A 64,760-nucleotide genomic window follows, 5' to 3' on the forward strand; every position below is an offset into this window, starting at 1 on the left:
TGTTAATATAACTTTCATCATAGAACTAAAATATACACAAATCCCTCCTCCAAAGACCCAAACAAACCCTAACACAACAAGCCAGAAAAGAAAAAAAAATCCCCAACTGGAATCCATACACAGCGACCGCTGGAACCCCATGGAAATCAGTCATCCATCCCCAAGGTTGCCAAAATTGCCCCAATTTGCGCACAATTCGAGTCATCCAAATAAACTTCACACTTCCAGTCGTAGCATTGTCACCCAAAGAGCTTCCAGATCGAAGCTCAGTCATCGAGGAGAATAGTCCATCGTAACAGTTGCAGCGGAAAATGGCGGTACGAAGACCTGAACCGAAGTTCTACACACCTTCCTTTGCATAATTGAAACTTCACCAGAGGAAATTTTGTTGGAAGTATGCCCACAAAGCCACTCATTTGATGTAATAGCTTTTTGGAATACTTATTGTGTTAAACTTTTATATGTTTAATAGAGGGCAAAGCTTATTGTTAATCACTATTTATAGTATCTTGTGTTTAAGCAATAAGGGAATCCAAGGAATGTATTTGATCTAAGAGACAAGTGATTTAAGTTAGTTAAATTAACGGGACCTTTCTCTTATGTTCATTCCTAAAACGTTCCTAGCCATAGGATTGCCAATTGGGCATTGACAATCCGCTAAGGTTAGTATGTGTTATGTCGACTCAAGCGTGAGTATGAACTAGTCTCAAGTCATTTGGTGTTGGACACTAAGGCAAACACATAGGTGCTCGAAAGAGTAATCGAGTACACTGAACAACGATCAAACGAGAGTTCGAACATACATGTCATGTGAGAACTCAATAGTTGCAATATGCAAAGTAGTCCTTTGACCTGAGGCATCATTGATGTCTAATGGTTAGGTCCTTGATCTTTGATTATGTCAACAGCATTCCATTGGAGTGTCCACGGCATTGTTGGGGTCAAGATATCTAGTCATGTAGGCATATGAATGCACAACAAGGGATCTCTAACCTTCCATGGTGGAAGGAGAATACTCTAAGATATGATTCGAGAGTCTTTGGCCAAAGCATATGAATATGACTAAGGAAGTTTGTTCCAAATCTTATTCAATAGAATCATATAGAGAAATATCACATTGGATAGTAGACATGAAACAAACTATCACTTAAACAATGTGATTAAGAGTATTGTATTAGAGAAGGACTGTATTGCATTGTAGTTGTAACTGGATAGGTTCTCCAACCACTTCTACTTAGCTTGGGTAACCATGACATGCTGCTAGGTGTCACCCATGGTTTGCGGAAGCCCTAAAGATTAGCAAACACTAATTTTAAGGGAGAATTGAAATGTGGTTTCAATTCACAATCGATCGTTAAGAGTAACATCACACACTACCTCGCTAATTGGAACCTAATGGATCGTACACCGAGTAAGGATATAAGTGAAGAAATTATATGAAATGGATAAGCAATTAAATGGTTTAATTGAAGAATGGTCAAGATTAATTAAATAGTTAATTAATTATACGAAACGTTCGTATTGGGCGTTTAAGTTAGTTTTGGGCTTCAGGGCACAAAAACGTTTTGGTCCACAAGGCCCATTATGTTTAAGTTGTATGACAACGAAAACAAAATGGGCAATTAAGCCCAATAACAAATGGAGGCCGGCCATATCAAGGGTAGTGGGAACTTTTGCTTAATTGCAAGTTTGCCACTAACCTAAGAGATGAAGTATAAAGTCATCTTTATAGCTTTGTTTCTAATTAGGGGTTTTCTAATTGAATTTGGGTGAAACATATTCTCTCATTTTCTACATAGAGGCCGGCCACTTAGGGGAGGAACATCTAGCAATCTTCTTCTTCCTTAAGTCATCCATTTCATCTTCACACTACATCTTTGGTGTGGAGACTTAGAGACACCAAACCTTTGGTGTTTTTTGGAGAACAAATCCTCAAATCCTCAAAGAAGAAAAGGAGCACTAAAAGGGAGGAAATCACAAGGAAGATCCAAGGAGCAAGGAGGTGACTTGAAGGCCCTCCACTTGGGTGAATCCCTTGTGTAATCAAGGATGAGCTTCAAGGGTAAAGAATCTCTAAATTCTTATTCTCTTTAATATTGTTAAAGAATCTTATGGTTCACCATGTACTAGGCTTTGAAAGTCATGGGTTTTATGAATTGTTTTTGAATGCATGCCTACTTTAAAGTGTTATTAGTATGCCTATGTATTCAAATGTTCTTACATGTTCTTAGCTAGGACAAAATTTTTCCTTCAAATTTCACATTTGAACTGGGTATCGAGAACATGACTAAGAACGGGAGTTGAAACCAGAAAATTGGATAAATCTAAACAAGGATCCAATTTGGAAATACAAGCTATCCAGAAAGGACATAGGAGATAGACCGAAGGAAAAAGGAGAAGGAAGGACTGGGGCTGCCAACAACCCAAGCCACAGCTAGGATCAGCGACAGCAAAAGTGAGAAAAAATTGAAGAAGCAAGCTTGAAAACTGAAGAAAACTCTCACACGCCGGAGAGAAACTCTCTCACAGAGAGAGAAAAGCTCTCACCAAAACAAGAGAGAATTTTATGTATTAACTTAAAATACCTGACAAACCTATCAAAAATGGCCATAAGTCTGTAGTCCCCCCATTTATTGTCTCCATTGTGTCTGTTAAGTTTTCAACATCAGTCTTATAACCTAACTAAAAGATAACTCTATTAACTTTTTTATTTTGTATTTAAAGGGAGATTGACACCAGAGTAGGAATACACTCAAGTATTTCAATTTTTTCTTTTAAATTTTTAAATGACAAATAAAAAAGTTAACAAAGTTGTCTCTCAGTTAAGTCATACTACAGATGTCAAAAGTTTAGCAAAGAGACATCAGACTCGTGGCTAGCAAATATATCCCTAGTAATTATACGCTCATTATTATAATATTGATTTCACCACGCAACGCCTTGATTGACTTAGCTAGTTAACTCTTCTCCAAATCTATAAAATACCCCACAATGAACAACAACATTGTAGTAATGGTGGTGCTAGTTGCTAAACCAACGTTTAGCAGAAAGTAACCAAAATTCTTAATGAGTTTCGGTTGCTAGCTATGAATGTATGCACATTTTTTTTTTTTGTCAAGTGATACACTTCAATCTGGATATCCAAGTGGATACTGAAATCGAAACATGTTGACCAACACCTAAAAGGTAATGAAGTCAAAATATGCAAATGATGTGTAAAAAGTGCGACTAAATTAAAATCAAATTCTAGAACTAATTTAAACCAAGAAAAAGGGTGCACATTGTGGGATGAACCCTTATTATAAATGCATGCAGTATTAGCTCATAGATACAAGTGCAGTAATGGTAAGAATATTCTCATCTTGAGTAGAATGGATACTTTGCTACTAACAAGAAATAAATTTCCTACATTAACAGAAGTGGGTGTGAGAAACCACCAATGAACCCTCGCTCGCTGATGAGACGATTTTATATTATATATTTTACCATATTCTTAGTATGTTTTGGTCATTATTTTGGAAATTTTGACTGTCCAAACAGTGTTTTTAGAGTAAAATTCCTTGTACAAAGTTGTTGGGGACATCCAGTTCTTTCTAACGCTACCTTTTGGGCAAGATTTGATGATGATGTCGTCATAAAATGAGGAGATTTATTTGTTGCCCAAATTACCCGATTTGAATATGATTAAGTTTCCTAGTTTTATTATTTTATTTGGTTTTTTGTATTTGTTGGGAGACCTAAATTAGGTAGGATTCAAATTTCTAAGTCTATTTATATGTGATTTAGGAGCCCTAGAGGGCCAGAACGTTGTTGGGGGACTTGAACTCGGTTTAGAGAGCTTTGACAATTTGTTTCAAGAGTGTTTTCTATCTTTACTTCTTTAATAATATTTTTCTTTTTATTGTAATTGTGTGTAATTTATTTCTTTTGTTAGGACCAAGTTACGAGCTTTAGTATGAATATGTGATTCTTATTAATTTTCTTATGAATTGATGCTTTCTTGCTTTGAATTATTAATAAATGTGTTTAAACTATCTAATTGACTTTATGACTGTCCACCATTAGGGTAATTATACAAGTAATTTGATACAAGTTTTGTTGGAACGTCATCCTAAAATTAGGAGGGTTTCTTGTGATTAATAAATGTAATTTCACTAAAGGCGAGCATCACACTCTTAAAGGTTGCAAGATTTTTCAAGGAGTTTTTCACAAAGCTTAATGAGTTTTTGCATGTTTTTGTTTGATCTGAACATCATATACAAATTGCATGCTAGATATACTTTTTCGCTTGAACATATGCATTAGCAAAAACACTCCCGCTTGAACATCACTTAACCTTCAAAGCATGTATGTGGAAATTCACTAGTAATTGACAAAATTATATGGTATTGTTAATGGCGACAGCTGAATCCTAGTATGTCCCATAAATAATTGTCTTAAAATTTGTTTTGGTAACTATTATTAGCATTCTAACAATCTCATTCTACACTTCTTAAAAGTATATTTTTCTTTCGAATTATAGAAAGTTTGGAATGTAAAATGAGATTTTTGGAGTGACAATAACAATTCTCTTTGTTTTAGGAAAGTGTTATTAGCACTCCAAAAATCTCACTCTACACTCTTCACAAGTGTATTTTTCTTTCCTAATGTAGAAAGTTTGAAGTGTAGAATGAGATTTTTGGAGTGCTAATAACAATTCCCTTGTTTTATTAAGTTTTATTTTCTTGATATGTTTTCTTTAATTTAAAACTGTTTTGTTTCTTATTTTTCTTTTAAATTTAAATCTTAATGTTTTTTCTCAAATTTATTTTTAAATAGTTAATTAGGGATTAGCTTAATACAAATTATTCATATCAATTCATGTGGAGAACGACCTTGTTTGAGTCATTTATACTATAATTACTTTGTTCTCTTGCATGTATTTTTATCCCACTTTTGAAATTTCTTGATTGGATTTTTATCACCTACAAAAGTAGGTATAAAAACACTTAAAAATACTTTCAAGAGAACAAGGTAATTATAGTATAAACGGTTCAAATAAAATTGTTCTCCATATGAATTTGTGGGCCCTATACTATATGTGTGTTACATGAGCATACTACCATAATAATTTACAAAAATCCTAACAAAATGATCACATTAATTGTGTGGCAATGATCGACTTAGAAATTAAAGTGAGAAGTCAATTTCATTAACCATTTACAATAAAAGTCCTTTCTCTATATTAAAATGATTCACGTAGTAAGACCTACTTTAATCATTGAAGTAAAACTCAAATTTTAGGTTCTAAATCAACCCCAACTTGTTCTAACCCTTGGGCCAAATATGAGTTTTAACCCAAAACTCATTTTTGGGGCAAATTTAGCCTAGGATTTCACCTGAATTAGTGAGCTGGCCTATTATATATGTGTACTTTTTTTTAGTTTTATATTTATAAAGTCATTGAATCTATCAACTAAAAATATAATAAATCCAATAGTAAAAATAAAGATCTAACGGTCCAAATTTAAATCCAACTAAATAATTTTAAAAAAAATTCTTTCATGCACAAGTTTTATGGTGTTGGTTTAGTAATTTTTCAATATTTATTGAAATCTAAATAAGTTTAGGCTAAAATGTTCTTAAAATTAAATTAGGATAGTCTATGTATTTGTTTTTTTTTTTTTTTTTTTTGAAAGTTACTTTAAGAAAAAATTATTCTAAATTCATAATCTTAGGCTCAAAATTTAAGGGTAATGACAGAGAGACTAAATTTGAAGACAAAATTTACAAACTAAATGATGTGTCACCAATATGAATGAACATGTTTTTCAACGTTTAGTAATAAACCAATCATCAACTTCCATGTTATTTAGTTTCTAAAATTTTGTTTACAAATTTAGTCTCCCTAGCATTATCCAAAATTTAGCTTTAGAGGAGAAAAACTGTTTTGGGTTAAAAGTTAAAAATTTTAGATTTTTTAACCCAAAAGTGGTCTAATGTAGAAGAAGTAAGAGGAAATTAATTTTTCTTATTTTTTCTTTTCACACATTTGCGCTTTGGATTGAACTAGAAATGGGTACCTACGTGTTGCTGTGGAATTAGAAACTGTAAGAAAAATTATGTCATAGACGATTAATATAATATTATTTACATTAAAAATGTTAGAAGATTTTAATAGACAAAAGATTTAATCGACAGAATCCAAACACAAACAATCGTAGAACTTTTGTGTCTACATAAAAAAATAAAAAATCAATCATTCACTTCATTATTTTTGATTGTCAAGAAAGCAACCTAGGCAAGGAAAAATATGACATATTAAAATGCATACAATTAATTTATACAGTTTATACTATAAAAAATAAGGATAAAGTATGGTTACCTAGTCTTTTTTTGTGGAAAAGTATATGGTTTTATACCAGTTAGAGAGATTTTTTTTTCAGTGGTTTAATAGTCTCTTATTTAGATCAGTGCATTCTAATATTGTAAATGTAAATATTGAGATTTTATGTTATAGTTAAACAATCAATCTAAAAATCAAGTTAACACCCATTGAATTATCCCCTGCATTCTCAAGAGCACCTAATTCACTTCTTAATTCTACCTAACATGTACAACACTTCATATGTAGCTTAAAACAATAGAACAATAATAAAAATGGTAGAAATCAGACATTAATTTTGAAAGGCTGAACAAATACAAATTAGAAAACATAACATTAAAGTAATTGGTAGATTGAAGACTAACTAGGTTGAGAGTGGAGCTTGATCTGTTCATTTACAAAAAGTCATAGAAAGTACGACTCTAAATACTTGAGTTATTCTATGAACAATAAGTGGGTAAGGAAAACATTGGCCTATTTTCCAATCAAATAGAGAAATAGATATTTATGAAAGAAAAAAGAGAATCAAGATGCCTTAACACATCCCGACCCAGAATGTCCATTAGAACTCTGAATCGAGCTGTGCTGGCCAACACCTGGAAGGTGACGAAGCCATAAAGTATAATGATGTGGACAATGTGAATAAATTTAAACCTAAAAGTGCCTAAGTACCAGAATGTAGTGCGAGCGGGAACGAGCCCGTTTCACATGCAACATCAAAGCATAAATAAAGTACAATAGTGTGGGTAAGGATCATACTCTCAAAGGTAGCCATCTATGTTGGAGAACAATTCAGAAATAAACAAAAATAACAGAAATAAACAGAACTTGAAATTCTAATATTTTATTTACTAAATATACTTGATGTGCAGAATGAAATTATACAATAAATACATAAACTAATATAAAAATACAATGATATTAACTTGATCACAGAAGGTAGAGGCTAGCGTAAAAGCTATGTCATTCGAACAGTATTTTCGTCTCACTCTTGTGCTTGTGGTTCTACAACGTCTGCTCGACCAAGATACAACTACCAAATTCTACAACCTGCACTGGATTATAGAACTCTAGCGAATGGCTTTGTGTGTTTACTCTCTGGAAATTTTGTACGGAAGATAAGGAGGGAGAAAAGATGATTCTCACTTGGATACTGTGATTGCAAATATATAGGTTGTTTCACACCCTTTCAAATACCTGTTCAGTGTATTTGAAAGTACACAACTCTTTCTAATAGCTGTGTCTTTTAATCAAAAAGTACAACTCTTTCTAATTGCTGTGTCTTTTAATCAAAACGTTTTTTAATTAATAAATTAATTAAAAAACTTAATCCAAAAATTAAAATTAATGAATCTGATTAATTTTAAATTCCAAGGCCCCAAGGGCCAAGGCCCTTGTCTTGATTAATTAATATTAATTGTATTTAGGCTATATTATATTCAAGCCTAATCCACACAACCATAAGGCTCAAGCCTTCAATCCATTTCCAAATGGTCCAAGTTCTAATTACTAAGAAAAGGAAATAAGCCTATATAAAGGCTTGTAAAAAAATACTATTGACCAATGTGGGACAAGAGGATCTCAAACTCCAACAATCTATACTGAGATTCGCCACAAAATCTTCGTCGATACGAACATCCAACAGCTAAAACCTGGAAGGGCGCAAAAACAAGGGTGAGTGGGCTTGAAAATAAAGTTTTTAATAAAAACCTTTTGAAAATATTATAACCCCTCGCCGAAAAACCCATATAATTTCCCAGAAAATAGTAATACATATGTATATAGATATCATGCTCGAGAGTAGTGAAAACCAAGTATATGCCATGTCAAGTATCTCAGCAATAAAATAAGTAAGCCAAGTGAAATAAATCAATATAAAATGATATGCCAGCTGGAGTTACCTAACGTGACATGTACGACTCTAAACCTGCACACGAGTCGGAACCACCTAATATGGTATGTACGACAGGCTAGGTGTAAATAAATACGCTCAAGTGCTACGATCACGTGAAGGCTGTGCGAAGTATCGCAAGTCACTTACGAGTCGGAATCACCTAATGTGGTCTATACGATAGGCTGGCACCTGCCTTGGATCCAAGGTGAGCGTACAGTGCGAGAGGTGAACAATCACATGAAAGCTGGCCCTGACCTCGAGCGGAGCACTAACACTGGGATGTAGGATAATGAGTACCAAATGCATCCAGACATAACCATATACATCACAACCACTAACATCATAATGTACTCACCTGTAGCTTACCTGGGCTCCGCAACATCATGCAACATTATACATGACTACACCAATGCATATACTAAAATATAACACAAGTATGACATGGCATTTCAATCACATTTCATTTAAAACAATTTCTGGGAAAAACGTAAGGTATACATACGTGTGTGTGTGTGTGTATATATATATATATATAGAAAACCAAAAACCCACTCACCTGGAGTCCGCACTACAACTGCCTAGCACAACATCAAGGTGTCACGAACGATAGGCACCTAGAACAATTATCAACTCATGTCTTAGAATTCTTATCAATATAACATATAACTTACATGTCCTAATTGGGAAGATCCGTACGTTGGATTCTCGATCTGTAAGTTTCTAATATCCTTAAATATTACGTATTATAATGTATCAAAGTTTGGTGACAATCTAATGGTCGGATCGTCGATTGCTATAATAATCAAGCATCGGACTTTCATGGAACTACGTTCAAATGACAGAAATTCGTCAATCAAACTTCACCAATGGAATTAGAATATTCAAATTTAACCTAGGAAGGCCAGGCGACGTCTCAGCCCACGCGTCGCCGCAGGTGGCGGTTGGCCGCCCTGACTTGCCAGAAAATTTAACTATTTCTAAAAACCCGCGAGAACCCTAGGTTTGGGTGTTTTGATTCGACCTCCAAACTCACTCCAACGCCTCAAACATTGCTTGGGCTTTGTTCTTGGGGTTGAGGGGAGCTTATTGGTGGTGGTAATTTTGCTTAGTTAACTTCACGATTTACGAATCGCTGCCATTCACTCACACGGACCATCGTTTGTTTTCCCAAAAAAATACCACCAATTTCTTCCTAATTGTGGGTGGAAATGGAAGGGGAAGTAGTAGGATGATGATTGGGCTTGATGTTTTGGTCCAATTTGCTAGAAATCCGATGGAAAACCACCGGAAAATATGAAGAAAACGGGTTGGATGGTGCGGGTCAAGGAGAACCCGATTTCCCCCTCCTCCTCTCCTTCCCTCATTTCCCTCCTTTTTCTCTCTTCCCATTGGTCACTCTCTTTCTCTTCTTTCTCATTGGTCCGGTTCCCCATCCTTTCTCTCCTTTATATTTCATCTCCACCGCCCAACACTCTTACCTTTTAATCTGGGTCACACACGTGGCTTTCGAGATTTTCCTTCAAACATCTAGAGTTTTCTTGAACTCAATTAATTTACTAAAATGCCCCCAATTTTAAACGTTAATAACCTATTCGTTATAACTCCAAATCACAATCCTTTTGAGCCCACGCGTCTGTAGCAACGAGTACTACGAGGATACGCCAAGAAAATGAACCTTACGTGACACGACACGACAGTCAATAAAAGTCAACACTTTGTCTCGAAAGGCATTTTCGTAAATTCACTTTTAAAAATTATAAAAATCGTAATAATTGGGGACAGGTCATTACATGCCTATTCTAATACTCCAAAGCAGTAATTTGAGAATTTTTCCACGACCTACACTAAAAGTAGGATAGCTAAGGAAAACATTAAGCAACAATTATCTTTGTTAACAAAGAAAAAGAAAAACTTGGACCTTTTCTCTATGTTCCATAAATCTGGAAAAGAATGCAGGTGCATCTGTTTGAACGATCACATGGCAACACAAAAGAATTACTGAAAACATAAGAAGATTCATGAGATAGCTCAATGCATGGCAACGACATTAATACATATTTCGGGAAACAATTGTCTAGTTACGGAACAATCCCATTAACAACTTAGTGTGAAATGTGTGCAAAGATAGAGATATTACTTAAATAAAGTGATAAGGGATCTCCACCACTTGTGCCGGCAACAAAGGCCAGTGTTAATGAGATAATCAACAATCTTCTCACACTGTAAACGAATAAGTTAAAAAGAAGAATGCTTAGGAAATCATTTCTTAAATTAACCAAGAAAGAGAAGACTACTACCTTTCTTGGGTGTCATAGGCAGAAAATCCTTTTTCCTTCCATAACTATGGCTCTAGAATAATCTGAAGTTGCAAACACATAAATGAATATCAATCTTGATGCCAATGCAAGATAGGTTGCAAATGTATGAGTTACGCTTGTCAAGTTAAAACAATAAATTGTTTATACAAAAAAAAAAATCCATTTAAAAGAAAAAAACCTAAAAACAACAAACCATTCGCTAATTTTTCATACGAAATAGAACGAAGCTATAGAATATACCCTTTCAAAGTGAGTATTGTGAAAAATACAACATAGCTTAGATAATAGGAATTCATGCGTTTGGAAAAGTCTACCTGCGTGGTGGTGGAATGTGGGAGTAGGTCAGCAACACGATTGCTTCAGCCTGGACAATAAAAGGCAGGAAAGCATTGATAGAGCAGATGCTCTGAGAACAACTCAAGGATGAAAAGACCGATGCTCGACTAATCGAATTGTAGTTGTGTAATCGTCACACAGATAAACCCTTCAATTCAGCAAGAATTTATATATTACAACTCAATTAAATACACGACCCTAATAAAAGAAAATCAGTAAATAAAAAACCAAAACAGTCAAAACTAAATAACCTGGGTAATCACTTAAATTAGAAAGCTTCATAAGCGATAAAGAAGGGAGAGGGGTACAGACCATGAAAAAATTTGGAATTACTGAAATTAAAACCCAAATTCCAGAAAGTCTAAATGTAAATTCACAGAAATCGTTCAAACCAACTCCACATCATTCATGATAATTACTGAATAATCCAAGAAATTGAAATTGCTCACCTTGAATAGAAAGGCCAAAACCTGTATTACAAACCTCCTTTTGTTTTTCCTAAATTTTTTTCACAGAATTACAAACCTGTATGAGTGTTAAAAAACCTGCTTTGGTTATGCATATTAACACACTGATAGAAAACTTGTTACATAATATATATATATATATATATATATATATATATTATATATAGACACCTGCAGCATTAAAGCAAATGAGGGACAAGTGATATCAGCAATAGTACCTGTCATCAACATGAGCTTTTCATCCAAAGCAAGATTTAATTTCTTTAATTCTCATCATCTATGATATAAATGAATATTACATCTCAAAAGAAACAAAAAAAACCATACACAAAATGTGGTCAACATTACTGTATAATTTCCTATCAAAAGGGCATGAAAAGTTGGTTGATTTCATTTGTGAACAAAATTAAAAACAAACTTAAACATTAATTTACTGATGAATAGGTTGATTATTTGATGATAAGCTCAAAAGCCGATCTGTTTGATGCATTGGATGTGGCCTGTAGGAGTGTAGTTTGGCTTGTAGCCTGGAGAGGTTGCTCTTTGTGTCACAAATTTTTTTCTCAAGTCTTGCACTCTTTTATTGATTCGCTTCCAGGGCAACTGCAACCTCTTCTTACACAAACTACACATCCAGCATACGAAAAAAATATGTGCTTAATTAATAAATTCATCTGATTAAAGCACCTACTTAATCAAGTCTCGAGTCTTGTTTGTACACCAGGTTTTGGTATCCAGCAGAGGTTGAACCAATGAGTCTAAAGCAGCAGACCACTAAGAAACCCTAGCTCTTCTGCGCAAGAAATTCCTTCAAATCAAACCGAAAAACTGAACATGGGTACCTGAATTTTCAATAAAAATTAAATTACAATCAATTTACTGTTAACCATTTTTTTTTTCACCAATGAAAAAAACTCCAAATTAGTCCAAACGATCCCAAACTCTAAAAGCCGTTCAAACTCCATCAAATCAAAGCCACTTCACAAATCGTCTTCAAATCCACACCGAAAATGACGAAAAAGAAGTGGAATGCGCTGAAGAAACAAAAGATCAACGGAAAAAAACTGAGAAAATCAAGTATCAGAGAGACGCAAAGCAAACTGAAGAACAATAGACGCAAAAGAAGTGGAATGCGCTGAAGAACAATAGACGCAAAGCAAACTGAGAAAATAAGTGCTGAGAGGAGCAAATGGAAAGGCAAAAGAAAACTGGAGAGATGGAATCGAAAAGGACCTATCCAGGATGATCGACGCGTGGAAGACAATGGAGGACGCGTGGGCAACGTTAAAAATTGCTCAGCAATAGAGGGACAAAACCGGGTGGGCACTGTTAATGAACAGTACCATCCGCTGAGTTTTGGTACATATAAAATTTGCCAAGTCATGTCAGTGAGGTGGGAAAGGGACGAACACAGTGTATATTGAAACCGGGAAAGCGGAGTTTTCCTCCATCGCCACCCAAATTGAACCCGCGGCGACCTGATTCCCGTTCGACGATGGCGACGCCTCAACAGTCGTGTCGGTCAACCTCCTGAATCTTATCCCTCCCCCGGTCCTTCCCTATCTCTGCTTCCTCTCGCACCCTCTCTCTCTCTCCTCCCCTCCGCTACCACCAGCCTCCACGACTGCAGCCCAACCAGAAGGTAAATTATCTATTTTTTGATCCTCTGTGTGATACATATATTCCTTATATATGTACAGATTACAATTTACAATTAGACTGGTTATTAATTTTACATATTTTCAATACTGAGGGTTGAAGTGATTTTATAATACATATACAAGGAATGTAGTGTGCCTTATAAGCCTCTTGTTCGAAGGGACTCCGTTTAACGGGATCCCCTCGGAGAAGAGGCTTGTAAGATATTGTACTATTTCTGAGCTAGGCTCTTCTTATTGCTGGTTTCTTTTTTATTTGTTCAGAAATTCTCAGCATATATAATGCTTTTGCAGCTTGAGTTTCAAAAGATTTGTGATCATGTCCATTTTATATTTTTTGCAATGCATTTACTGATGGAATTGGTGCCCAAAGGATTTGTGATCATGTCCATTGTATATTTCAACACATCACCATTGTGTGTGTGTGTGTGTAATATATGTGCACACACTTTTGCGGCATTTAATTAATGTGTTTCTTGTCTTTCCTTGTGCAAACTGGTTATATCAAATTCTCATTAACTTGCTAGCATGTTGTTTGAAGACTTATACAATTGATTATTATACAATATATAATCGTGAATTAGTTTTATTCTCTTTTTTTTTTTTTTTTGTAGGATTTTGGGAAAACGATAGGAGGCTTGCCTGTTGTTCAGGATCATGTGAAGTCCCACTAAGCTAGAAAAAATTGGGGTTACTTCTGTTTTATTTGGGTGGTGATGTTCTTCAGGAAGCTCAAACCCTTTCATATTGCTCCACCTTTGAGTTTCTCATCAGCCAAACTGCATCGTTCAATTCCCATGACCATTCAAAACCCACCAGTGTCTGCTCCTTCCCATGTTCAAAGCTACAGTTCTGCCATCCCTCCATCCAAGACCCACCTCTACGCATCATTCTTCTGCATACTCGTAAACCTTTACTTGACATGTGGCAGATTTTCCAATGCTTCTGGTGCCTTCCGTTCTGTGCGAAATCACGGCCTTGTTCCTGATTTGCCGCTTTGGAATCAACTTCTTTACCAATTCAATGCCTCAGGTTGGGTTTCTCAGGTATCTCTTCTTTACTCTGAGATGCTTTCTTGTGGGGTTATGCCCAATGTTTTCACCCGCAACATATTGATTCATTCTTTCTGCAAAGTGGGACACTTGAGTTTTGCACTAGATTTCCTGAGAACTGGTGAAATTGATACTGTTTCCTATAATACTGTCATATGGGGTTTCTGTAAACAAGGATTGGCTTATCAGGCTTTTGGGTTTTTGACTCAAATGGTGAAGAGGGATATACCAATCGATTCGTATACTTGCAATACACTAGTTAAAGGGTTTTGTCAAATTGGGTTGGTAGAGTACGCAGCACGGGTTATGGATAATTTGGTGGATGGTGGAATTCCACAGGATGTTGTAGGTTTTAACACCTTGATTGCTGGACATTGCAAAGCTGGACAAGTTAGTCAGGCACTTGAATTGATGGACAGAATGGGTGGGGAGAGTCTGTCTCCTGATATTATTACTTATAATACTCTGATTCATGGGTTTTGCAGCACGGGTGATTTTGCAAGGGCCAAGAGTCTTATAGATACAATGTTGAGATCTCAGACAAATGAAGAATGCCTTAATGATGAAAGAGACGATGGCCACAATCAGACTGAAGATAAGAATTTGAAACCAAACCTTATAACACACACCACTTATTAGTTCTTATAGTAAGCGGCAAGGACTTGAAGAAGCTCTGTCTTTGTCTGAGGAAATGGTTATGAATGGCATTTATCTGGATGTACTTGCTTATAGCTCCATTATAAATGGCCTTTGCAAGTATGGGAGGCTATCAGAAGCCAAAGTGCTTTTAAGGGAGATGGAGGAAACGGGTGTGGATCCTAATCATATCTCATATACTACCCTTGTGGACTTCTTGTTTAAGGCAGGCTCTTCCATGGAAGCTCTTGCCCTTCAAAGCCAAATGGTTGTTTGTGGCCTGGTTTTTGATTTGGTAATCTGTACTGCTTTAATTGTTGGGCTCTTTAAGGTTGGGAAATCTGATGATGCTAAAGACCTGTTTTGAACAATTTCAAAGCTTGGCCTTGTTCCAAACTCTATCACCTACTCTGCGTTCATACATGGACTTCGCAATTTAGGAGACATGAATGATGCAGAATCTGTACTTAAAAGAAATGGAGAAGCGCCACATTGTCCCAAATATTATTACTTATTCTTCAATGATAAATGGCTTCGTGAAGGAAGGAAAGCTTGGTGAGGCCATGAGTTTATTAAGGGAGATGGTGCAAAAGAATATCCTGCCAAATGCTTTTGTGTATGCAACACGAATTGACGGGTGCTTTAAGGTAGGTAAACAAGAGCTCACTCTTGATCTTTACAATGAAATGAACATGGGAGGAGTGGAGGATAACAATTTGTACTTGATACTTTTTTGAACAACATGAAAAGGCGCAGAAGGATGGAGGAAGCTGAAGGATTAATTATGGATATGACTTCTGGGGGTTTGTTTCTTGATCGCGTTAACTACACATCTCTAATGGATGGTTACTTTAAAGAGCGAAAGGAGTCAGTTGCTCTGAACTTGGCCCAAGAGATGATGGAGAAAAATATAGGGTTTGATGTTGTTGCATACAATGTCTTAATGAATGGTCTATTGAGGCTTGGGAAGTATGAAGCAATATCTGTTTGTACTGGAATGAAAAAGTTGGGTTTGGCTCCTGACTATGCCCCATACAATACCATGATTAATGCATTCTGCAGAGAGGGTGACGCTGAAAATGCTTTTGAACTCTGGCATGAGATGAAGTGTCAAGGGTTAATTCCAAACTCAAAACACTTGTAACATTCTGATCCGAGGACTTTGCGATGCAAATGAGATTGAAAAAACCATAGATGCCTTGAATGGAATGCTGGCTGTTGGTTCTCTCCCTACCTCATTTATTCATATAATTCTGCTTGATGCGTCTTCAAAGAGTAGAAGAGCTGATTCAATTTTGCAGGTGCATCATAAGCTTGTATGTATGGGGCTTAACCTCAATCGAGATGTTTATAATAATCTCATCACTGTCTTGTGTAGGCTAGTTATGGCCATGAAAGCCACTTTAGTGTTGAAAGAGATGACTGGAGGAGGATTTTTAGCAGATTGATACTTACAATGCCTTTATATGTGGATATTGTAGAAGCAACCATATGAAAAGGGCTTTTGCTACTTACTCGCAAATGTTGGCTGAGGGAGTTTCTCCAAATATTGAAGCGTACAATCTTCGTTTAGGTGAACTTTCAAGTGTTAGTCTGATGACAAATGCAGAGGAGTTATTTGGTCAAATGAAGAACAGAGGTTTTGTTCCTACTGCTTCTACATATGATAGTTTGATTTCTGGTCCCGGTAAGAAGGGAAATAAAAAGGAAGCTATAAGACTTTATTGTGAAATGGTAAGCAAGGGTTTTGTTCCCAAAACTAGCACCTACAATATCCTTATTAGTGATTTTTCTAAGGCGGGAAAGATGAGCCAAGCTAGGGAGCTTATGAATGAGATGCAGACAAGGGGGACCTCTCCTAACTCTTCAACTTACAACATACTAATTTGCGGCTGGTGTTGGCTATCAAAGCAGCCAGAGCTGGAGAGAAGTTTGAAAAAGTCATATCGGGCTGAGGCAAAATGATTATTAACTGATATGAAAGGCAAAGGGTATGTTCCATGTGAAAGTACCCTTCTATGCATCAGTTCTACCTTTGCTCGACCAGGAAAGAAGGCTGATGCTCAGAGGCTATTGAAGGAACTGTATAAGAAAAAGTCATATGACCAAGAAATGATGGGAGTAAAATAATGACTCTGCATCATCCTCTCTCTATGTCGCCGGCCCCCTCCCTCCTTGCCCTTAATACAGTTCAATAAATTAGGTCTACAACACGTTATCAGCACGGTCTTGCTAAAAGCTAAGGAACTGAAGGTTCATGGAGGAGGCTCTTCTACACAATCAAAGGCTCAATTGTTTTCTACCAATCAGGTTCTTTTAAAATAAATTAAGATATTTGAAACGATCTTGAAGCATGAAAACACTCCCCATGATGCATGAACCTCCTAGATTTATATTTTCCTTCCAATTATATATTTGCATATGTTTTTCATATATTTTGTCAACATTTGTACTTGTTCATGCAATACACAATTATGCTATATGGAATTTTTGAGTCAAAGCGTCGAAATTAATTTGAAGCAATTAGGATTTTTTAACCCTAGAATTCAAAAAAATAATAAAAATCTGGAAATTTTGCGGTTGAGCCGTGACTTCCCGTCGTGCCGCCACTGGTACCGACAAACGCTGGCTGGCCTGTAGCCACGCCGTGCCTGGACGACGTTTGGACCACCCTGCAGCAGCCCTGTGGGCTTGCTGTGCACATAGGACAGCCATGCATTCGACTGGGTTAGGGTTTTGAAAAGGGCCTACAGCCCTAGCCCACTCCAGCAAAGCCTGAAGCTCTGCTGGGCTTATTCCCTTCGTCTCTACTTGCCTGCAGCAGCTCCCTTGGCTGCTAGGCTCGCCACGCCACAGCCCACATACAAAGCCAGCCTTGGCTGAGCTTTGTAGCACACCAACCCAAGCCAGCAATTGTTGGGCTTGCTAGTGCCTTGGCCCACAACTAAAAAGCCAGCCCTTGTGGTGCGGCTTGCCTAGAACCGGCCAAAAAATTGAAGCCAATTCTCAGCTGGGCTTCGCGCGCACCCATCCAGGCCAGCCTCCGTGCTGGGCTTGTGCTCCTTGCGCCCTTTTATCCCAAAAACCAGCAACTCTTGCTGCTGGGCTTGTCTCAGATCCCGGCCTGTGGCCTGCAGCCATGATTGGGTTGCTTGTAGTCCTTCCCTGTGGCCCAAATAGGCCTGCAGCACCCGCAGAACCTTGTCCCGTACATGGCAACCAGCCCACCAGCTAGGCTGCATTTTTTTTTGACCCTGATGCCATGTTTTTGGCATCCTCGCTTCATAACCATAAACCTATAATTTTTGGGACGTTATTGGTTAACACTTATCAAGCTCTAATTTTATTGTCGCTTGGCTCAAAACAAAAAATTCAAGCTAATGTGTTCTGAGTGTCATTATTTTGCTACTACGATCAAACCCGGATGGTTATGATCTATTGAATTAATTAAAGTGACAAGCAATCCATTAATCTAACAAGACATCCAAAATTATTGGCCTGAAGTTCACTTTTTGGCAATTAATGGTTAAATAAATTATTTCTTTTCATTGAACCGTTGACTATCTTTCGTAGTCCCGATGCACTCACACTTAGGTTCCTGAAGTAATCCCCAAGTTCACTACACTTAGTTGTTTATTGTATTCTATGTTCTTGCAGGTATCCCTATATATGAACCGGAAGTTCATAACTAAATTGAACATGTAGTTTCGAATTTAGCGCCATTGAAACCCGAAGTTTTTATTCAAAACTTACCTCATGAAACCCGTAGCTTTCATGGTTAAATTAAACATAGACATGTCTATAGAACCCGAATGTTCTGCAATGTATGTCTATGGCTTTCCATATGACTAACCACGTTTTTGTTGTACTCTCTGTTTTAGGGACATGTCGAACTTGAACAAGCTCAATTTCACCGCTTTGGAAGTATCTCGAAGAAACTACCTAAAGTGGGTTCAAGACGTGAAGCTTCATCTTACCGCAAAGAGTCTTTGAGCTACTATTAAATAACCTAGAGACGACTTGGTTGATGAATCTCAGAAAGCTACTGCTACGATCTTCATTCGAAGACACATCCATGATGTACTACAGACCGAGTACCTCACTAAGAAGGACCCACGTACCCTTTGGCTCGCTCTGGCCGATCGTTTCGATCACCAGAAAGACATTTATTTGCCTGAAGTAAGACATGAATAGCAACATCTTCACTTCTAAGACTTTCAACTGTGAATGAATACAACTCTGAAGTTTGTAGAATCTGATCATTGCTTAAGTTGTGTAAAGAGGACTTAACCAAATAGGATCTCCTGGAGAATATCTATTTGACATTCAATGCCACCAATATTGTCCTGCAACAACAATAAAGTTCACAAAAGTTTACCAAATTTTTGAATTTGATATCTGTTTTACTTCTGGCTGAAAAACAAAACCAGCTTTTGATGAAGAACCACCAAGCTCGACCCACTGGCTCGAACGGTCTGCCTGAAGCGCATGCTACTAATTCTAGCGGCCATAACCGACAGGAACCTCGTCATGGTTGTGAAAATGGGTGGTAGCCCCAGCCACGGGCCTAAGGTTAATAGAGTAGAGGCCTTGTCAAGGGAGGAAATTTGACCCAGAAACGCCAAACGCTTGCCCCTAAGGCCCTAAATTTCAAGAACAAGGGAAAAACTATCGTTCAATCGGCTTCTATTGAATTGGACATGTGCTACCGCTGTGGATCAAAAGACCATTGGTTACACATATACTGAGCTACCCCCAAGGCTATTGGCAAGTATCATTCCCGTCGTGAATCTAACTTTGCACATGTAGAAAATCCCTACACGTGGAAAATCTCGACGATAGGCATTCGCTTCCATGGAATAATAAAGTTTTATTTTTCTAGACATGTTAGGGTGTTTTCACCCTTAGTGGCCAAACCCACCAGGTGTGGTCGAACCCCCTATTTTTCTAGGTTTATGGTTTAATTTTTCGGATAATTTTTCCAAGTCTTTGGAATAATTTGTTTGGTTTTGATTTATTTTGAATTATGGATATAATTGTCTTGATTAATTAATTGAATGGATGAAATTATATTTATGCATGTGACTGATTCAATTAATTTATTTCTAGGCATGATTAGTGGGGAAGTTAATTGTCTGGCTGATAGTGCTACCACATACACTATCTTGCGTGAGCAACATTATTTTACCAACTTTGTACCCAGAAATGCACATCTGACAACCTTCTTAAGCTCTTCCAGCTTGATAGAAGGATATGACAAACCCCTATAATGTTGTTCAATGGTACTGAATTAACCATTAAACATGCACTTTATTCTCCCTGTTCCGGAAGAATGTTATTGAGTTTTGGAGATATTTGAGATAATCAATATCATGTTGAAACCACTGAAGAGAATGGTTATGAATTTCTTTGTATCATTTTTTACGAATATGGCCAGAAGTGTATTCACGAGAAGCTGGAACTTCTCTCAAGTGGTTTGTACATCACAACCATTCGTTCCGTGGAGACCCACCACGTGGTCGGCCCTATGCTTGGGTTCCATAGCACTCTCCTGCTTTGGCATGACCAAATGGGACATCCCGAATGAGATATGATGCGGCGTATCCCCAAAGTATCACACATGCATCACCTAACATCTTATCCCGACCATCTGCCATGCAAAACATGATTATTAGGGAAGTTGAATATTCAACCCTTAGTTACAAAGATTATTCATGATGCCCCTAAGTTCCTTTAGAGGATTCAAGGGGATATTTGTAGACCTATTCAACCAACATGCAGACCATTTAGATACTTCATGGTGTTGATTGATGCATCGACGCATTGGTCACATGTCTGCTTATCGTCCACATGCAATACTGCATTTGCGAAACTCTTTGCTCAAATCATTAAGCTTAGGGTTCACCACCCTGATTATTCGATAAAGAATACTCGACTGGATAATGCTGGAGAGTTTACGTCACACACTTTTGACGCTTATTACATGTTAGGTGGGATTGAAGTTGAACATCACGTACTCCATGTTCACACCCAAAACGGCTAGGCAGAAGCGTTCAAATGAGCTGCCTAAGACTATGCAATATTGCACGCAGCTATGTTGATCCGCTTCAGGCCTACCGTTGCCCAACCTCATTCACTGTTACAGTTGGTTACTAGATACAAGCCTCACGTCTTGCATTTACGTGTGTTTGGGTGTGTGGATTGTCACCTCGATAAGATAGTCTTTCTGTCGTTAGGGGAGATAAGATCACTAATGTTCGTGTAAAACATTGCGAATTGTCGTGGACGACTCCCACTTTGTCTCATGTAGATCCCTGAACTGCCCAGTCTAAAACTGAAGTGCTTCGTATTCTAGATCTTCAGAGCGTTGCTCAAAGCCATGTTGTATGCTTTTACTGATCTAGCAAAGGTGATGAGATCACATATACCTGCTGCAAACGCACATGCAAGGATCGACGTACTTAATGTACGCCGTAACATCGCCCTGAAAGGATGACCGTCCCCGAAGGAGGGGCGGCCGTACCTCCACGTTGCTCGGTACACTAGCGGCTAGCCAATCATCTGCTCCTATCTTGAAGCGTGGCAGACCCTCTTGTTCAAAAGAATTCACAACCTCGAAAGAGGAAAACGGCATAAACTAGTGAACCTAGTCTAAATCCAACCATCACTTACTCATCTATTCCAATACATGAGGTTATTCTAGATTACGGTGAAGTCTTAGACGAGACAAACCGACATCCCGAGAATCGCGAGATTTTGGTCCATTACACAGTATTAGATGAGATTTGGAATTAGAATGAGATGATCGTCGATTATACATTTTTGTATACAGTAGCTATTGACATCATGCTTAACGATAACATTGAACCACATTCTGTTGATGAATGTCAACGTAGAATCGATTGGTCAAACTAGAAACAAGCAATCCAGGTCAAACTTTATTCACTTGCGAAACCTAAGGTGTTTGGGCCCATAACTCCTACTCCACTACACATGAAGCCCGTGAGCTACAAATGGGTTTTTTTAAGGAAGCATAATAAGAAGAATGAAATAGTGCGATACAAAGCACGTCTCGTAGTACAAGACTTCTCTTAACGCCCTGGGATTGATTACAAGGAGATGTATTCCCCTGTAATAGACGTCATAACATTCCGCTACCTTATCAGTTTGGTAGTTTCGAAAAACTGAATATGTAGCTTATGGATGTGGGAACAGTGTATCTCTATGGGAATCTAGATACGGAAATCTACATGAAAGTTTCAGAAGGACTTCTATTAACTGGTTCAACTAGTTTTAGACCACGGAACACCCTCTCGATTAGGTTGGGGAGATCACTCTGTGGATTGAAACAATCCGGGCGGATATGGTATAATCATCTGAGTAAATATTTGACAAGTCAGGGTTATATGAACTATGAACTATGCCTATGCGTGTTCATCAAGAAGTCACATTTTGGATTTGCGATTGTTGCAGTTTCTCTCGACGACATAAACCTCATTGGAACTTCTGCAGAGCTTAAGGAAATTGTCGTTCACTTAAAATCGGAATTTGAGATGAAGGATCTTGGGAAAACTCGATATTGTCTCGACTTGGAGATCGAGCACTGTTCGGATGGAATCCTAGTACATCCATTGAACTACACCCAGAAGGTGCTGCGACGTTTTAATGAGGATGAAGCAAAGCCTTCGAGTACTCCTATGGTCATTCGGACTCTAGATGTTAAATGAGATCCCTTCCGTCCTAAGGAGGATGAAGGAAGAGATTTTGGAGCCTGAAGTTCCATACCTAAGTGCAATTGGTGCTTTGTTGTACTTGGCTCAATGCACTAGACCCCACATCTCATTCGCTGATAATTTTTTGGCTAGATACAACAATGCGCCTACACGTAGACATTGGAATGGTGTTAAAGACATTTTCTGCTATGTCAAGGGTACGATAGATTTGAGCTTGTTCTACACCCACGAATTAATCCTCGAAAGGAGCCGCCCCTCTCGGTCCTCGGCTTGATTCTCGCCTCGTTGGTTAGGAAGATGCTAGTTATCTATCTAACCCACATAGGACATGTTTTCAAACGTGTTATGTCTTTACTGTTAGAGACATTCCAATATCTTGGAGGTCTACCAAGCAAACGCTAGTTGTGACTTCTTCGAACCTTGTTGAGATTCTCGCTTTTGCATGAAGCCTCGCGTGAGTGCTTTTGATTAAGAGCAGTCATGGAACATATTTGAAGCACTAGTACGAGCAACTAAAGAAAGGATACAACACTAAGCACATTGCGCCGAAGTTCTTTTACCGCAGCAACAACAACATCAGAACATTGAAGCCAAGCAAATTCGTTCCTAGGACAACATGGTCGATCTCTTCACCAAGTCATTGCCCAAGTGTACTTTTCATAAGTTCTTCCAAGGAATCGGTATGCGTAAATTATTTGAGTTGAATTGCTTGTAGTTCTCTTATTTGGAAGTTATGTCTAACTTAGGGGGAGTATCCCAAAGCATACTTACTTAATGTTAATGTACTATTTTTCCTACGATTAGGAGCATTTTTCCCACTGGATTTTTGCTACCTAATGAGGTTTTGATGAGGCACCCATCCTGGGATGATCATACTCTGTTGAGTTCACTCTTTTCGTCCCGTATGATGTTTGTTTTAGACATTATGCATACTTCTCACTTTTCTCCTTAGTTTTTGAGTTTTGTACCTATCTTAGGTTGTACCATAGCAAGGTTTTGTGAGTTTTACTGCAAATGCATACTTTCTTTAATTTGAGACTCGTATTCACCCGTTGTGCCGAAGACTTCATCAATTGTTCTACTTCATTTGCTGAAGACGTGATGTGATGTTTTGTTTGAGTATTTACACACTCAAGGGGGGGTGTTGCAGTCTTAAAGTAATCCTATTAGGGTAATGATTTAACCTTCCTTACTACCATAAATAAAGGCACAATAGGATGATATAACGCACACCTCACAAATACATATCTCTCTTTTCTCTCTATGTCGCCGGCCCCTCTCTCCCTATCAGTAAATTAGGCCTAATACAAGTTTGCTTTTTATTATTTTGGTGTGCTTGTTTTTCATAAGATGTCAGATGAAAACCTCTATATAAAGATAAAAGAAGAAATCAATTAAGGAAGTTTCCCTTACTTCTCTACTTCTGTATTTTTTAGAACTCTTGTGGATAATTTATCAAAAGATAAGAAAAAAATATGTTATATGTTATAAATAGAAAAAAATAGTTGGGGGGGGGGGGTGTAATTAAATTAGGATTTTATAAGATTTTAATAGATTTTGAAATTATGGTGTAGTCAAAATAGGTTTAAGAGGATTTAAAAAATACATCCAAATCTATGAGTAGTTAACTGAGATTTTAATGGATATTTCAAGAGTGAATATAAATCTAGGTGTATTAAATAAAATAAAAAATTTGACAGTATTTCATTAAGTTGTGGATTTTGTTGGATTTGTGAGCACAAATATATATAACCAAGAGAAAAATGAATCTCACCTCACCCCCTAAGGTTTCAAATCAAACTTATGTTCTTCTAACCCTCTCTCCTCATTCCCGACTTCTCAATCGTCACTTTTGTCTCCCATCTTCCTCCAGTCCAAATCTCCCATGCTCGACAAATTGTGATCACTTGCCATTTGCCCGAAAGAAATAAGAATTTCATTGATTGCTTGGATAGATCAAATGATACATTCTTGATACAATATACATGCCAGTCAACAAAGGAATTAAGGTTATAATTCTTGACAAAAAGATATTTTTTTTATGGCTACTCATAAGGTTTTTCCTACTGTTCGACTGCGTTTAGTTGGATTTTTTTTGCATTATTTGACATTTCACTTCAGGTTATTAGCTCCTCGATTTCTCATCATCACGGCACATATTGGGATTCAAATGAGAAAGGGAAAGGCATATTTGAATTTGTATTTTCTTATATATACATATATATGCTGATATGTTCCTTTCAAATTGTGTATTTGGAAAGAAATTTATTTTATAGTTTAGAAGTCAACTAAATCCTAAGAAATTTATGAGAGAAGTCTTTACAAATTCATATAAATCTATATAAATCTATCAAAATTCATATAAAATTGTAAAATCTATTAATTTTTTTTGAAATTTGTCACTTCAAAAAAATCCATTAAAATCATCTGAAATCCAAATTGACTACATGCTAGTTGGGTACTGCTGTGCTTTAAAAAAAAAATTGTTTTTGCCGTGTTGTGAAATAAACTGTTGAGTGTTTGGTAATAGTGTCTAAGTATTTGGTAAACTTTTATATAAATTGCTATGAATATATTAAATGATTAAAAATAATATGGTATTTAATGAGATATAATAATTGTCAAATAGAATAATGTAGGAGCAATGATTGTAATTTTTTAAAATATGTGGGAATATACTTATCATTTGAAAATTTTATTAAATGAATTAAATAAGTACTGATTACTATACTTTAAAAAAACGTTTTTTTAGAAACTTGATAGATCCCACTTACACCTTCTGGTTTGAGTACTTCTGTTTTTTGTACTTTTCTTTCAAGATTGAGTTACTTAAGTGTGTACTTGTGCATTAATCTTTTTTTTTTGTCAAAATCATGCTTTTTGACTAAATGTTATTCTATTTTTATCCCAATAAAAAAGAAAAAGAAAAGAGGGAGTGAGAAGAAAATTGCAGAAATAAGTAATAGTGGAAAAATGTTAAGTTCGTGTGGATTCTAACTTTATTGGTGACTAATTTAACATCTAATCTAATAAAATTATGTATTGAAAAAAAAATTTGCAGAAATTGAAGCACACACCAGCATACTGCTTACGTGCGGTGTAATGCTTATCTTATTTACTTTCTTATAAGAATCTGAACACGGATCTTTGATTCCTCTGTCTCTGTCTCTGTCTCTGTCTCTCACATACAAAGACATAGATTGAAGTTAATTGGGTTCTGAGGAATTGAAAAAACACAGAAAACAAAATTATGGGATCGTTGAGGAAGGAAGAGAAGGAGCTGGAACAACCGGGGGAGGACTCAAAAGAGGCCATACTGTATGTCAATGGAGTTCGTAGAGTTTTGCCTGAAGGGTTGGCCCATTTGACCCTTCTCGAGTATCTCAGAGGTATGATTTTTGATCATTTCTTTTTATCATTTTAATTGCAATTGCAACTTGGTTTTCCCAGTTTTGTTTGTTTGATTGCCAGGAAAAGTGGGAAGAGAAAAAGTTCAGATTAGTTTGGTCTTGTAATCTGTTTAGTTTGTTTTGTTGTTGTTGTTACAAGATGCCATAGTTCTTGTATTCCTAGTTGTGTTCGTGACTTTGGTTGTCTTTGGTCCTTTCCTTTGTCTTGAGATTTTGGTTTTTCTTAAGAAACTTCAATCACTTTGGAATTGGAGATCACTGATGGATGAGTATTCATGGAAATCAATGGATGGTTCTTCTGGCAGACTAGTCCAGTTCTGTTTTCGCCCCTCTCGCGCAGTTTGGAAGGTCAATGGATGCCGAATATTTAGATTGCTTAATGCTCCGTTGATCCTGATGCCTACTGTTTGTGGATGATTAGGGAGTTGAGTTTGGGCAACCCCGGAATCTTTTAATGCATTACTTTGTGAGAAGCCTAAGTTTTATCCAAGGGAGGAAGGGGGAATGATGCATTGAAGATGGACTATCTTGGAGATATTTTGGGTTGTTTGGATGGAGAGTAATAGGAAATTTTTAGGCCGCTAGGTGGGATGATGCATGCAGACCGTTTGTAGTACATACTTTGTTTCTGGACATTGATATGGACTTCATTTGATCATGTTTAATGTTGTGTATTAGTTTGTTCTTTTGTTTTGTTTTCATTTGGTGTCTTCTGCTTTGTCGTTCTTTAGTTGGGAACTCGGGCATGGTTTAGGGATTGCCTAGTCCCTTGTGTTGTAGTTTCTTTTATACAAGAAAGAAGAGTATTCTTGAACTACGGAGCTGATTGCTGTTAATAAATGTCAGAATGGTCTATTTTTTTGCGCTGCATAGCATCTCTTACATTCTTAATTGCTGATTTCTTCCAGATTTTGTTGTCCATTTTGGTTCTTTATGTCAAAAAACACCTAATTTGGTTCGATTGCCTTTTTGGCAATACAGATATAGGTTTGACAGGGACAAAGCTTGGCTGTGGTGAAGGCGGTTGTGGTGCTTGCACTGTTATGGTTTCGCATTACGACAAAGAACTGAAGAAAAGTTTGTGAGTCTCCCTTTCTCTTAAATATACATTCGCTCACATACATTCGGATCAAACTGAAAATATTTTGTTTATTTTCTCTTGTCAAATATTTTTGCAGCCACTATGCTGTCAATGCATGCTTGGCTCCTTTGTATTCTGTAGAAGGGATGCACGTAATTACTGTAGAAGGACTAGGGAGCCACAAGCAGGGCTTGCACCCAATTCAAGTAACATATGCTTCCTTTCTTTTTGCTCCCTGTCTCCGTTATTACTTTTAAGTTAATCAGACTGATACTGCATACATTACCTAGTTTAGCCTGTAGGATCTCTTGTTTCATACATGAGGCATGAGTGGTTTAGGTAGAGAAAGGCTATCTCTTACTGTGTACCATCGATCTGCAACATGAAATCAAGGGGACCCTGGAGGAGTACCTGAGGTATTCCTCTGTTTAGTTAAAGTGCGAAGAGGATTAAGCCTTGTGGGCACGTGATTTGTTTCACTAAGGTCAAACAACGACATTTAATCTGGGGTTTTGATTTCGATTCTTTATTATTTTGTAGAAAATCAAATTCCTAGCTGCTGCTGAGTCTAGATCCCTCCAGGTCACTCTAAAACCTACTAAACGCCCAGCCCCTAACACACAACCCCCATAGATGGGATACTCAGTAGCTCGAAGGTGCATGCCACAACCGAGTTGCTGTAAGAATACATTCCCCTGTTGGCCTGCATTTTTTAAGTTCTGCCATTTATTTCTTCATCCATTCCCCTGCATGGTGGACTTTGTTTTGGTGAACAACTCTGAAGTACTTTTGCTGGGGATTATTTCAGTAATCAGCCATGAATAGGAAGGATTTTGATTGGAAGCACGCAAAAGAAATTGGAGGGAGAAAAAGGAAACTTAAGGTGCATATTTTGTAATCCCCAATTGGGTGAGGGCAGTTGTAGGCTTACATCACTTAGCATATTCTATAATCAACAACTCAGGGAAGGTGTTTGAAGCCTTAAAATCACTTAGGTCGCACTCACGATTGTGTAGAGTTTCACAAAAGTTGTAAAGTTGAGTTCCATACAGTTTTGAAATTTTGATAGAACAGAAAAAATACAAACACTGGAGACCACCTCAGCCTAAGCAGTATCAATATGTGCTTTAAGAATTCCTAACCGTAATTGTGTTGCGTAAGATAGGAATTCATCCTGTATACTGATATATACCACAAGATCGATAAGTTGATTGCCATTTCATGCTCCAGAATTTTTCTGATTTAGTCACTATTTCTTGGGCGAAATAGATGATTTCTCAATCGTCAAAACACCATACGTTTTATCTGACAACTGTGTTATGCTGAATTGCTTTTTTGAGATTAGGGAGGGTCTTGGGCAGGGGAGTCTGGAGTATGGCACCTCCATTAAAGTACGTAACCTGCCTAAATGAGATTCTAACCTATGCCTATTTTCTTTCATGTTATCTAGGAATCATTGGCACGATCTCATGGTTCACAATGTGGATTTTGCACCCCCGGTTTTATTATGTCCATCTATGCCTTGTTAAGGTCAAGTCAGAAACCACCTAGTGAGGAGCAGATTGAAGAATGTCTTGCAGGAAATTTATGTAGATGCACAGGTTACAGACCTATTATTGATGCTTTTCGTGTATTTTCCAAAACGAATGATACGCCATACATTAATACATCTGCACTAGGCTCTGAAGGAGGTGAGTTTGTGTGCCCTTCAACTGGAAAGCCCTGTTCATGTGGATTGAAAAGTGAAAGTTCATGCATCACTCATGAAAGTGGTACTCATAGGAAGAGGTATGCAGCTGTCTCATACAGTGAAATTGATGGAAGCACATACACAGACAAGGAGTTTATTTTTCCTCCTGAGCTATTATTGAGAAAATCGACATATTTAAGTTTGACTGGTTTTGGTGGATTAAAGTGGTTCCGACCATTGAGGCTTAAACAAGTGCTAGAATTGAAGGAAAAATACCCTGATGCAAAATTATTGGTAGGCAATACTGAGGTGGGAATTGAAACGAGGTTGAAGAAAATTCAAAATAAGGTTTTGATTTTTGTTACGCATGTACCTGAACTCAGTAAATTGACTGTGAAGGATGATGGCATAGAGATAGGTTCAGCAGTAAGACTTTCTGAACTGCTTAAAGTTTTAAGAACGGTCATAACAGAACGCACAGCTCATGAAACTTCTGCTTGTAAGGCCCTCGTTGAACAATTAAAATGGTTTGCTGGGGTGCAAATAAGAAATGTTGCATCTGTGGGTGGAAATATCTGTACAGCCAGTCCAATATCAGACTTGAACCCTCTTTGGATGGCCTCTAGAGCGAAATTTCAGATTATTGATTGCAAAGGGAATATTAGAACAACCCTGGCAGAAAACTTTTTCTTGGGTTACCGAAAGGTGGATTTGGCCGGTGGTGAAATTTTACTCTCTGTATTTTTACCTTGGACTAGGTCCTTCGAGTATGTGAAAGAGTATAAGCAAGCTCACAGAAGGGACGATGATATTGCAATTGTGAACGCTGGGATTCGTGTCCATCTTGAGGACAGAGGTGGCTGGGTTGTGTCTGATGCATCCATTGCTTATGGTGGAGTCGCTCCACTCTCTCTTTCTGCAACCAGAACGAAAAATTTTCTCATTGGAAAGAGTTGGAACCAGGAGATGTTCCAGGGTGCCTTGAAAGTCCTGCAAGAAGATGTATTGCTCAAGGATGATGCTCCTGGTGGAATGGTTGAGTTTCGTAAGTCATTGAGTGTTAGCTTTTTCTTCAAATTTTTTCTTTGGGTTTCTCATCAAATGGAAGGGAAGCATTGCATCAATGCGAGTGTACCATTATCTCATCTTTCTGCTGTACAATCATTTCACCGGTCACCTGTTATAGGAGCTCAAGATTATGAAGTTATAAAACGTGGGACAGCTGTTGGGTCTCCCGAGGTTCATTTATCAGCAAGACTTCAGGTATATTCTTGGATATACTGGCAAACTGTTTTTTATTTTTTCTGATATGCCAATTATTCAAATTTGTATTGTTTTGGGCCTATACTACCAAAGTTTGTAATTAACATTTGAGAGTTGGACGGCGCAATTATTTTATGTATTGCTAATGTGAAATTAAATGGCGTGAAGGTCCTTTTTATTTGGAAGTCGGTATAAATTTGTGCACGGTGCATGAATTTTTTCTGGGGTGTGCTATCCACACAGCCCTTTTTACTTCTCACACATCCCTTGTTAATTTATGTCCGTTGATCTCCTTCAATTCATCCGATCTGATGGCTGAAAACTAAACAGGTGTGGGAGAAGTAAAAAAAGGTGTGTGGATATCACACCCCTTTTTTCTTGTAGAGAGTAGCAGTATGGTGTTGGTATTGATACGATAATTTCTACCAGGTTACAGGAGAGGCGGAATATGCCGATGACACACCATTGCCTCCTAATGGTTTACACGCTGCTTTAATACTCAGCAGAAAGCCTCATGCTCGTATACATTCAATCGATGATTCTGGAGCAAAGTTATCACCTGGGTTTGCAGGCATATATTTAGCAAAGGACGTTCCAGCTGATAATAACATTGGACCAGTTGTTGAAGACGAGGAACTATTTGCTTCAGAATTTGTCACTTGTGTAGGTCAGGTATGATGGTTAAAATCTCTCTCTCTCTCTCTCTCTCTCTCTCTCTCTCTCTCTCCCCTGCATGAATCCAAGGCTATGTAGGATTTTTTCTTGTGTGGTACATTTGGTGCTATGCTACCCTGCTATCTTGTGTGGTAATTTGGTGCTATGCTACCCTGCTATCCTCCTTTAGGAATTTATCCTTGGTATTATTCAACATTTTATGCAGGTTATAGGAGTGGTAGTTGCTGATACACATGAGAATGCAAAACTAGCAGCGAGGAAGGTTCATGTTGAGTATGAAGAGCTACCAGCCATCTTATCAATACAGGATGCCATCGATGCCAAAAGTTTTCATCCTAATACGGAGAGATGCTTTAGGAAAGGGGATGTGGATATTTGCTTTCAATCAAGTCAATGTGACCATGTCATGGAGGGGGAAGTTCGAGTCGGCGGACAGGAACATTTCTATTTGGAGCCAAATAGCAGTGTGTTATGGACAATGGATGGTGGCAATGAAGTTCATATGGTCTCATCCACTCAGGTATGTTAGAAACCCCCTGAAAGAATTGCTTCTTCAACCAATTTAGATATGACGGAAGTGGGAGTCTTAAGTTGTACCTTTTTCCTCTTTTGATAAAGTTTCATTTCTTATGAAAAAGAGGACATCCCGTTTTACTCAAGGGCACTTTTAAAAGTGCTTGATCCTCATATTGACAAAGCATAGCTCAACATTTCTTGTCTTCCATTGAATACTGCAAAGCGTCAAGTGAATGGGTCAATTAAATTAGCCACATGTTTTGACATCCTTCCCCCACTTGGGTAAGTATGTGATGCTCCCGGCTGGGCAATTAATTCAGAATTACAGCAGAACAGCTCCCTAAAACCCAGTGCCCTATCTGCTGTCACCTTACCCTCACGCCTGCTAGTTGGCTTATGGTGCCATCACCTTGCCATCTTCACCCTACCCAAATCTTCCACTCTATCCTTGATATTGTTGAAGCAGGCACTTTTGGGTTCCAAAGTTAACCTGCAAGCCCCATTATTTCCCAAATCAATCCACCCTTCCCATCTCTAGCCAAGCAGCTAGAGCATCCCCTTCTTCATGAGGAGGTGCTCAAGAACATAGTTGACTAGTGGAAATTGACCTCTTCTTGATACAACCATATTAATTTCTAAACTAGCAGAGGTGCATTGAAGTTATAGTACCGCCAATCCCATTCAACCTTTTGGATAATACCTTGGAGATGATTTGAGTTGCCACATTGCACAGACTAATTAGCCAAATTGCATCATGTTCATTGGGTCTAAGACTGATGCTAGTGTGATTCAGCTTTTAAGTTGAATACCCTGGTGGAATAACCTTACACTTAGCCACCTTAACCACCTCCCAAAAGTCTAGAAAGATTTGCTCGACCTTTCTGTTTTCCCAGTTACTTTGGTAGCGTTTTAACGCTCCATACTTAGCTTTCCAGTCACTTTCTCTCTCCCTCCCCCCTTTCTTCAATTACTATTGTTCCTAAGTACTGGTTGTATGTATTACAAGTATTTATGAGTTGGAAAAAGTTTGTTAGGGACCAGTGTCAATTGAATGTCTATGACTTTATTTTAGTACTTAATTTTTTAATGCAATGTAAAATGAAATCATCAATCTGCAGGCCCCTCAGAAGCACCAGAAATACGTTTCTCATGTTCTTGGTCTTCCAATGTCGAAAGTCGTTTGTAAAACTAAGCGCATTGGTGGTGGTTTTGGCGGCAAGGAGACTAGGTCAGCTTTCATTGCTGCTGCAGCCGCTGTTCCAGCATATCTGTTAAATCGTCCAGTTAAAATTACATTAGACCGTGATACAGATATGATGATAACTGGACAACGCCATAGCTTTCTCGGAAAGTACAAGGTTTACTTCTGTTACTGTAATTGTATTTTCTGTTGGATCACCACATTTATGTCCTGCGCATAGGTTTTACAATCTGATGTTAGCAGTACCTCTTTTTTGTTTGTTCAAATTGTTGGTTCCTTTTTCTTTTGTCAAGTAAGTGACAACGGACAAGCGCTGCTATATAAAAGAAATTAAGAAAAGACTATTCATGCCACAAAATACGCAGTGGGACTTTAGTAGCAAGCAGTAACAATTTGGCCCCTTCTATGGTTCATTTACCATGTACAAAATTCTATTACCTGATTTAACTTCGATTAGGCGAAGAGAAATATGAAAGACTCCTTTAATTCAAGGAAAAAAATGGAGAAGAAGAGGGAGAAGGTTTAGGGTTTAGGTCAATTATGCTATTATTGTTTAGTTGGATTTCATTTTTTTCTTTGTTGAAGTTACATCACATGTGATAGAATGAAAGAAAAGTATTGATTTCATATATGCTTTTACACAGGTTGGATTTACAAATGAGGGCAAGGTGTTGGCACTGGATCTTGAAATCTACAATAATGCTGGAAATTCGCTAGATTTGTCTCTTCCCATACTTGAACGTGCTATGTTTCACTCAGATAACGTCTATGAGATTCCAAATGTGAGGATTGTAGGAAGGGTTTGCTTCACTAACATTCCAAGTAACACTGCTTTTCGAGGATTTGGTAGTCCTCAAGGTATGATTATTGCGGAAAATTGGATTCAGAGGATTGCTGCAGAACTCAAAAAAAGCCCAGAAGAGATGAAAGTACTTTAAGAAATTTTATTATGTTGTATTCCTTATGTTGCACTTGCACCTTCAGTTCATAAGCACCACAGTCCTCTTAATTTGAGCTTGTTATATAAATTTGTTTCAGGAAATTAATTTTCAAGGTGAAGGATCAATATTGCATTATGGTCAACAACTTAAACACTGTACATTGGGTCTGCTCTGGAATCAACTGAAGTCATCTTGTGAATTTTCAAAGGCTCGCTACGAAGTTGACCAATTTAATATTCAAAATCGGTGGCGGAAGCGTGGTATTGCCATGGTTCCAACAAAATTTGGCATAGCCTTTACATTAAAGCTTATGAACCAGGTAAGTTTTCATAAACCATGTTTTTTTCGCTATAGAACTGTTAGAAAAATAGAGGTTGGATAAAAGGATTTTTTACTGTCTTTTTTTAGAACAATTTTATATGGGGAGTGGGGAGGGTTTGAAAATATTACAATAATTAAGGGAAGGGAGGAGTTTCGAACCCGGGACGCGTGGGTAGAAACCCAACACCCTATCCAATCTTTTGTCTATAATTGATTTTCATTTCTATATGCTATTAGAATCCTGATTAGGCGTTCTTAAATGACTCTTAGGCAGGTGCTCTTGTTCATGTCTACACAGACGGAACTGTTTTAGTCACACATGGAGGTGTAGAGATGGGGCAAGGTTTGCATACAAAAGTTGCTCAGGTCGCTGCTTCCGCCTTCAATATCCCTCTCAGTTCTGTCTTTATTTCGGAGACAAGTACTGACAAGGTAATACAGTGTTTCATTTCCTTATTGGGAACTTTGGTTTGGTGGTTAGATTTTGCACCTTGTTTATTCATCCAAGCTAAAGATAATGTAACAGATGTATCAATTTATTATATATGTCATATGGGATGGAAACCTTGTGCACACTTTGGATCTCTTATTGCTGCCTAAAGGGCAAGGGGCTGTTCCCGTTTCTGCTGTTTTATGGGTCTTTAGGATACCTGTGATCGTCCTAAAGGGATTCTTAAGCTTTGTTAGAATTAGACCATCCAATTCAACCAATTGCAATGGATGGAGAGCGTCAGGACTTCATAGATTAATATGTAGTAAGGCTCATAACTCCCTATGTAGGATTCCACGTTCTCCACAAGTTTATTATATCAAGGAAGTTCCTGGAGTGCTGTTTCTGCAGCTAATGTTGAAATGTGTTTGATAATAGTAAAATTTACGAGAATGTGTGTACGAATTAGAGCCTGTAATTCTCTGTATCACTTATGATTGGATAGCTTTTGAAATAAATATTTTAAAAAATTAATAGGTGTGAATAACTGGTTTAGATTCCCTTCCATTTCTGCTGTTTTATTTTTTTCTATATGCCCTACAAAGCTGATGATCCACATGCTTGTATTTTGTTGGATTAATAAACTAGGTTCCTAATGCATCGCCAACATCAGCTTCTGCGAGTTCTGACATGTATGGAGCTGCAGTTCTAGATGCATGTGAGAAAATTAAGGCACGTATGAAGCCTATTGCTTCACAGCAAAATTTCAGCTCTTTTGCTGAGGTACTCTTTCTGCCATTGTTTCTAAAGACTTCCATAATTTGGTAATCGTGTCTTTCGTACAAGTTTATTTCCTTCGTTCTACAAATGACTAGCATTTAGGATGCTTTGGCGTTTACTCACCAGAAGCGTTCCAAAACAAAGAAGTTAATTATAATCCCAACGCAAAAAAGAGGAGAAAAACATTGTGCATGATTAGAAGTAAATCAATAAAATTGTTAGGCCATCAATTATATATCCAAAAATAAACTGAAAATGATGGTCAGTAAGATTTAAATGTTCCAAGATAAAGTTTTTGTTGCATGTGTTATTAATTGCTTATACCTCAGGGTGATCTATAATATTTTATCAATCACAAACTTCTGCAAACATTTTCCTCCCCTGAATCCTGAACCCTAAACCATACATGGACTCTTATGTGAGCATTTTGCACTGAGAATTTCTAATGGTACAAAACTTATGTTATCTTCATGTTTCATAATTATTGTCAGCTGGCAAGTGCATGCTATGTGGAACGGATAGATCTTTCTGCCCATGGGTTTTACATTACACCGGAAAATGACTTTGATTGGACAACTGGTAAAGGGAACCCATTCAACTACTTCACATATGGGGCTGCTTTTGCTGAGGTTGAAATTGATACATTGACGGGAGATTTTCACACTAGAGCGGCTAACGTATTCTTGGATCTTGGTTACTCTCTCAACCCCGCAATTGATGTTGGGCAGGTGTTTTTTCTTCCTCCATTTTTCTTTTTAGTATCATTATTTAATTTATCAGTAAAGATCCTCAAGATATGGAAAGTTTAGCACTATCTCAAACAAAGCTTACTGAAGCCCATTTTTTAGGGATCTCTATGTTGCAAACTTGCAACAGGCTATATTTCATAAACGTAACACTGCATCTGGTATTCTTAAGTTATGTTTAGTAATCCCGTGTTGGGTACGGTTTGTTTCAATAGGAATAAATCGGGCTAGAACTGATGCTAAATGTTGCATAAATATAGATATACATAGACACATAAATACGAATACGTTAGAGTGGAAGAGAGATTGATTCTTGTCAGAATGTGTAGTCCAGATTCACAGTATGACAATATAACCATTTATCTGGCAAGAGACGAGGAAATAATCAGTCTGATCTCTGGCCTAGGTTTCATACAATATAAGCACTTGCCTAGAAAGAGAACATTTCCATTTTATGTGGTAAACTATTCAGTGTATTTGTGAGCTGTTACTTCAGTCATCTAAATTAATGCAGATGCTAACAAACTCCTGGATCCCGATCTAGTTTCAGACTTCCAATCTTGCTGTTTTTTTAGTGTTGTTTATGAAATGGGGGAGGGGGTGGTTGAACTTGGTGATTTATTTCAATTCGACCACAATAAATATTATGCTTCTTATGCAGATTGAAGGAGCATTTGTACAAGGTTTGGGATGGGTAGCTCTAGAAGAACTAAAGTGGGGCGATCCTGCTCATAAATGGATCTCACCCGGTTGCCTCTACACGTCTGGGCCGGGAAATTACAAGATTCCTTCCATTAATGATGTCCCCTTCAAATTCAGCGTTTCACTTCTGAAGGTATGCTGATTACTTTAGAAGAGCATGTTATCCAATTAAAGGTTACTCTGGAAGGTAATTTGTCTACGAGTATTACGGGTGCGGTTCTAGATGTCAATGAATGTCCTTGGGTTAATTTGTCTATCATTAGCAAGTAGCTTGGGTTTTGTGGTTGGTGAATGTCCTTTGAACTACTTGAGGCTTCCATTGAGTGGTAACTCGTGTGCTTCGTGTTTTTGGGATGCAGTGATAGAAAAACTATGAAAATGGTTAGTTGGGTAGAGGAAAGGTTTCCTTTTGAGTCAGTTAATTGGATAGGATAGTTAGCTTCTGTTTGGAAAAGCTTTAATTCTTTGCTTAACAATTGTATTTATCGAGATCGAGTTTACTTGGCCACCCAGCGTACGTTAATGATTCTTTCTGCTGACTAGTTTGTTGTTTCCCTTACTAATTAACAGGGCCATCCAAATGTGAAGGCCATCCACTCATCTAAAGCTGTTGGTGAGCCACCATTTTTCTTGGCATCAGCCGTCTTCTTCGCCATCAAAGATGCCATAATAGCTGCAAGAGCAGAAGTAGGGTCTAATGAGTGGTTTCCACTTGATAATCCCGCGACACCTGAACGGATACGGATGGCCTGCTTAGACGAAATTATTGAACCATTTGTAAGCACAGATTTCTGCGCCAAGCTTAGCGTTTGATTGCTAATTTCTGCTTTCCTGTATTTCGTCTATACGACTGGTATCGGACTTGTGCTAGACTGTTCAATCTCTCTCATGTTTTTAGCCAATTACAACAAATGCATGTAAATTGTAATTATTTTTGGTTTACATGAGATGTGTACTCATACAGAATTTTTAAGGAGATGATATTCAAAGGGTTAATGCTTTCTGCTTCTGCACTTATTCCGTTGTTTATGCCCGTTGATTCTTCTTTGATTAGCTTACTGAAATTACAGTTAAGCGTTATGTTTGTGCTATAACAGCTCCCTTTTGTAATCTACTCATATCATTTATCATGCATGACATTTTCCAATGAACATGTAGGCATTGGACATACATTCATTTATTAATATATAAACGAACAATGTGATATTATAGACAGCTACCTTATCTTCTTCCCAACAAAAACAAAAACTAGCTTATCTTGGTACATTACTTAAGGCCCACTTTTATTTTGTTGATTTCTGTGGTCCAAATTTTGCATATAGCAGTTGTTATGATGCAAATGTAAAACAATGTAAGTTAACCCATAAACTTGAATTCAAAAAGTAAATGTCAAAAGTTGAAAAGCTTAGAGAATATAACTGCAGTGGTGTGCTAAAAGATGTAGAACATTGGTACCCTTTGTCAGCAGGAGCGAAGCTAGAAAGTTAGTTAGATGGACGCATAACTAACCATTAGCAGATGCAGGTCTTGTGGAATTCCATATACAGCGCGTGAGTGCCAAAAAATTCGATATATCGAGCAATAGAAGCGTATTGCGATTTAAATAGACCCTCAGATGACTTTTCTTCCAAACAAACACTTGAACGGGAAAAAAAGGGGGGGGGGGTGTGCGTGCCCCCTCTTGTCCTTAACAAGATTGCCCTGCCCCGCCCCTACCCCTGAAGGAGCCTCAGAAAGCTAGCCATGTGAAATAATCAATAAGTTAAGAGAATTTATTGAGTAGTTTTGAGTTTGATTCTCTTCTTTGCTAACATCGTTTGTTATAAAATAATAGAGAAAATTAACTATCACATGATATTTTGGAGCAATCTAATTTCTTTTCAGTACACACATGCATGTGGAATTGCAAAAGTCAGAATTCCTATAATATAAAATTGTTAATATCAAAATAGTAATTCGGTTGGAATATTGATATGCAGAAACATTTCAAGGGACAATTTGAAAAGGAAAAGGATCATCGCATGATCCTTTTACTGGGGATCCTAAGAATCCTGTGATTATGATCATTCATTATACATCATGTGGTCATAAATTATTTTAAAATTAAATATAAATAGTACCTAACGAAAACTGATCGCACGATGTACAATGAACGGTTACGATCACGAAATCCCTATGATTCCTAGGAAAAGCTTAATGTAGGTTATAGGGCATATTGACTAATGAGTAATGACTATTTGGACTGGGCCTTTTCTAGTATATACTAGTAAATATGTCCGCGCGTTGTTGCGGGACTTGAATGCACCAGCCTTAACTGCATGAATAAGACACATTTAACCTGAATAAATTAAACATAATCTTGAATGAACAAAAGGATAGATGAGTGAACGGAATCGGTAAGATAAGCATCTTAGTTTTTATATACATTTCAAAAGATATTACACACTTCGAAAGATGCTTGCATCAGGTTGGACACCAACTGACAGCAAAAAAAAACTAATCCACTTGTGTACACATTATCTTGATTTTTCTTGTTAATGCACCTTAATTTCCTTCTACTAAGGGATATTACATCTACAATTAATCATCTACTGAAAAAAGACAATCTCTAGATAATCGATATGCAACTAAATCAGCAAACAGTCCTTACTTATTCAGCATATCTACAGAACCAGATTGGATCAGATATCAAACATCCTATTGTCAAATATTATGTTCTCTCTTACCAGATAAGACATTGAATTGCACACTGAGTAAATAAAGACCCCAAATTGGAAAATACCCAACACCAACTAGACACAAATAACACACACACACTGATCAAATTAATTAGTGCACATATAAAAAGATAAAAAAACATAGGGAAATATAGGGGAAAAACGAATCAGGCACAAATAACACACACTGTAAAGAGATCGAAGACATAGGGAAACTTGTAATAGATTACCTTAGTTTAGTTAGTGCACATATAAGCTAATGTTTCTTATAAAGATATAATAATTAAAGGCAACCTACAATTGAGCTTGATATCGGACTTAACTTGTTAAGTTATCTCGGTTTGTTTAATAATTGGGAAACATATCGTAACCTCCTTAAGGTCTCATCAGTGCATATATATTGGGAGATATGTGCATAAATATGGAGTAAAGAAGTGGTGCATTTATGGCCAGATTTTTATTCATTTGGTATTAAATTTTGTTGTGACTTATGAAACCAAAAGCCTTTCACATTGAAGGTCTTATCAGGGTTCTGATCATAAACCCCCCAAACAAACAAAATTGATATGTCTTTATCATTACCTTTAACAAAACAGATTACAGTGAAAAAAAATTAAGCAGTTTCATATAGCCTCCTAAGCACAAAATTATAGTTTAACAAAGGAAAATCCCAATCCAAAGCTCCAACCTTTTAACCCAAAATGAAAACGAAAAGCATGGAACATATAATTCAGTATTATTATTAGATTTTCTAAATCCCCACTTTAAATGCACTGCAAAGATAATACCACCAAATAAGGGTGGCAATCTGACTTTGGTTGCGTATGTTAGTGGACTTTATGCAACTCAATATATAAAATTTAAGCAGTTTCAGAGTCTCCTGAGCATCTGCAAACAATTAACATTATCTCCCTAAGTTTCTTTCCCAATTTCATCCATAGCAATTTTATTGATAGTCTGCTAAGCATCTGCAAACCATTAACATTATACCAACTTAAGAGATAACTATTACACATTCCACCGTTATCATAGCTATACACAGTCAAAGGATGCCACAATTATATGGGCAAATCAAGTCCCAACGTGCATGAAAAAAATGTAACAACAGTCACAAAATCACCATAAATAATATACCTCAAAAGGCAAAGGGCCAAGTGCTCCCTCCAACGATCCAAATTTCTGAAAATCGTAAACATAGCAAATCCATTAGCACTAACTTACAGAACAGTAACGGAAATAATATCTTAGAAACAGCGTTGAAAAGCACCTTGAGTAAATTCAATGAGTTGGCCAGATGGACCCATAATTAATGCAGTAATAGTTGATTTCATGAATAAGAAAATGAATAATTATGTTTAAAAGACTACCAAAGTTAAATCAAGTACAATCAGCAAATTTCTAATTTTCACCCATATGAACAGGTTGGAAATAAGAATTGATTAAAGTCTGTTTAAATATCAATACTTAGCGGATTATTAAATCATAAGGAAATGAAAGGTTTGCAATTAGGTGCAAACAAACCCATCAGGCTAAAATGCTAAAACAATACTGAAAAATACAGACCATAGTTTTTAAATTGATAAGAACATGATAACATTATAAACAACCAACCACACATTCTTAAGCATATATTGTACATATGTTGTTCTTCTTAAGTCTTAACTGAGATAACATTTTCAGTTGCAAACAAACTCAACCAATGAATACCAGAGAACGGAAAAAACCTTGTAATCCCTGTCTGTAACTTTGGAAATGATGTAATTCCGTCAGCTACAAAGACTGAAAATGCATCAAACCGAATAAATAGCGGAACTTAGTTGTAAGCCTTGAGCTTTATCTTAGCAATAAGAAAAAAAAAAAAAAAAAATAGGCATGGTATAAAATGACAGAAAAATGATTGAGAGTAACATAATTTACACCAATAAACTACCATTGAATTTTAATTTTGAAGTATATTCTCCATATTCCCCAAACCATTAAAACAATATTATTTACATACATGTGGAAATCTATTTACAACCCTAAAAAGTGTTTTAAACTCCTGAAGCTGAAACCAAAACCAAATTAAACCAAATGTAACGAAATTTGAACTGGAAAAACATGACAAAGAGCACCACAGGTAATATTTGTCTGAATACAGTGAATACCACAGGCAATATTTGATCAGACAACACATGACAAACAGTGAGCACCACAATATATGATTGTCATTGCATTTATGAACAATTTAAAATGGAACGTGATACAAAACATAAACTACAGGTACCATTAATTTAGAGATTGTGGCGCTAAAAAGACCACATTCTCTGATTTTTATTGCATTTATGTACATTTTCATATATGGGCATTTTCATATATAAGTTGTGGATCACATGTGCTGTTATTTGTAAGCATATCATATATCCTCTTGATTGCCTACAAGTCCATCTAAAAAGCAACCAGATGCATACATAACATTTTATAATGTATCGACGAATAATACGGAAAGGAAGACAGCATTTTCTGTAATAAATTTGAGGGCAAAATGGTAAATATCAGTTAGAATCTTAATTGGATATACTTGATTACTCATTGTTGCAAGCTTCATTCTATGAGAACCATTTCTTGAGATCAACAAAATACCTCCTTTCACCATTTCTGCCACAATCAGTCCTTTGAGCATGCATTACTTTTAACTTGATTATCATATGATGAGAATTGGGATAATAATCAAGATATCGATTCTGATACACTATACTTCAGATTAAAATATTTGTAAGGAAACTCCATACCTGCCAACATGAAAGCAAAAGACGGAAAGGAATGCATATTCTACTTTACCTTTTGAGTAGCACTTGAAAGCTCTCTTTCAACTCTTCTGTGCTCATATGAGAGAGAATTTTGTCGTCTCTCAATTTCATGACCAGTCTTTCTTTTCCTAACGATAGATTCCATTGCAGCCTGATAGACATATTCAAATATTTAATAATGTACAGAAGTTAACTAAATTCAGCCACATTGAATATCAAACCCACCAACTTACCATCGTAAATTTCTCTTGTAAAGAAGCGTAGTTTTTCCTGAGCCCCGCAATAATCTAATTCAATTCTTCTTCCTTGCTTTTCAATAAGATCCCTATTATCAAACAAACATAATTACTGTAGTAAACAACTTCATTGAGAATTCAAACACGCAAAAGATGTTATTCATACTCGTTTCATCGCGTTGCTGCCCTGACCATACAAAAATTAAAATTAATAATAATCGTTCAAATCAATTAAAGTATATCACAAACTATGCCATCTGATAATCAATAAATTTAAGAAAATTTAAAATGAAATCAATATCTTTAAATGTCCTAATTTTCTCAAATCTCGGAAGCCAAACAATAAAAAAGAGAGAGGAGATGAATGAGAAATGAGGGTTGAGTAACTACCTTCTTCGGATTTGGATAAGAGGCAGGAAGAGAAGGCCATGATCGGAACTCAATCTTCCTCTTCTTCTTGTAATTTTTGTTTCTCCTTTCAGATTTCAAATACAAAACCACCCATACTTAAATCAACTTAATTCCTGTAAAAAGTTTGTTATAAAACATGCATAGTTCTATTAAAATCAACACATAACTCCCCCTGCATATTTTAAAAAAACTATAGATTACATTAAATAAAAACAATTCAATAAAATTAATCACAAATTTCATTTGAGTAATCATCAAAATCAAGAGAGTGTATATAGGTGAGTTATGGACAATTTACTATGGCTCAGCCAAGTAAGGACCAAAAGTGAAAAGTAACATAAAGTCAATGTACATGTAATGAAAAAAAAATGAAAAAAAGGATTGTAATATTATCACAAAAACAGCAGCAAGAGACCTTAATTAATTAAGATGGCTTATTTTAGTGAGCAAAGAAAAGCTAACAATTAACAAAGCATGAATTTATTTCAGAAAAAAAGAGGATGAAATAAATTATTTCTTTCCAAAAGAGTATAAAAATACTACCAGAGATTCAAAAATATTAGTTAACACAAACAAACAGCAACAAAAGCCATTAGACATAAGGTAAAGTACCAAATAATTGATCAAAGAAAAAAGAATCATTTACCTCTGGGACTCTAACCATATGAGAGGAGAACTTCCCCTTTCCCATTTAAATGGTGGATTGAAGACCAAACATGCTTCTTTCCAAATAGAAGTGGCTGATGAAGATTAAAAAAATAATATATGCTTTAGGGTGCATCAAAAGAAGTAATAAAATAATATTAATTTAAAAACAAAATGTTTAGTTTAATGATGCTTGGTTCTTCGAATCAAATTGTTTATGTTAATGATTCGAAATGTTTATTTTTTGTAATAAAATAATATTGATTTAAAAACAAAATTTTTATTTTTTGGAATAAATAATATTTATTTTTTCAAATCATTTATAAATCATTCTTGTAAAAGAAAAAAAAAATACAAATTTAAAACCATTAAGTAGTCATTTACTTGTGACAAAAAGAATAGACGAATATGATGCTTCAAGAGACACTAAAACTCTCAATGGTCACATGGTTTCCTATTGTCTTGCCAAACACAATACACTAACTAAGCATCATGTGTAAGGAATTGAGAGTGAGATGACTAGTAAATGCATAATGAAAATTACCTATCAATGTCTCGTTGTTAATGTCAAGATAGTTTTCTTCTATGTAATTGCAACACAATGAATTGAGTGTTAAAAAAGTGTTGGTGTTGTTTAAACCAATAAAAAATTGAAGGTTGAATTAGCATGACCAGTATTCGTTCTGTTTCCAAACATATCTTGAACATCTTTTTTAAACCGTATTATTTTTTTATTAGTCCAATTGTTTGTGGTTTGGGAAGTTGACTGATATGGATCAAGGCTGGTTGTAAAGTTGTATTCCTATTGCTTTTCTTTATGTCTACATGTTACAGGACAAGTAGGATAGATTTTGAAGTTGAAGAGACCAAGAACTGGAACCCTCTGTAGACTGCAGTACCACTACCCTTACAAAGGGCTGTTCAATTCCTCTCCACTCTCTCTGACTTGCTTTTATCAATCATTTTTTTATTTATAATTCTACTGTTCTAAAAATTTCCATCTAGAGTCGTCTAGGTATCGTCTAGACGGCTAATCTCTAGGTATTTAAAAGCTAAGAAGGGGCGGATAGACCTGCCTAAGCAGGTCTATCTTGCCTAGGCGCTAGCCCAACCCACCTACGCACCCGTCTAGGTCATGACTCTCACTTAGACAGAACATAGATTGCTTTCATTTTACATTTTATATTTTGACTAAATTGTAAGAGACTTGTTGGGTACATGGATGAACACTCATTATATGTTTATTCCCTATGTTTTCAATATGTTCTAACATTCTGTACTCTATCAATCATTCTACTTTGCAATTTATGTATTTCTATACAAATATTACTTATTAAAATATAAATATGTACTTATTTATACGATTTATAATAAATTGACTTAAATATGTCTAGGTCCCTACCTAGAAACCCTTAGTCAACTACACGCTAGACACCAGTCCGCCATTTGACTAACGACCAGCGTCTTTTAGAACCTTGCATAAAATAGAGTACTAACTTTCTTGATATATGGTACGTATAACGGTATTAGTATAACGCCCTCCTATGTCTACTACTTTGAATTCCTCAAATGAAAACCCTATTTTCGAAAAAAAAGAAAAAAAAAAAAGAAAAGTAGTCTTATGATCAGTAGACAGTAACTAATATGCAATTAGGCAGAGCTAGGTAATAATTTGCATATGATTATATGTGAATATTTATGATTATTTAAAAGTAATGCCTAGAATTTGTACTAAGAATGATATCGTAAACTATTGTCCTGGAACCAAGCAAGCTAGTGACAAAGCTTGGTTATTTTTTTTTTTGTTCCTTCTCCCATGCATAATTCACCTATGATAAAGCTTCTGGTGCCCATGAAAGTTGCATATAAACGTATTTGTTTTTTTGTTTTTTATTTTTCTTTTCATATGATGCCATTATTAACTCAAAGAAGCTTTGTATAACTTTCTGGTTTGTATTGGACTTAGTAATAAACATATAAACTTAAAAGAATACAGTATAATACTTTAGTCCACTATTAAATTAGGGGCTAAAGTATTTTATTATTGTTTTAAAAATCAAGACTTCTGTCATTTAGTATTACGGTTTAGTGGTATTTCTCTTTATTTGTAAATAAAAAGTCCTAGGTTCGATTCCTGCCAAACATGAACTTAAACCACAATAATATGGTTGGGCCATTATGAGGCTGAGACTACTCTCCCATCCTTTTAGTGTACATAATATCTTTTGTACTAAAAAAGAAAAAAAAAAAAAAGAAGCCGGTTATATAACAATTTCTTACGGCGTCAACAATCTCATTTAATCATTGGCTTGAGCCTTTAATATTTACAAAAATAAGAAAATTAACAAACTATAGTGTGACATCGGCCTTAACTATAGTACCACATGATCACCCTTTGTGGATTTTACTAGAAACAACTTCTCTAACAATGGCATTAGCCTTCACAATTTCAACAACATAAAATCAACATCTATGAAGGATTACCCTTCGTGGGATTTACCTACTCAAAACACGGGATTACCCTTTGTGGGATTTACTGTCAAGTCAACTTCTTCAAACTTCGTCTTTTTCAAAGACACGTATAACCGGACTTACAGTAGATACATGCTAACAACTAAGCTGGTTAGACTCGACATTATAAGTTGTGATAAGGGGAAAATACTAACAAACTTGCTAACTGTATTGTTATAACCGGCATGAGGGTGTGCTACGACTGCTTTATAGAAGGTTGTTCTTTGATTGAAACTCCTATGAGAGGCAGATAAATATTGGGTAACATGACTTATGGATGTGTGCAACATAGTTCTTTTCAAAGCCTCTTGGTCTGTATGTTGTAATGATGCAGTGACTAAATATTTGGAGAAAAAGAGAATCATATTTGGAGTGGAACACATCACTTCCACAGGTTGCTATAAGATATTGGAGAACATTCTGTCTTTAGGAAGATTAATGCGTGATGACAATGGGACGAGTAACGTGTTTTGGTTTTGGCAAGTTTGAAAGGATGATCAGGGTTCTGTTTTGCACCAGCTGGATATGTACATTTTTGTGGTTTAAAATACCTTCAAGCTAGCTGTGCGAATTTCTATTTGGTTTGCAGTAGCTACAGAGGTTTAGAAATCAGTTTGATGGGCTGAAATCCTTATTTCCACGAACAGAGGCTTTTGGTCGGCTAGAAGATTCGGTGACATGGTTCGAGTATTGGCGTTGCAGTTGAAAAAGGGGTTAAACCAGATGATAGGTTTTGTGGGTGCTTACTCTATGTCATATCGCTGTGTGAAGAAACTGAGATGAGGACAAGTTGCTTTCTTGTTTGCAGCAGGCTAATCCAAAGTTAGTAACTTTAGTCAAAGTGCTACATATGGACAGATGTTTGGGTATCAATCCAATACTTCTCCCGAAGCCAGATTTGGTTGTCTAAGAAGTTTAGACGAAGGTTTTTGTCGGTTAAGAAAGTTTATCACAATGGCAGTTTTGTTGGCTAAGAAATTACGACTAACATTTTTGTTGGCTAAGTACAATAATTTGAACCGTAATTTCTGCACCATCGTAATTTTGAGCTGTATATCACAACAATTTGAACTTAGGTGCAGAAGATAACTCTGTTTGCTGTTAATATTGCTCAACCTGGCAGTGGTGGCTCTAAAATATACTGGATTAGTTAGATAGCTGTATAGTTCTATGCTGTTAATGCATGTTTGAATTAGTCAGTGAGACAAGAAAAGCAATGACAACCAAAGAAGAAAAAAGGAAATTTAAACTTATACAGCATAGACGAGATCTGAAAGGTTGCCACCTAAGTTGACATGCATTATCGTGGATGTGAAGCATTATCAAACACACCCTTCTTCCCACAAACTATAGAATATAAACAGAACGTAAAATTCGAATAAGATTTTCTGTACTCGTTTTCTGGTTGGAAAAATAAAAGCACCCATAGTCTAACAGCTACTCACAGAAAGACATAATTTTATTAATCTAAGTTTAAAGGTCATAAGTAAAATGTAATGCAAAGTACTTCATGAAAACAACTACATAATAACTGAAATACTCTTCGATTTTATTCATTTCTTTAAAGTGAACCAAAACAATGAGTTCTTACAACAGAATAACATGGAAGGGTTCAGTTAGACCTTTATTATATGTTCACAAACACCTTTCCTGTGAACAGTAGAGCAAAGCTACAAAAGGAAAACTCGAACCAAACATCGAAACGTACGTAGTAGTTATTCGGACTGCTTCAAGTGGTTGTAACTGTAAAGTTAGTAGTGTTTTGGAGGTGGAGGCGACTTGTAATGAATTTTGGGAGGTGGTTTAGATTTCAAAGGAGGAGGAGGAGACTTGTAGTAGTATGGAGGGGTAGGTGATGGGGAGGGTGGTGGTGGGGACTTGTATTTGTAAGGAGGTGGAAATTCAAAGTGGTATGGAGGAGGAGGAGACTTTGATGGTGGAGGTGGTCACTTGTGAACATAAGGAGGAGATTTGTGCACGTAAGGAGGGGGTGGTGCTGACTTGTGCACGTGAGGAGGAGATTTGTGTACATAAGGAGGCGGTGGTGGAGATTTTCGCACATAGGGAGGCTGTGGTGATGGAGAAGGTGGAGGTGGTGACTTGTAAATTTTTGGAGGAGACAGAGAATGGGAAGGTGGTGGAGGAGATTTATGATAGGGTGGAGGGGATGATGGTGATGGAGGTGGTGACTTGTAGTGTGGTGGTGGATGTTTTACATACTGTGGCGGTGGGGGTGAAGAATAAGTATAAGGCTTAGTGGCAAGAACACTAGTTGCTAAGAGGTACAAAGCCATATAATAAAACATTGCCAATTCTGGCAATTCAAGTTTTAGTTCTTAGAAACTTGCTTGTTGTGAGTGTTTTGTAAAGGGTGAGAGGCAGCCCTTTTTATGGTAAATATGTGACATAATATGGCTGGATTAATGCTTTAAATTTTCTATGTAGCAAAAGACTTTGGGATTTATGGAATTCCAATCAAGAATGTCTCATGCATATTTCAACCCATGATTTTGGGTTCCCACAAAGATTTCAACATTGATTTTCATGGCCTGCATGAACAAGTCAAATTGCATGGTGGGTAAAGTATTGTACGGCTGGAGATTGAAATTGTAAAGCGTCTTCAAACTAAACAGGTGAACTTTTTCTCCGGCAATTAGTGAAGCTAGCTAATAAAACTTGTATGTTGAAAGTTCATAAAACTTGTAATTTTAGTTATTAATTATTTATATAAGTTTTATTTTTTATCTTGAGTAAATAGTACGCACATTATTGTCTTCGAATTTAGCCTTTAGAATACACTAAAAAAAAATGCCCACGCTCGACTGCGAGTTTTGAAACCATAACTACAATTTAACACGTTCATCTCTAAATAATTCAAAAACTGATCAAAGTAACTGAACCCACATGATAGAAATAATTCTTTCGGTTCATTGCTTGAATTTACATTAGGAGCCTATGTACAACTATAATGGTGGATTTCTAATTACAATCACAAAGGGAAAATAAATTGATCACATTCATCAGTTTGCATCTAAATTATGCTAAATCAAAGACTTGTCATGCAATACCCATGTATATGTCTTTGGTTCAAATGACTGACATTCGAGTGAAAGTGTAGTTGACTTTGTTTCATGCCTGTCCATTCGGCTAAAATGCCTCTGAGAATATGAGAGGAGACCTTCAAGGATTTCCCCAATGCCTTTTATCTGGCAAAACCAAAAATTACTGTCACGCCTTAAGCTATCTATGGAGTACCATGCTTCTCTTTGTAACCTTAAATAGACGCAGGTGCAAAGGCATGTAAAGACAACTAGCTCATTAATCTTTGTTAGACTGAGGATACTGAAGACTTTTAAAAGCACAAAGTGTGCAACATGACAGAGCTTTGGCTTTGTATTCCATTCTCGAACATATTTAAATAGTAGCTTGATCTCTTCCTTGCCAAGGGCAAGAAAGGTTTTCTCCATTTGCTTTTCAGTCTCTCTCTTCCTCACAACTTGAATAAGTTACATTCTCAAAGTTTAAGAGTCAACCAGTAAGTGAAGAAAAACCATAAAGAGAAGATAAAAGGAAACCTCCAAATTTCAGAAAAGCACTGATAAAGCTTATGAGGTATTGCAGTTGCAATTGGTTTAAGCTGCAATGAAGAAGGCCGATCTGGGGATACAGTTCGGGAGAGGCTTAAGCTGTGAATCAGAGATATTGCAGTTGGCTTGTGAACACAGCGTCATTGCCAAAGAAGGAAGCAACTACCTCATAGGGCAAAAAGGTTTTTAGTAATGAACATGCAGCCGAACAGTATCTGGCAAAAAAACGATGTGCTTTTTGATGAGGTAGTGACGATCTTAAGGAAAATACTGTTTGAAAGATAGAGTTACCTAGACGACACTGAAGGTTTGGGATGACATTCCGGTTTAGGATGCAGCTAGCATTTCTCTCAAAAATTTGATGGAGGCTAAATGCGAGATCCAAATTAGAAAAAATGGAAGATTTCACCGTTATTGAACGCGTCCAGGTTAGCGAATGTAAAATTTTTGGAGTTGCTCCGTGGTTTGTGTAGTAACAAAACCACGACACAGTCGACCTTCACTTGTATATAGAACCTTGATTATGAGTTATATTTTATTTCTCCCATGGCTTATGAGAAGCATGTCTCATATGATATCACACTTTGCAGAGAACTCTCGCTTTTAATGCAAATCATTAGTTGCTATTCAAGAACACTTAGAAAACTGAGAAAACAAAATTTCAGCTCTGTCGAAAGATTATAGGACAATCTACCCTAATTGATTAAATTAGGGAGAGGGAGATGGGATTCGAACAAGATCTCAGATGCAAAGATAAATGCTTTTAACCAACTGAGCTTTGTAAAGTTAATAAAAAATTGAAGGTTGAATTAGCATGACCAATATTCGTTCCTCTCTGTTTCCAAACATATCTTGAACGTCTTTTTTAAACTGTATTATTTTTTTAATAGTCCAATTGCGGGTTGTAAAGTTGCATTCCTTTTGCTTTTCTCTATGTCTACATATTACAGGGCATAGAGTTTGAAGTTGAAGAGATACAGAACTGGAACCCTCTATAGACTGCAGAACCACTACTTCTACTGAGGTCTATTTCAATTCCTCTCTACTCTCTCTGACTTGCTTTTATCAACCTTTCATCGTATAATTCTACTGTTAGATCCCACATTGCTTAGGGAAGTGATCATTATATGTATATTCCCATCCCTATCTAGCTCAAGGCCTTTTGGGGACTCACTGGCTTCGGATTCCATCGGAACTCCGAAGTTAAGCGAGTTCGCACAAGAGCAATCCTAGGATGGGTAACCCACTGAGAAGTTTCCGTGTGAGTTCCTAGAAACAAAACCGTGAGGGCGTGGTCGAGGCCCAAAGCGGACAAATATCGTGCTACGGCGGAGTCGAGCCTGGGATGTGGTGGGGGCCCAAGTCGGGATGTGACAATTTGGTATCAGAGCCTAACCCTGGCCGTGGTGTGCCAACGAGGACATCAGGCCCCAAGGGGGGTGGATTGTTAGATCTCACATCATCCAAGGGAGTGATCCTTATCAGTTATATATATATATTCCCAACCCTCCCTAACATGAGGCCTTTTGGGAGCTCACTGGCTTCGGGTTCTATGAGAACTTCGAAGTTAAGCAAAAAGCGCGCGAGAGCACTCACATGATGGGTGATCCACTGGGAAGTTCTCGTGTGAGTTCCTAGAAACAAAACCGTGAGGGCGTAGTCGGGGCCCAAAGCGAATAATATCGTGCTACGGTGGTGAAGCGGGCTCAGGATATGGTGGACCCTGGGCCAGGATGTGACATGTGCTGTTCTAAAACTTTCCACCAACGAACTGTCTAGGCGCTAGGCGGTTGATCACCGCATGAATAATCTCCAGGTATTTGAAAGTTAAGAAAATGCGTCTAGACCTGCTTACGTGTCCGCCTAACCCGTCTAGGCACCTGTCTACGTCACGACTTTCACTTAGACATAACATAGATAACTTTTATTTTGCCTTTTATATTTTTACTAAATTGTAAGAGATTTGTTGGATAATTGGATGAACAATCATTATATGCTTATTCTCCATGTTTTTAATATGTTTTAATATTTTATAATCTAAATATCATTCTAGTTACTTTACAATTTATGTATCACAATACAATTATGTACTTTTTAAAATATAAATATGCACTTGTTTATACGATTTATAGTAAATTTACTTAAATTTGTCTAGGCCTCGCCTAAAAACCTCTAGCCATCTAGACGCTAGGCCCCACTTGCTGTTTGACTAGTGTCTGATGTCTTTTGAAACCTTGCATAGAATAGAGCACTAACTTGCTTGATATATGGTACGTATAATGGTAATGGTAGCACGTCCTCCTATATCTACTACTTTGAATTCCTCAAATCAAAACCCTACTTAAAAAAAGTAGTCTTATGATCAGTAGACAGTAACTAATATGCAATTAGGCAGAGCTAGGTAATAATTTGTACTAAGAAAGAAATTGTAAACTATTGTATGGAAGCAAGCAAGCTAGTGACAAAGCTTTATTTCTTTTGTTCCTTCTCCCAAGCGTAATTCACCTATGATAAAGCTTTGTATAACTTTCTGGTGTGCATGAAAATTGCATATAAACTTATGTGTTTATTTGTTGTTGTTGTTGTTTTTTTATTTTTTTATTTTCTTTTCCTCATATGATGCCAGAATTATTACCTTAAAGAGTGGAACATATCGTTCATAATTATTCACTCAAAGAAGCTTGTATAACTTTCTGGTTTGTATTGGACTTGGTAATAAACATATAAAGTGAAAGAACACAGTATAATACTTTAGTCTATTAGTGGGCCAAAGTATTTTATTATTATTTTAAAAAGAATTTTTATCACAAGTAATTCCTGAAATTGACTTATATCATCAAGATGATCCCTAAAAATGAAAATCAATCAATACAATCCCTGAATATAGATGTCACAGATCAATGTAATCTTTCCGTTAAAATTTCTGTTATCTATTTAATATTTGCCACATAGATATATCATTAAAACCTATTAAAAAAAAAAATTAAAAGTTGTTTAACAAAAAGAGGACACCTTCTCGGCTTCTTCTTCGAACCAAGCCGCCTAACAACCATTCTCGTCTTCTTCTTCAAACACCGCGACTATCTATCTCCGCTCGCACCACCATCCAGAGCAACTCTGTTGCCGACCGCACAGGGTATGCGACACCAACAACCAAAACTCCACTCACTCATTAGCCAATAAAAGCATCGAAGCCAAAATAAGAAGAAGCAAAGTTAGGGGCTCCGCGACCCGAGAAGCCGGAGCTGGATGATAGTTGCGGCAACGGATGCATCCGGTGCACGTGAAACGTGTATTACGACAATGATAATAATCAGGACCTGGGCTTCTTAATTTGCCAATTCTCCTGCTAACTCTTCCACCCCAGCCACCATCTTCCCACCTGCACCCCACCCCTGACATCATTGTTCTCAAGACCTGGGCTTCTTATTTTGTTGAACAGCTTTTGATTTTTCTATTTAATCATTTTGAATTTAGTTTTAAAAGTTTTTAGATTAGACTTTTATAAAGTGTTCAATTATTTATTCATGTGGCTGCTATATTTAATAGACTTGTGGGTCCACCTATGAGTCATATAAGCATACTAATAGAAATTTTAATGGAATTCTAACGGAATGACTTTATTGATTTGCGATACTTATATTCAGGGATTACATTAATTGATTTTCATTTTCAAGAATCATCTTGATGGTATGGATCAATTTTAGGAACTATTTGTGATAAAAACCCTTTTAAAAATCAAGACTTCTCCCGATGAAGCCAGATTTGGTTGTCTAAAAAGTTTCCGACGAAGGTTTCTGTTGGCTAAGAAAGTTTATGACAATGGCAGTTTTGTTGGCTAAGAAATTTACAACGAACGTTTTTGTTGGCTAAGTACAACAATTTGAACCGTAATTTCTGCACCATCTTAATTTCGACCCGTGAATCACAACAATTTGAACTTAGGTGCAGAAGATAACTCTGTTTGCTATTAAAATTGCTCACTTGGCCGTGATGGCTCCAAAAAAATACTCCATTAGTTAGATAACTGTATAGTTCTATGCTGTTAATGTATGTTTGAATTAGTCAGTGAGACAAGAAAAGCAATGGCAACCGAAGAAGAAAATAGAAAATTTAAACATATACAACATAGACGAGATTTGAAAGGTCGCCACCTAAGTTGACATGCACTATTGTGGATGGGATGCATTATCAAACACACCCTTTTTCCCACAAACTATAGAATATTAAACAGAACGTAAAATTCGAAAAAGATTTTCTGTACTCGTTTTCTGATTGGAAAAATAAAAGCTCGCATAGTCTAACAGCTACTCACATAAAGACATCTAAAGAAAGACACAATTTTATTAATCCAAGTTTAAAGATCATATGTAAATGTAATACATAGTACTTCATGAAAACAACTACATAATAACCGAAACACTCTTCGATTTTATTCATTTCTTTAAAGTGAACTAAAATAGTGAGTTCTTACAACAAAATAACATGAAGGGTTCTGTTAGATCTTTATTATATGTTCACAAACATATTTACCTGTGAACAATACAGCAAAGCTACAAAAGAAAACACGAACCAAACATCGAAACATAGTAGTTATTTGGACTGCTTCAAGTGGTTGTAACTGTAAAGTTAGTAGTGTTTTGGAGGTGGAGGTGATTTGTAATGATTTTTGGGAGGTGGTTTAGATTTCAAAGGAGGAGAAGGAGACTTGTAGTAGTATGGAGGGGTAGGTGATGGGCATGGTGGTGGTGGGGACTTGTATTTTTAAGGAGGTGGAGATTCAGAGTGGTATGGAGGAGGAGGAGACTTTGATGGTGGAGGTGGTGACTTGTGAACATAAGGAGGAGATTTGTGCATGTAAGGAGGGGGTGGTGGTGACTTGTGCATGGAAGGAGGAGATTTGTGAACATAAGGAGGCGGTGGTGATGGAGAAGCGGGAGGAGAGGATTTGTGGATATATGGTGGAGGTGGTGAGTGAGTAGGTGGTGGTGGACATTTGTGCACATAAGGAGGTGGTGGTGAAGGGGAAGGTGGGGTTGGTGACTTGTAAATTTTTGGTGGAGGTGGGGAATGGGAAGGTGGTGGAGGAGATTTATGATAGGGTGGAGGGGGTGATGGTGATGGGGGTGGTGGTGACTTGTAGTGTGGTGGTGGATGTTTTACATACTTTGGTGGTGGGGAATATAAGGCTTAGTGGCAAGAACACTAGTTGCTAAGAGGCACAAAGCTAGATAATAAAACATTGCTATTTCTGGCAATTCAAGTTTTAGTTCTTAAAAACTCCTTTGTTGTGAGTGTTTTGTAAAGGGTGAGAGCTAGCCCTGTTATAGTAAATATGTGACATCATCTGGCTGGATTAATGCTTTAAATTTTCTACGTAGCAAAAGACTTCGGGATTTATGGAATTCCAATCAATAATGGCTTATGCATATTTCAACCCATGATTTTGAGTTCCCACAAAGATTTTAGCGTTGATTTTCATGGCCTGCCTGAACAATTCAAATTGCATGGTAGGTAAAGTGTTGTACGACTGGAGATTGAAATTGTAAAGTATCTTCAAACTAAACAGGTGAACTTTTTCTCCGGCAATTAGTGAAGCTAGCGAATAAAACTTGTACGTTGAAAGTTCATAAAACTTGTAATCTTTTCCTCATTAATTATTTATATAAGTTTTATTTTTTTATGTTGAGTAAATAGTACGCACATTAATGTCTTCGAATTTAATCTTTAGCAGGGTCCGTCCTGAGATTTTGAAGGCCCTGTGTAAGACTCAAATGGAGGCCCTTACATGGTCTTAAATTTTGGTTGCTATATTTTATATTTTTTCTTGTGTACAAATCGATATAACACAACAATAATAAATTAAGAAGAATGAAGCATAGTGTGGTGGTTATGTACCTATCTGCATTCTCTATGTTTTTGGTCCGTGCCTCCTTACATTTTAAATACAAAAAACATGGTGTGATGATGTACTTACTATATCACCTATATTACATATGTATGAGAAGAAAAATCTTTCAAATAACTATTTAATACTTATTAACTAACTGATTAGTACTCAAATGCACTGTAAATGCAATGTCCCATTTTAGCAAACTTTGTTTAGTATGTTTTTCTTTTTTCAGAAATTTCGTTATAGTGTTCTTTTGATCTTGCCCTTGTGTGTAAGGTTTCAAGATAAAAATTTAAAGTCTTGCTTGCGTTTAATGTGTCTTGGCAAGTGATGACTCATTCAAGACGCTTCTAGAGAAATTTGAAAATTTATATTGAAGATCTGGTGCATCTTTCTGTACGTATATAAGTCGGTGAGGAAGAAAACCAAAATTACCAAAACTGGGACCATGGGCTCAAACTAAGAGGTTAACTCGTTTGGTCATCAAATAAGAAAAAAAAAATGGAAATGTTGTGGCATTTTTTATTGAAGCGAGAGAGTGCTACAGAGAGAGATGGAGATGGGCTTGAGGAATTTTGTAGGAGTAAGTCTCACCAAATCCTGCGATGGTAAAACCAAATGGAATAAACTCATAGTCTAAGGATAAAATGTGAATTAATGCAATATACTAAACATTTTAAGGACACAACTAATAGATTTTGCACACAAAAGTATGACTGGTTCCTCATCAAAACCTCGTCAGTTTAGCAAAAATTCAATGGAAAAAATGCTCTTGGTTAAGAGAAAAAGAGTACATTAAGGTCAACAGAGTATATTTCAAGATACTTTCTTGAATTTGACAAAACTTCCCCTGAGAATTACAAGCATTGCAAATGAGATAGTTACACATACAATTCCTTGGACAAACTTCTGAAAATAGACCTTAGCAGTGATTTCGCGAAGGGGTCGGTAAAGTTGTCTTGGGATCAGATATGCTTGACATTAATCTTCTGATGCTTTGCTAATATGAGAATGGTGCAATATGCTTGATGTTGACTTTGTTGATGTATCATGTCTTAGTCTGGTCGATATATGCCGCATTGTCTTCATGGATCGTCTTTGGAACTCAACAATGAATGCAAAATCACAGGTACTTTAAATATGATCAACAAGAGCTCGCAACCATTTATCTCACGTGTGGCGTAGTGAGGTACGTTACACTTGAAATGATTCAAAGATTTCGTAACTAAGGTCCATTTTATGGACTTCCAATATATTGCAGTATCTCTAACGGTAACGACATAACCATTTAGGAACATGCATTGTGAGGGCTTAATAATTAACCAACATCAATATAACTAACAAACATCATTTCGAGGATTAGGAGTTGGATCCACTCGGGATACGTAGGGATGAGCCTAAATCCATAGTGACCGAAAAACGTCAATAATGCAAATTTAGTGGTACCATGTAGGTGTAGTGTTATAGGGTTCCACAACCTCTTCAAATTTCATCTTCATGTGCGAGGTAGTTTTCTTCAGCTTTTCCAGAGTCTTAGTGAGATTCATGTCATTGATATAGACTTCAACCCTAGCAATTGAAACTTCTTAGTTAAAACACAAGAGCATAATATATTCTCATATCCCTGACTGATCAAATAATCACTTAGATTGAGTCTACTACATTCACCCTGATTGCTTCAATTCGTAAAGCAAATGCCTTATTTGAATTGAAAGGGTGTTATGTGTCTAAAACTATATGAGCCAATCCATGTTATTCTTCGGGAATTACATGTAAATCTTTTTATCAATATCCCTATGGAGACGTTATAACCATATTCATAAGCTAAATAGTCAATTCTTTGAAAACTTTCACAGGGTATTTGAGAGAAGCCTTGTGCCATAAGGCGTGCCTCATCATTCATCTATCTACATTTCTTCCCACTTGTAACACAACAAGACTACATTGGGCGGTGTAGGAATGATAGGTCCAAACACTCTTTGATAAGGAATATAATCCGACCATCATTGTTTATTTCCAATTGGCCAGTTAGTTCTATGTTGACTACATCACCGGCACGCGGTTCGATATGGTCACTTTTCATTTATGTCGATAGCTACAATATAAGTGAAACATCTTTGATGATAACCTCATTCCAATTTCACATCTCACCCAAGCTAGTATATAAGACTAAGAACTTCAGGTCTCACGATAATCCGAATTACTATAATGAGATGAATGGTTGAGAAAAAGATTGAGTAAGGATTATGTTTGTGCCATGTTTCTCCACTTCTGGGTAGTTAAATCTTTCGAACCAACATATCTGTTGTGCTTTAGGCCAATGACAAATTGATTAGCAAGCTGTCGAGTATTATGCCATCCAACATGGATAACCATCCTTCAGGGGTGGCATACGCTTCGTTGATGTTAACTTCGCATCCATTAGGTACATTTATCCTTGCAGACATGTTTACAACTAGTATATGGTCTGTCACTTTAGCTAGATCAGATAAATGCGTCTGGAGCAAAATTTTGAAAGTTAGAATATGTCACACTGCTTACTATACTTTTGCTCTACACTCTTCGAGGATGTTAAATTGGCACATAAAATGCCCACCTAACTGTGACACCAAAATTGAGATGGGTGGCGATGTGCCTAAGGTGGGCCAACATAGTTGCATGCAATATTGCATAGACTTAGGCAGAAACTAAAAGCTTGGTGCATTCACCATGGTCTAAGTGATCACTTTAATTACGCTTTATGGTCACTTCTGCGAGGTTGTTTTGGTTGTGAACATGGGGAATTCGATGTTCAATTTTAAAGTCAAAAGACATGAAATGCTTATCAAAGTATTTATGATATAAACTCTCCGACATTGTACAGTCTTGCAGACTTTATGGGATAATCAGGGTGATGAGTCCCTAAGGTGAAATCAGTCAAAAGGTTAGTAGCAATGTGTATGGACAAACATGTGACCAGTGTGTCGATACATCAACCAAACCCATAAGTATAGGGTCCGCATGTTTGTTGGATTTGTCCATAACTATTCGTTTGAATCCACTATGAAAATAGGGTCATGTAGTATCTTTGTTATGGATGATATAGAGATCCAATTTCCTCAACAAGAAGGCTTGACAAAGTGTGCTTGTAGGCAAAAAATCCTTATGCAAGTAAGGCGATGCGTCGTGTAGTACGAGGCATCATATCTCAGCCTAAGTGTCCTATGTTATACTTTTATGCGCAAACAAAAGTGAATTCAAACAAAAGTACCAAGTATCAACATCATAGGCAAAAGCAAAGAAATAAACACTCCCAAAATAAGAACACGTGATTTAACGTGGTTTAGTGTAAAAGCCTACATCCACAAGTAAAGCATGGTGAGGAACTTCACTAAAAGCATCTCCACTAGTTGGTGGAGGGCAATGGCAATTAGAGGGCAAGGGTAATACAATTGCCCATACTATTCACCCTAAATAGTAACTGTCTTTGTGCAAGTCCACTAGTTTGGAAAAGGAAAGACAATGGTGATTACTATTCACATGTATATATTTTTAAATTTTTTAATGAATGTGGGTGTTACAACACACATAATTAAAGTCTATTTCCATTAATAGGATTGTAGTAAAAAAACACATTCTAGTTGTGGTGTGAAGAAAGAAGAATATGGATGGAGAGTAAACTCTCTACGCTAATGGTGTTGTAATACAAAATAGGGATAATTAAATTAAGGTGCTAAAATTTTACATTGTTTTGATCAAACATCTATGCCTTTTCAAATTATGATTAAGGCGCTTTGACTGGGTGCCACATCAGTTTTTTTTATTTATTCAATTTTTATGTCATTAATATATTTCTCCAAATTAAAATGCTACATGTTGAATTCCGAGTTTATGTGGAGATGATGGGTACTGAGCTTCATAATAGAGTACGAGGATATGGACATGGGGTGACTCCGGATATGGTGTTGTATGCATCTTCTTCAGCTTCTAGTTCTGATTCTTCCAGAAGGTCATCCAAGAGTTCATTAGCAGTGTTAATGACTGAGAACAATGAATTGAGAAGGAAGGAAGAAGCTAATGCTAAATGGATGGCGGAGCTAAAGGTTAAGCTTGGACAAACATGCAGCCATCAGCAGCAACACACTCAATTGTTGACGTTGTTACTGCAAAAAATATAGCCACAACCACCATATAGCCTGGTAACCCAACAGTCAGGTCAGAGTCAGCCTTCTCCTCATTATCCATGCCCACAAGGAACCTAACAGTCAGCCTCTTGCTGCACCTGTATATCCTTATACAGGTTATAATCAACAACCTCATTCATATCCGATGTATCCGACACAGCCTATGGCATACATGCAACAACCACCCATGGCATACATGCAGCAACTGCCATATCAAATGCCTGTATATCGACTTGAGATGCCTTCTACTGATGGGATTTCCCCGGATTTTCCAATTCGAGGGTTTGCTGGAATGCTCGCAGGTGCTCCATTAGATGTTGACATGGCGAAGGTTTTTGGATCTCGAGGAGGATCTGGGGAAGGAACTGGAGAAGGAACCCGATCACGTTTGGGCTCTGGTTCTGCTGTGTAGTGTATGTGGTTCGCTTTCTTGGCGGCTATGTATGACACTTGTGCTAGCTTTTATAGTTTGTATTTTTTTTTTGTCTATTGTGTTTGTCATGTTGGATTTAGTGTTGTTATGACGGATGAGTTTTTGTATGTTATGTGAAATGTAAAATGTTTGTTATCATGGATAATTGTTAGTGTGTGAGACAACTGTTTTTGTTGATGGTTGGAATTATTTTCATATGCACGGTATATGGAAGATTTAATAAAATTTTTTATTTTTAATATATCTAGTTTCGCTTATGGACGACACCAGCCTAATTATTTTATTTGTCAAAATGTTAGGTAATGTCGGTTACGACCGACAATAGCTTTACTATTTTATGTATTAAAATTATGTGATGTCGGTTTGGACTGACAGTAAGTGTGATATTTTAATTGTTTATTTGTTACTTAACGTCGGTTTGGACCGCCATCATGTCAGATTTCCATGTCGCTTATAAGCGATGTAAGCACTGATGTCACTTTTAAGCGACGCTGTTGTTCTTTTTATTTTATATTACTTTGCTTCTTGGTGGCGGATTAAGGAGGCTAAGCGACGTCAATACCCTTTTGGTGATGGTGGCATTGGTGTCGGTTCCTCTATCCAACATTGCATGATTTAATGTCGGATTTTTACCAAAAATACGACAGTAATTGGTGTTTTTTGTCGGTTTTAAGGCGCCAGTCATATGCCCTTTTGTAGTAGTGTTAGCATAAACAGAGGGCGACATGTGATTCAGAACATTGAAAAACCTAAAATAGATCTTGGGTGCTACATTGCCGTGACGTGCAGCATTGCTTCGCCCATGCACCGTCACACCCTGTGAAAGACGCCTCGCCGTGTGGTCGCCGTTACTGGTGAAAGCGCCGTCATACTTACCGCTACTGTTCAACAAGTAGACGTCGCACTCCCATCGTTGGTGCCACGCGCTAATCGTTGGTAAGAGTAGAAAGAGTTAACGGAATACACCTTCTCCGTTGTTGAATTCTATTAAAGTTAACGAAATAGCAGCCCTCGCTGTTAAATCCAACAGTGGCTGTTGCAGTGCACCACAGTCCATTGTCAGGCGAGTCGCCAGAGACTGCAGAGAAACCCATAAAATGATCAGATGCCTCCTGAATTCCATTTTAACGTATTTGAACCCAATATTCACTAAACAAGCTCAAAATTTGCGTAGGAACTCACCCACACAAATTTGAGGTTGAATCCACCACCAGTTCGCCAAATTTCTCTTGAATGAGCTCACCGGATTCTAGAAACGAAAGGTAGAGAGAATGCATGTAAGTTTCGTCGAATCTCCAGTTAGAACACACATGTAATTAAACATTTACTACCTGGGATTGATTCCAAGAGAGTCCGTGCATCACCAGTCACAAACTTGGTGGAGTTTGCTCGAAGAAGACCACCGGAAATTGGGTAAATGCACAGAGAGAATGCAGGGGTTAAAACTAATGTTTTTGAACTGAAAATCACCACAAATTTCATCCCAAGCAAGGAGAAAACAAAACAAAACAAGATTTAAGCTAGAATCTCAATTGGGTTTCGATTTGGTAGTTTAGAGCTCTCGAAGCTCTCAAAGCTCTCGAATTCGAGCCCTTCCCCGTCATTGTTCACACATGCAAGGGCCTCAATGAACTCCCAGATAGACCTGCCATTAGTGTCGTGTTTCTCGTGTTCGTGTCGTTTTTGTGTCATACTTGATAGCTTAATGGCTCGTATCGTGTAATATCCGTTAAAGTAAACGGGTAATATGACCTGACCCGAAATCAACCCGTTAATATTATCAGGTAATATGACCCGACCCGTTACTCATTAAGAAAAATATATTTTAAATCAATAAAAATGAAAAATGAAAAACATAATTTGACCCAAAAAAATATAAAATATAATACTAAATTTCGGAGCAGTTCCCATATGAAAGTTGTAAAGTTTTTCATTACGAGTGATTACATTTTTCACACTTCTATAATAATTATTATTAATTTTATTAATTTTGCACTAAAAAAAAAAACACTATTCATGAGATTTGGAGGGTTTTAAAAATCTAAACAACCATGTAACCATCGTCTAAGCATTGAGGATACAATTATGAAGGTTTATTATGCTTTCACATCTTTCAGACTTGTACATTAATGATTATGAATTTTGTTTTTTTTGAACTCCCTTAAAAATACTATTCATGAGAGTTTGTATGGTTTTAAAAATTTACACGATCATATACCCATCCTCAAAGCGTAGAGGATGCGATTACGAGCGTTTCCATATTTTTTTCATATTTTCCACGCATGTAAATTAATTATTATAATTTTTTTAATGTGTTTGGTATTTTTAAATTACTTGATATTTTTATTTTTAATGTGTTTTATGATTTTTAATCTCAATCTTTGCCTATAATATGCCATAAAAATAAATAAATAAATAAAACTTCAATTTTAAAATTTATATAGAATAATAATTAATAAACAATATATATATATATATATATATATATATATATATTCATTATATCTATTGTATTTTATAGTAAGTTTTTTTTAGTAGTTTAAAAAATTAAAATCATCAAAATAACTTTTTTCTTATCGTGTCAAAACAGGTTACCCGCTTGTCACTCTCGTGTAAACCTGTTAAGGATCCGTTATGAATGGGTTTTTATCGTATGACCTGATAATGACCCAATTAGTTATCGTGTTAACCCAAAACCTGTTATTTTCATGTTGTTTACATGTCGTGTAAGAAATTGACAAGTCTACTCCCAGAGCATGGTAATGCAGAATATAGAGATTTGAAGTGAGGATTTTAGACAGAGAAAGGTGCAGGTTGGGGTTAACTCTCTCGGTGGTGACAGAGAGAATGCAAAGAAAGAGAGTTTTGAAAGTTAGAGAGAGAATGAGTGTTTTCAAAAATGGGAAATAGAGGACAAAGTAAGCCCACTTAGGCCATCTCGAACCGAAGCTGGCCAGAGAGCTCGTTTTAGTCCTCTAGCCTTCCCATAAATTAATATTTTAATGAACAGTGCAGGGCCATATTTCTTACCATCTCCAACCGAGGGCCAAATGGCCATAGGGCTCGTTTTAGCCCTATCACAAAAAACCGTCTCCCATTGAGGGCCAAAGGGTCATAGGGCCAAACATAATTTATTATTTAAAAACTACAACTTAAATTCAAATCTAACGGCTAAGTGACGTAAGCATGATGTCAGCTAACCGTTGGATTTGAATTTTTTCGGGCTATAAATAGGGTGGATATTGGGCTATAATTCACACACCTTTGAAAATGTTGTTTAAGTTTCATGTTGTCATGCATCGTATTACACAATATGATTTTGGAGGATGAGTGAGATGGGTATATTGATGGAGAGTCCGATGACGACCAAGACGATCCAAATAGGTCAAGAAGGGCTCGTACAAAAATATATGATGGGCCTAATTTGCCTTTCAATCCAGGAACTAATAGTATCTCTATAAATGAGTACATGAGGCGTTATAGAATGATACGTTCACGTGCCACAAACAAGTACCTACAACAGGATCTTGTTGCACATCTTTGGGCCAAAAATAGAATGGAGTAGGCGTTTAAGCTTTATGTTGTTAAATGTTTTTAAAAATGTTGTTTAAGTTTCATGTTGTTAAATGTTTTTTTTTTAATTTATTTTTTTATGTTGTATAATTTTTATGTTGTTTAATATTGTCTGATATTGTTTAATGTTGTTTCATGTTACTTAATGTTATGTAATGTTTAATGGTTTAGGAAGTTATAGGGAAAAAATATTTAAACAAATTTTCTAAAAACAATATATATATATATATATATATATATTTGAAAATAACAGCTAGCCGTTGGGTTTTTGAAATCTAGTTGGCTCATTTGGGTCTGCCGGTTGGCCCTTTGACCCTTTTTTGTCCTGTGAGGTCCACGAGCCCTCTGGCCTGGCCCTCGGTTGGAGACCATTTTTGGGCTATTTTTGGCCCTCTGGCCTTCTGGACCCTTCGGTTGGAGATGACCTTAGATAATCTAAGTGAAATTACCAAAACACCCTATTAATTGTAACTTTACAATTAAGCCCTTGAGGCTTTGATTCAAATTTCATTTTTGACTTCCCATTCATGTATATGAATATAGTTAGGAAAACATAAGAAAGTATAAAAAATTGGATTTCGAGTCGAGGCTCGAAAATTACCAAAGACACCCACTTACGGGCAAAATAGTCATTTCATATGTCTCGGAAAATAAAATACTATATTTTAACAGGATGTAATAGTATCTACTAGAAAACTTACATAGACTGTATAATTAGATGAGAGTTAGAGACGGTGTTAGAGATGGCTTAAGACAAAAGTTGGAGTGGTTGTAGATTTGTATTTGTAGACCAGAAGACGATGGCCAGATGCCCAAACGAGAGAACTTACACAGAGAGTTAGAGACATTAGAATCGAAGATGAGAGTTTAAGGGTTGAGACGGCTAGCAAGAGAGAATTGTGGAGATACTTCAGTTCGATTTAGGAAATTAGGTTACAGAGGCATGGACATAGGCCACTTAATTTAATTTAATTATTTTTACTAAAAAAAAAAACAAAATAAGAAAACAAACTGCCTAGCCTGCCTACTCCAAACCGATTTTTCAAAATGATTTCCACTAAATTGCGGTGGGCCTTTACTACCTAGCATCTTGGCCGATTTTTAGAATACTAATGGAGTCAACATGCAACAAAAGACACTTTCATCTGGTTAATTACAAACTTTGAATCAGCCATTGGGTGTGTCAAAATGTTGCTTTTAAAAACTACCAAGCCTACATGGCACGCAGGTCGAGCAATTAATAAGTTAACTATGTCATTCAGGTGTTAAATACAAAGTCGTTTTTCCTACCAGAATGAAATATTAAAATGTAGCAGTACTAAGACCATCTCCAACTCTTGAGTTAAAACTCAAAAATTTTAACCCAGAAATAATTTTTCTTCTCTAACCCTTCTGAGTTAAATTTTTAGCCCGAGATTATTAAAGAATGAATTTAAGATAATTTTTTTCTTAAAGTAACATTTTTTGAAAAAAAAAATATGTAGATTATCCTAATTTAATTTTATGAACATTTTAACCTAAAAATATTTAGATTCCGATAAATATTGAAAAATCACTAAACCGACACCATGGAAGAATATGAAACACA

At 36.6% G+C, this 64,760-nt stretch overlaps 1 protein-coding gene and 1 long non-coding RNA gene across 7 annotated transcripts; one reads left to right on the forward strand and one right to left on the reverse strand.

Moving 5' to 3' along the window:
• Positions 1-9,988: 9,988 nt before the first annotated feature.
• On the reverse strand, positions 9,989-12,333 carry LOC148692917 (uncharacterized). The gene is made up of 4 exons (XR_015953027.1): positions 11,362-12,333; positions 10,891-11,060; positions 10,556-10,617; positions 9,989-10,478 (listed from the first exon to the last, which is right to left on the reverse strand). It is a non-coding gene; the product is annotated as an uncharacterized LOC148692917 (long non-coding RNA).
• A 52-nt stretch (positions 12,334-12,385) lies between these two features.
• Positions 12,386-37,231, forward strand: LOC137743795 (xanthine dehydrogenase 1). 6 transcript variants are annotated; one of them, XM_088679128.1, is made up of 16 exons: positions 12,386-13,021; positions 13,652-17,035; positions 25,520-25,847; positions 26,850-26,949; positions 27,047-27,155; positions 28,400-29,902; positions 30,332-30,574; positions 30,783-31,097; positions 32,212-32,451; positions 32,939-33,223; positions 33,333-33,554; positions 33,827-33,988; positions 34,635-34,769; positions 35,258-35,494; positions 36,174-36,347; positions 36,785-37,231. In XM_088679128.1, the coding sequence occupies exons 3-16, from the start codon at positions 25,709-25,711 to the stop codon at positions 37,025-37,027; spliced, it is 4,107 nt and encodes a 1,368-aa protein (XP_088535254.1). In that variant the 5' UTR covers positions 12,386-13,021; positions 13,652-17,035; positions 25,520-25,708; the 3' UTR covers positions 37,028-37,231. The 6 variants fall into 6 exon arrangements, with proteins under 6 accessions (XP_088535254.1, XP_088535255.1, XP_088535256.1 ...); XM_088679129.1 differs by having other exon boundaries at positions 25,652-25,847; XM_088679130.1 differs by having other exon boundaries at positions 25,698-25,847.
• The last annotated feature ends 27,529 nt before the right edge of the window (positions 37,232-64,760 follow it).

This window comes from Pyrus communis, chromosome 11, assembly GCF_041283825.1.
Source record: "Pyrus communis isolate YQ-2024b chromosome 11, ASM4128382v1, whole genome shotgun sequence".
NCBI classification, from domain to species: Eukaryota; Viridiplantae; Streptophyta; class Magnoliopsida; order Rosales; family Rosaceae; genus Pyrus; species Pyrus communis.

Coding starts and splice junctions, on each gene's coding strand:
- LOC137743795 (XM_088679128.1), top strand. CDS start 25,709: ATGGGATCGTTGAGGAAGGAAGAGAAGGAGCTGGAACAACCGGGGGAG. Junction 25,848..26,849: donor CCTTCTCGAGTATCTCAGAG/GTATGATTTTTG, acceptor TTGGCAATACAG/ATATAGGTTTGACAGGGACA. Junction 33,989..34,634: donor CGGAGACAAGTACTGACAAG/GTAATACAGTGT, acceptor TTAATAAACTAG/GTTCCTAATGCATCGCCAAC.